At 38.7% G+C, this 72,089-nt stretch overlaps 3 protein-coding genes and 1 long non-coding RNA gene across 7 annotated transcripts in view; 2 read left to right on the forward strand and 2 right to left on the reverse strand.

Annotated features, from left to right (window-relative positions):
• The first annotated feature begins 23,555 nt into the window (after nt 1–23,555).
• On the forward strand, nt 23,556–39,399 carry xpnpep2 (X-prolyl aminopeptidase (aminopeptidase P) 2, membrane-bound). Its single transcript, XM_078260303.1, has 21 exons — nt 23,556–23,767; nt 24,483–24,544; nt 24,909–25,019; nt 25,143–25,206; nt 25,892–25,996; nt 26,951–27,037; nt 27,203–27,346; nt 29,097–29,198; nt 30,152–30,233; nt 30,380–30,581; nt 31,623–31,712; nt 32,052–32,161; nt 32,299–32,376; nt 33,194–33,265; nt 33,359–33,419; nt 33,710–33,779; nt 33,968–34,072; nt 35,499–35,558; nt 35,690–35,766; nt 35,888–35,977; nt 36,937–39,399. Exons 1-21 carry the CDS (start codon nt 23,716–23,718, stop codon nt 37,135–37,137), a joined length of 2,025 nt encoding a protein of 674 aa, XP_078116429.1. The 5' UTR covers nt 23,556–23,715; the 3' UTR covers nt 37,138–39,399.
• A 632-nt stretch (nt 39,400–40,031) lies between these two features.
• On the reverse strand, nt 40,032–51,649 carry LOC144524208 (uncharacterized). Its single transcript, XR_013502585.1, has 3 exons — nt 51,394–51,649; nt 49,853–50,058; nt 40,032–41,537 (listed from the first exon to the last, which is right to left on the reverse strand). It is a non-coding gene; the product is annotated as an uncharacterized LOC144524208 (long non-coding RNA).
• Nucleotides 43,004–59,030, forward strand: sash3 (SAM and SH3 domain containing 3). The gene is made up of 8 exons (XM_078260304.1): nt 43,004–43,207; nt 46,968–47,063; nt 48,506–48,640; nt 49,881–50,016; nt 52,371–52,528; nt 53,088–53,300; nt 53,403–53,547; nt 57,322–59,030. Exons 1-8 carry the CDS (start codon nt 43,151–43,153, stop codon nt 57,540–57,542), a joined length of 1,161 nt encoding a protein of 386 aa, XP_078116430.1. The 5' UTR covers nt 43,004–43,150; the 3' UTR covers nt 57,543–59,030.
• Nucleotides 59,031–61,869: 2,839 nt separating this feature from the next.
• Nucleotides 61,870–72,089, reverse strand: part of zdhhc9 (zDHHC palmitoyltransferase 9) — a 33,091-nt gene continuing 22,871 nt past the window's right edge. For all 4 annotated transcript variants that reach the window (XM_078260316.1, XM_078260315.1, XM_078260314.1 and 1 more), the window contains 4 exons: nt 70,729–70,831; nt 66,686–66,789; nt 66,354–66,456; nt 61,870–65,367 (listed from right to left, as the gene is read on the reverse strand). In XM_078260316.1, the coding sequence (XP_078116442.1) occupies nt 65,185–65,367; nt 66,354–66,456; nt 66,686–66,789; nt 70,729–70,831 (493 nt within the window). In that variant the 3' untranslated portion in view covers nt 61,870–65,184. The remainder of the gene's footprint in view (nt 65,368–66,353; nt 66,457–66,685; nt 66,790–70,728; nt 70,832–72,089) is intronic.

Consider the following 72,089-nt stretch of genomic DNA (forward strand, 5'->3'; position numbering starts at 1 on the left):
TGTTCCCTTTACTGCTGACCGTTCTTTGTTATCTTGAAGTTTAGCCAATTTCTAAACAAATACATCCTTTCTCAAATCCTTTTCACTGATTTAAAATGTTCACTACAAAGTCAAATTGAGAAACCGTTAAGACCGGATGTCTTCAAATTATTGTATTTTTTGTTTGGAACAAACATTGAATCCCTAAAGCCCTGTAGATGGGTGTTATTCCTGCAGTTTTCAGTTTTTATTTGTATAAGAGCCCAGCTGAAAAAGTCCCAGCGATCCCCCAGAGTGTAAACTATCTTTGACCAGTGATCAGGACTCTATTCAGACGACCGTATCTCCTCCATCTGTGGCGTTTCGACAGGCATCCTCCTGCATTCCAGTCCTTTTGTTTGCAGAGGTAGGGGAAGGACATTAATGAGTCTTCCATTGACTTAACATCCTTGGAAAGTCCGCCTTGGCCTCACACCTGCTGCCTATAAGCCGCTGGAATCTCTGCTCCATCACTGTTAAGGATGTGCTGCCTGGAAAATATGCGGGCTCCTCAAGGCCCTCAAGGTAGCGCAGCATGCGTCGAGGAAACAGTGAAGAATGTCAACCTGGACGTTGCCTCCACATCCATAAGGATGGCCAAGAATGCAGCCATTGTTTAATGAAAAAGAGTTCTTCATCATTGATATTGAGCACCTGTAGACTTAATATACTTTTAAGCTCTATTGTGTTGTTGTCCTTGGTTTGACTGGGCTGTGGAGGCAAAGGTCGAGAGGTTGTTGTGTGATTGATTGTAGTTGTTTTACACTATGAAGAATTATGTGCTGGTGACGTTTGCCAACACAATTGTCAACCGGGACAAGCAGTAGTATGAGAGATATGGTCAGACAATGCTTTTAACAGTCAACTTTAGAGGTACTGGTAGATGGATTTTATTACCTTTGAGCAGAGCTAGGCTAGCTGTTTCTCACTGTTTTCAGTCTTTATGCTAAGCTGAGATAACCAGCTGCTGACTGTAGCTTCATATTTACAGTACAGAGAATCATCTTTTACGAAAGTGCATTTCCCAAAATACATAAAAGCTGATAAGGAAGGAAGCTGTAAAGGAACTCAGATAATATAGTGGAACAGAAGTCAGAGTGATGGATGAGCATACAGATTTATTTTCAGCTCAGGGTGCAAATTCACATACTGTGAATTAAGTTTTCATTTGGAGCGTTTCTTTCTAATCACGATCAAGCCATTATCCAAACATTAACCTCAACTTTCCCTAAATGTAACTCATAGTCAAAGGTAGTTTCCCAGTAAACCCTAACTTAAGTTGGTGGAGAGAATCTAAGCTCAAAGGTCCACTGATGGTCTATGATCCAGAGCTCTCAGTTGCATCTATCATTAAGATCATGATGATACCTGAGCCTGTTTCAGTTTATATTCACCATAAAGTATATTGTTCCCAAAAGCCGATAATGAACTTCCATGCGCAGATAATTTAAGTTGTTTAAAGTGCTTAAACGGGTACTCTAGAAATGTAGTATTGCACTTTCATAAAGTTTGGTGACCCACAAAACTAAACAAATTTAAAAATCAAAGCAACAGAGATGTTCTGATATTCTTATGTTGATATTTTACATTTTACGTTTGGGTTCACGTCACAAATCAATTAATTTCAATTACACCATTTTTTAGGTGGATGCTGCATTTGATGGAGACATGGGGAAAAAAACAGACGTGAACAGACAAAACCAACTGGTTGTATCTCTGTGCTTTGGCCCTGTCAATATGTGTTTGAGCATCTGTGACGATGAAAGCCAGCTCATACACAACTGTATTTGACTTTGATACTTGATGCCACCTTTCCTAAGCCTGGAATCACAAGCAGTATTTTATCCCTTAGCCATAAAAGCTACTACTGTACATCTGATCATCACTGTTACTGATCCACTTTGTCCCGGTGCAACTAGCTTAGAAAAACAAAGTCAAAAGAGTTATTCAAATGCCAAAATGTACAGAACTCACTACCTGATTAACTGTAGGCCTCTTCTCCATTGTATAAATGTTGCAGCAGGGTTAAAATGGTTGTAACAGCTCCACAGACACCTGTGTGTTCTGTGTATCTGGAACTGGTTTCTGTTACGAGTCCTTACAGACACATAAGCCTCTTTTTAACAGTTCTGCAAAGCTCGGGACAGACAGAAATATGTCTTTTTACTACATATAAAAGACAGACATAGTTGACTTTTTATGGTGAGGGGTTATCTAAAATAAAATGTGTATCGCGTTATATGAGAACATATCTTCCCTTCACTTTGAACTGCACTGTCTGTAACACGGCAAACATGCACTCCCAGGAAAAAAGCATGTTACGCTCTGCAGGCCATCTCCAAAATTGCTGAAAGGTTAGACATACAATCAGGAAATTCTCCATGATGGGTTGCAACAGCTCATCAGGAGTTCAGATCCCTCGCTGTTACGGTGTGTCATGCCTTTCCCTTTCCTCTATGAATCCCAGACCCAGTACCACACTGCTGTGCTGCAGCGATGGCCTGGAGGATCTCACAGGGGCTTCTGGTAGATTTATGAGCCCCATGCTTTTGTTTAGCCAAGGCCTCTTGCTTATTTTTGTTTCACTGTTAGAAACTACATGTTGAGATAATGAATCAACTGACAGGACTGAGGTTATGGGTCCACAGAGAGCTGCTTCTAACTGGTCACCTGGTTTGACCATTTTGTTCAGTTATGGTTGTTATTGTTGTTGTTGTTGTTGTTGTTTTTTCTATTAATTTAGAAAGAATTACCATGTAGATAAGGCTCAAATACTCAATAATCAATAAAAGACTGTTACCGTAAACAAACTTTACTACTGGTAATTTAGTATTGTAGTAAATGGAGATCTGGATCCATGTTCATACACTCACTTTAGCTCATATTTCATTGCCATTGCCATGAAACTTGGTTCAGACATTCACATCCACCTCAGGATGAATTGTAATAACTTTGGTGATTCCTTCTCTTTCAATTTAGTGTCATTATCAGGTCAACATTCTAGTTTGCCTAATACTTTGGTTGAAGACAAATACCTGTAAAACTAATGACACTTGCACCTTTCTCAGTTGTACTTTGTGTTCAGTGCTAATGAGCAAATGTTAGCATGCTAACATGCTAAACTAAGATGGTAAACATACCTGTAAACATCAGTAAGTTAGCATTGTCATTTGAGCATGTCAGCATGCTAACGTGAGTATTTAGCTCAAAGCACCACTGTGTACAGTGTCACAGAGTTGCTAGCGTGTATGTAGACTGTTCACTTTTATGGTTAAATGCAAGCTGCCACATTTGAGAGCCGATTCGAGACCTGAAGCTTAATTTTTGCCTTTAGCTGTTCTCGCTGGGCATTGCATATCTACTTACAATAACAATAATAATAAACTTTATTTATATAGCACTTTTCTTAACAAGGTTACAACGTGCTTTTAAGAAAAAAACAGCTGAAAAAAAAAAATTACAACAAATATGAAATAAATGATGGATCATAAAACCCATGCAACTTGCAACATAAAACACATGACACACATAGATGGTGACAACTGAACTTGAACCCGGGCCTGAAGCTTTACGCAACATTAAACAGAACTGTACCATATCACTTATTAAATATGTAACACAGTCCTCTGTACTTGGACACAAAATTACATATTGCCATTCCAAGTGTTAATGCACATACACACTATGGGGGTTTTGCTCAGTTGCACTGGTTATGTCCACCATGCAAAGTCTGTGTAACTTTGTTGCAGCCTGTACAACAATGGCTCAATGCACCATTATATCTGCCTATTTTTCACCTCAACCTCTGAAATCCTGCAGCATCAGTGGAATGTATCATGACCACAATGCTTTCCCTGTTCTTTCTTTTTTAATGGTGTATTCAATGATATGCTTGGTTTGTCAGACTGTCAGGGGTTGGCAGTTTCTAAAGGCTAAAATAACATAACATTGACAGTGACAGAGCCTTGAAATGGGGGCTGGTTTAATTACTTTAAATTGTAGATAAGGGTACATTGAAAGGTATAGCTCATTAATAACAAAGCTAAAATGTGCTATAAATAGCATTTGTCATCAGAGCTGGGAGAAGAAGGTGTTTGAGCTAACAGGCAGGCTGGATGATATGACAACTAAGGTCATCGTGTGCGTGCCGACTGCAGCAGCTCATTTTTTCCATTGGTCATTGCCGACACCCATAAAAGTCCTGCACATGACAGGGTTGCAGCAGGGTCTCATCGTTTGTATTCTCCTTCCAAGAGAGGTTTTAAAGTCAGAGCCTCAAGCTGGAGTCCACATAAACGGCATTGTTCTCTCAGAGTGAAATGACATGTTTAACCAACTAAAAGTGTTCTTTTTGATTGTAATTTTTAATAGTGTGCAGTATATGTCATTCAGTATCATACTTTTGGATGGTGGAATGATTTGTAGCATTCGCATTCATATTAAAGGGCAACTATTATATAACATGTTCAGGGTTATACTTGCATTTTGTGTTTGTACTAGAACATGTTTACATGCTTTAATATTAAGAGAACACTTTATTTTTCTCATGCTGCCCATGGTTGCTGCACCTGTATTCACCCTTTGTATGAGACGCTCTGTAGGAGCACCTGTCTCTTTAATCCCTCCTCCCGAAAATGCCCAGTCTGCTCTGATTGGCCAGCACACTTCCTGGAAACTCAGGAGCCTCCGCTCTGTGTTTCACTAGTTGAAGCTGGAGCTACTGCAGCGGATTATATAGCAGTACCGTGAAAAATCACCAATAAAGGCTTCTAAACCAAATATTACACAACAGGACATGTCCCAGTAGTAAAGTGACCAGAATTTGGGGAGAAATGACCAGCATTGGCCGAGATTACAGCTATGTCGCATTAGCATGTAGCTACTTAATAGTTAGCAGTATGCTAAAGTTAGATTGTAGTGGAACGAAGCAGCACTTTCTACCGTCAAAAATCACAGATAAAGGCTTCTGAACCAAACGCTACCCAATCGAACATGTTTCAGCAGTAATGCGACCCGGAATTGGGGAGAATTTAAAAACATTGGCAGCCAAGATGACATTGTTTACTGCCGTTAGCCATGTAGCTACTTTAGTTAGCAGTTGACACTAATACACAGGTTTCCTGTTTACAAACATTACTGGGTGCGTGCGCATACCGGAGGCAGAAAGCCAGATTGGTAAACTGGTCTGCTACTGCAACAACCTTAAGTATTGAAGCTTTCCTTATTGTTTGTATGTAAATAAAACGTGATTTTAGTTGGATCTGTTACCCCTGAGTGTACTCCTACGGTTGGTTTATTCCTTAAAATAATGGCCAGGATTTCCAAGTTTTTTGTTTTTAGCAGCAGAGGTTGATTGTGGGCGAGAGGGCGACAACACTGTCGTGGTTAGCTCGCTGAAACTCTGCCGCTGTCTCGGCAACGCTAGCTAATGTCGGCTAGCATACGTACAGGCTAACTATAGCCAGTTAGCTTTGTGTGTAACGTAACATAAACCCACCCATCTCGTAGGAGTGAAGGTTAATATTTAATTCAATAAAATGATGGTACAAAAGGAGCACTAACGCCACAGGTCTTATGTTGACAACGTGGACGCAGAAATAACAAACTCTGAAGGCAATCGTAATATTTACCTAGCAGGCTAGGCTAACACTGTTGCGCTAACGTTAGTTAAACATCGGCGTAGCTTTAGCTAGCAGTCTAAACTTGTCTCGAGTCCGGACTTGAGTACTACAGCCCTGACAGGTAGATATCACTTAGCTGAACAACTGAACAAGCTGCAACTTTTCTGATTGATACAATGGGAGCCTGACTCTTGCATATGACTCCAATCTGCCCTTCCTATCGCTTGAAGCCATAACCGCAAAAGCATGCTTCCCCCTACACGAAACACGTCTTCTTTCTGCCTCCCGGTTGCATGCGCAAGCAGTGATGACGTTGCCGAGAAATCCATGTATACAATATAGCAGCAATTTCTACAGTTAAAATTACAAAAATAAAGGCTTTTAACCCAAATACTACTAACAGAAAGTTTTTCAGGAGCTATGTGACATGGAATTGGGGAGAATTTAACGACACTGGCAGCCAAGGTGACGTTGTTTACTGCAGTTAGCATGTAGTTACATGGGACAATGTTAACACTTACACTTTTGGCTTACAAAAAAACACTCCAGTCCTGCCTACTTGGAGCAGATGACCAATCATAGAAGTTCGGCTTAGAGTTGCATAACACTAGAGTAGAAAAAACTGTTGAAACCGGAGAGTTCAGAATAGTTGCAAATCTGAATGTTTTAGCTCACAGGGATTTGTCTAAAATACGTTTGCCTCATTATTTGGCCACGTTTAACATGAACATCCAACATTATAACATTGTAGATATGACAGAAAATGCAGAAAAGCATATGTGACCTTTAAACATTCAACACATATTAGTATTTTGTTCTTTTCGATCTCCATTTTATTCAGAAATAATGAAACAAAAGTGTTTTCTTTTCTTATAAAACAATGATTCATGACTGATTTTAAGATCTCTTGCTTACTCTGAGGTGTTATTGCTTTTTCTGCAAGTTTGTCTCCAAGATTGCTCATTATCTTTTTATTGTAACATAGCAATTCCCATGAATAATAATAATGAGATTATACGTTCTTTCTAACAATCAAAAAAATAAGGATTTACTGTGTTTTTCCTCCTAAAGTCTTCCCCTGCATTCTAAATATGCTGTATCTGCATCAAAATAGCAGCTCATAGGCTTAAAGCTCCCTGTGACAGCAGCCTCAGCTCTGTTTCACTGTTTGCCGGAGCACAGCTTAACCCCCAGCCAGTGCATATAATGGGCCAACTTGACTGGCCAAGTTTGACATGCAGTCCTTCCTTTGTAATGGGGGTCGGAGCCTGCTATGGTGGAGCAGTTTACAAGTGTCAGAGGGGAAGAGGAATTTGTGGGGACAAGCCAAAGAGACCCTTCAACTGAGAGGTGACTGCCTTTTTTTCTTCAGCTGCTGTCTGTTCGCAGTAGTGCAGAGGCCTTATTCTGAAGGGTCAGGAGGTCAAGTTAGGCACCACGCTAATCCCTTCACAAGCCTATTATGAGCTCCTCAATGTGCGGACACGAGCAGTGCAATACTTTAAGTTGTCAGTCGAACCAAAGCTCCTGATATACTCTCATTGTTTCTGCAGCCGTATGTGAAACTTGAAAATCCCTGGATTTCCGTTTACAGTAAAGCTTAGTTATTTGTTTTATGTTCAACATTACTTTTATATCAATTTAAACCTGCAATTTAGCGGCATGGCTCTCGTGTCAGTACCCTAAAAGATTAATTCTTATCATTTTTGTGATCCCCAGTTTTCTTCTAGCGCCACCAGCAGGTCAAAGTTTTCAGTAATTCGGTAAAATATCTCAACATGTATTTGATGGATTGGCACCACATGTTTTACCAACATGGCATCATGACTTTGCGTAAACATTGGGTTTAGGGAAAGAACATTGGGAAAGGCTTTAGTAACACTAAAAAAACGACAAAACCATGATGGTGACCAACGTGCAACCAATGCTTAGGAAAACAATAAACGATTGGGTTTAGGAAAAGAACAATGGGGAAAGCTTTATTAAAAAAATTTAAAAAAAAACAGTTGATAAACGCAAAATGCAGGATGCAATCCTGGCTTTCCTGGGTGAAAGTCCTGTGTTTTACCCATCCGCCACCACAACCAACCTCCCTCAGCGGACCTCCGTCCTTTCATACTACTCGCTACGGCGATAATTCACATGTAATGTAGGTCAATGGAGCCCAAACGCCGTTGATAAACACGCTAAAAAACGATTATGCGTCTTGATAACACGCCAAAATGGCATACGAATTGGTGTGTCATACATACGCCACTTAGTGAGATCAGTCTGTGTTTTACAGACATTTCTGGTTCCCTGTGAATGTATTTTACTGACTTTGGTGATCCCCCAACCTTTCCTCAAGTTCTACCATGAGGTTGACTTTTTTGTTTTTTTATAAAATATCTCAACAACTAGTGGGTTCATCACTATGAGCACAGTCATTTAATCCATTGTTATTATACAAATATTGATTATAGCCGCTTTATGCAGAATTGTGGCTCATTAACCTGGCAGTTAGCAAATGTTTCCAATGATTTCTCATTAGATTTTTCCTCATTTGCTTTTAAATTGCTGTCCCTAATTTACTTAAAACGTTTCCATGATTAGGGATTTGTGGAAAAGAAGAATATCCACTGCTAATCAAGCAGCAGGAATTGAGCCACGTAATGTCTGTTAGGGCTCCGGGAGCTCATGTGTTTGTGTCTGATCACTTGGTCATCCGTGGAGATTAGCAAGCACAATGGCATTCCTCCACTTACAGTAATATCCTACGTAATTAAAATTGAGCAAATTCCAAAGTGCAATTAATGATACCAATTATAGATATCGTTGAACAAACAAGCTGACACAATAACAGATTCACTGACTCACACACACACACACACACACACACACACACACACACACACACACACACATACATACATGTACACACACACATGCACAGGATATCCGAAAGTAAGGAAACACTGTGTGTCAATAGGAAACAACACAGCGTGAGCCGGAGTGTGTCCCATGTCCCTGAAGGCACCCTGCACTTGAACCAGGTGCCTTCCTCTGTGTATTTTCCTGTTTACCGACTCGCCTGCCTGCTTGTTTGGGTGTTTTCTTTTGGTCCCTTAAGTCTGTATCTTCCTGTGGGCTCTCGCCTGACTTCACCGCTCTTTTCTGACCACCGGATGTCATTTAAAAGGCTCAGAATATCAGCCAAGGGAAGTCTGATGGAGTCCAGTGTGCGATGCATTGTTTTAAAACCATGTTGGTTTGGTCTTTAGCTATTTCTGGAGTCACAGAGCTGCCTCCTGCACATCAACTGTATTCAACTGTGAGATATAGTTATTTTCCACCTACACCTTCATTGCCAGATAAAACAATGCCATTTCCAAGGACTTCCTCTGAGTATATATTTATTTCCTCTCTCGGGAGTGACAACTTTATCAGTGACTCACACACTGGAATGTTTTTCGAACTGCTGTGTGAAATAGTTTGATCTAAACATCACACACAACATACCATGTTTTCATTTGTTGGTTATTAGAATTATTGATAATTTTTCATTATTGTTTTATTTGGACAAATAAATGATTTTATCAGTGAGAGAATGGCCAGCTCCATGTTTTAAGCCACACTAGTGGCGTGTTTTTAAGGATGGAAATGTTGATCTTTTGGTTGGTCGACCGCTTTGATCTAGACTGAAACACCTCAACAACTATTTTACAGACCATAATGACATGGTAATCCCCTGACATTTCCTCTAGTGTCACCATGAGTTTGACATTTTTTTGTGTGAAATGTCTCATCAACTATTGAATGGACGTGCCCGCGTTAGCTCAGTTGGCAGAGCAGGCACACATATATAGAGGTTTACTCCTCAACACAGTGGCCGAGGGTTCGACTCTGACCTGTGGCCCTTTGCTGCATGTCATCCCTCTCTCTCCCCTTTCATGTCTTCATCTGTCCTGTGGAAATAAATGCCTAAAAATGCCCCAAAAAATAATGTGTCTGATTTGTGTCAAAAATAACATATTTGTAGCTGTGATAACTTTCCAGAGTTGTAAAATCCTGTCTTAGAGTATTATAAATCGCTGTGCAGTGGTTTCAGTAAACTAAACTGGACTTGGATCGTATTTCATATCTCACCGGTACATGAAGCAACAGGCCTGCACCAATGATTTAACACAGTCTTGTTCTGATATGTCCACCTTTTGTCTTCAGTGCAACATTTTAGCTATCAGACTTGAAAGTACTCTGAATCCTCCAAATATTCAGATTCCTGATCCTTTTCTTGACCTCAGTTTGTGATATCGCTCAGATTTGGTTCCCCCACACTGTCAGTATCTGGGTCACTGATTGGGCCTTTGTGTGACCTTTGTTTTAACGTTAACAGACACACCGTAGACCTCAGACTGCACAAATCACATGCACGTTTACACATAACTTTGTCTGAGTTTGCTTACACACACCAGAGCTTTGCTGCTTTCATCTCGCCTCAAGACAAACACTCTGATAAAGAAGGATTAGTCGGCTGACTCTTAACATATCATACACCACTCCAGTGTTTATCAGGCCTTTATCAACTGAAACCTGCTACTCTAACACTCATCTACTGTACTCTGCACTGATATGTTTCTCCCCTTGCCTGCAACAAGTCGGGTTATTCCCTCAGCGGATTGGAATTTGACACTCTGAGAGACAAATGGAGGCGAATCAAGTCTGCCTGGTGAGGGTCACTTCGTCATCGTCCTGCACTCTGCCAAACATGCCGCCACCTCACCAGCTGCACTTGGATCAGCCAGCGTTTTTTAGTCTCCCAGAATGACAGCAGCCAGTGCCCTTGACAGAACCACTAAATGAGACTGAGAAAAACTACTAAGTCAGACTTCAGGAGATAAACTCAAAAGTTTACCATAATTTCTTGAGTGGCGCTGGTAATTGTACACTGACCTCAGTTTCCATCAATCCAAAGTCTCATTTCCAAAAATCAGGGTTTGAATGTGGGCACCTAAAATATAATGTTTCCAACCTCATCTTAACATGACATTTACCACAGAACAAGGCTTGAGCTGAAATGGTGTCTGTCGTCAATAGTTCTTTTTTTTAGATTATGTTTTTGGGGCTCTTCCGCCTTTATTGATAGGACAGCTAGGTGAGAAAGGGGAGAGAGAGGGAGAAGACATGCAGGAAATCGTCACAGGTTGGATTCGAACGCTGGCCCTCTGCGTCGAGGCATAAACCTCTCAGTACATGTGCGCCTGCTCTACCCACTGAACCCGGCCAATAGTTCTTTGACATTTTCATCATTAAAGCTGTTAGTGGGCTGCAACTTTGGGGTTATTCCAGTCTTGTTTTAGTTTTTCAATGTTATCTCAGTTTCATTCAAATGAAACACTTTTAAGTTATTCATTCTTTTCACAAAATCCTCTTAGAGGATCATGGATTCCTTCACCAAATAACTTCTGACATGTTACACCACCATGCCTTTTTTCAACATTACAGTATTTACACAGTAGGTACTCATGAGGGTCTACGGTCCATGGAAAGTAGCAGATTGCATGTGATGGTCTTGTTAAGGAACATAACTCAACCATGCCACAAGTTCTGCAAATTGCCTTAACCATGCTATCTCATAACGTAAAAGTCGATTGCATTATTGAAGACAGACTTGAGGAGTTGCAGACTCCAGCCATTTGTTCCCCTGAGTCCCACACGCTGCTTTACTGTAAAATGCGATACCTCTTCATTAATTCTACTGATTGGAGCGCAGCCCAGTAGGATGTATGCAGTTTGAAAGCTGCTTGCATGGCTGACGTTTGTGTGTGTGGGCATGCACACTTCTACGCACACACTGTTTTATTGTGAGCAAGTGTGCATGTGCATTTACATCTAAACATGTATGTGTCTGTGCATCGTGAGTGATGCATTGGCGCCTTGGGACTTAATCTCCTCCACCTCTGAGTGTGTATATGTGTGTGTGATTTGAGCGCCAAAGGTGAAGTCTTGCATCTATCTCATCTGACAGCTCCCGACCTTCCAGTAATCCCAGTATTTCTCACTATCTCACCCCCCATTACCTCACACATACATTCACATTCACATATACAGGGACAGCAGGCCGGTGACCTGCTGCAGCATCAAAGCTAGCCAGCTCATTCATCTGCAGCTGAATTGACAGGCAATCACACTCAGGGCTCCATCATCAGCTACTGGCCAAAATCTGTTGTTATTGTAGCTGCATTCTTGCTTTAAAGTTCAGAGTCCTCTAGTCCATGTTATATCATCTCTGCAGCCTGATTTGGTGTGGAATTCAGTCTTCAGTCAATGGAGAAATGAGGTACTCGACTATGATTGCATTTTGTCGGGTATAATTTCGACACTCCTTTTAATTAGCTGTGCTAACTGTGTAGCTCTGGGTCTGTTTGTTTCATGCTGAACATCTCAACAAAAATTGGAAGGATTGCTGTGATATTTTGTGGAGACATTCATGGTGCCCAGAGGATGCCCCTGACTTTTCATCTAGCGCCACTAGCAGGTCAACGTTTTCACTTATTCAGGGAAATATCTCAACATCTACCACTTGGATTGGCATTAGATTATGTACAGATTAGTGGTTCCCAGCTGATTTAACCTAATTACTTTGATGATCACCTGACTTTTGATTTAGCGCCACCATGAGGTTCACATTAGTGTTTGTTTGTGAAATATCTTGACAACTACTGGATGGATTGTCATGATATTCATGTTTGCCTCACAATTAAATGTAATCACTTGGTTATTCCTTAACCTCTTCTCTAGCACCAACATCAGGTAAAACAGTGTTGTCCAAAACTTTGTTTTTTTTTATCGCAACACTTGAAAACTAATGGCGTTCCAGTTACACTTGTTATAAACCATTTATTTAAAGACTATATACTGCTTGTAAATGCTAAATAGCGATATTGCATTCATATTCTACTCCTAAAAGAGGTATATGGGGGTGCAATAAAAAAGTCAGCACATTATACAGATTATTACAGAAGCCATAACTCTCTTGGTTGTTGCTACCGCAGGAAGGTGGTACTCCTGCAAACCTTTGTCTCCCAACAGCGTCTGATTTACCGTTATCTTCTGCTTCCTCCATCTCTCTGAACAATCTGGTTTCACTTGGGCTCCAAGCTCTATTTAAGAGCAGTTTGTCAATGCAATGAGAGGAGGAGATATTCCTCCCGGCCAAGCGCCCCAAATTATGGATTGTGTCGTAAAGAAAAAAAAAAGAAGATCTTTATTATATGGCTGGTGTTGAAATCTCCTAATTTCTTCAAGATGTTGGGACTCTTTATGGCCTAGATGAAAAGAAGTCAAATTCTTCCCAATGCCACATATATATTTGTGATCACAATAACATACCAGATGTTTAACTTGAAACTATACAATGACAATGGTAAATCAATAGATTTATAAGGGTAAAAATATCCTTGAGGATATGATATTTACAATCAAACTTTAGACTCAAGGATATGGTTTAATGAGGTGTAATAACTGAGCTTTTTAAGAATTAATTTGTTTTTGAAGGCAAGGCAACTTTATTTGCATAGCACATTTCAGCAACAGGGCAATTCAGAGTGCTTTACATAAAACATTAAAGAGCAGTTAAAGGTGCAATATGTAATACTGACAGCTAGTGTTTAAAATACTGCAGTACAAATTCAAAATACTGGAGAGTGTCGTCTCCCCCGCCCCCTCCTCCCCAGATCCGAAGTTCACGGAGGTTGCCAGGCTAAGACTGCAGCATCCACAACTATGTTGCTAGACGCTTGTCTCACATAGCCAGACATTACTTCACAGCACAGCGGAGTAGCTAACATTAGATGCTGGCTATATTGACAGTCATAAAAGCCTGCGCTTACGCGGAGCTCTGTACCCAACTGACAGGCACACTTTTTCGGCTTAGAATTACAGAAGGAACTGCTAAAAACACAACAACCTCGCTGTCCTCTCCACATGCCAGACAGACACACTTCCTCAGCTTAGAATTACGGTAGGAACCGCTAAAAATAACACTACCTTGCCATTCTCGCCACCCGGCGGAACACACTTTATTGGCTTAGAATTACGGCAACAATCGCTTCCCGATTTACAGCCCCCCTCTCTTGGCTTCAAATATCTCACCGTTGTCGGCTACGGCCGCTGAACAGGCTACATGTTGTAAACAGCCGTGGCCCACCTGACTGGTCCTCCGGTAACGTTAGCAGTTAGCAGGGTTAGCATGGCGGCGTTAACCAGGACCAGTCGGGATCACTTTACTGGCTGTGTCTCAATTGTTTTTGTGAGTAACCAACTCGGGTACTCTAGCTATATAATTATATGTGAGTAGCTACACGAATGTTGAAATGACATAAAATGCCCGCCCCTTGTAGCCGTGATAAATTAGCCTGAAGCTAATGCTTACCTGTTATTGAAATAAGCCAACTCTGCGTCCTTTTGGCTCTAAGCTGTCTCCATCTTTCAAATACATCTCCAATATTTACCCGGGGTTTGTTACGTCTCTGGTCACGCAACTGTTGGAAACATGCTGTTTTTTTTAGGTCGGGTAGAATCTATCTCCGTTGATCCTGTCAGTTTGTTTGCTGCGTTCATGGCTGTACTAACGTTACAGCTGTAGCACGCTGGGTTTACGTGTTTACAGGTATATCTGGCAACCCAGCCTGGCTGTCAAACTGGGCAGTTGATATCAACACACAGGCCAAAACACAAACAGACATTCCGTCACGGAACGGAAATTTAAAAAGGAGAAAATACTGGCATTAACATTGTTGTCAGAAAAGATAGAATTTCAATTTAGCATGTTTCCTTAATATCTGATGACAAAATGTGGTAATTTTTGGATTTATTACAGTAAATATATTACATATTGGACCTTTAAAGGTACAATATGTTCCCCGCTCGGGGAACATAGGACCCTTTTTTAGAAAAAAGGTCCTATATTCCCCGTTTTTCCCAAAAAGGGTCCCATGTTCCCCTGTAGCAATACATACCGGGGAGCATAGGACCCTTAATCTGGAATGTCAGCCCGTAGGCCTACATAGGCCTATTTGCCATGGAATTTGGCGGTAATGGTGGAAAAAGTAACAGACCGGGGAACATAGGACCCTTTTTTCGAAAAAGGGTCCTATGTTCCCCAGTCTCATACAAAGAGGGGAACATAGGACCCAGGGAACATAGGACTCAGGGAACATAGACACGCTCCCCTGGTCAGCTATCAATACAGATCGAATAATCTTAATTATGTTGGGGAAAATGCAGCTATTTTATTAGAATGACATGAATAAATGTTACTAAACGTAACGTGAATAAACTTGAATGGGTAAACTCGTCCGTGAACAGATGCATTCTAACCAGTGAAGGTGTTTAACAATAAAAACTACAACTCCCATAATTCCATGCAACTTCCCAACGTCATCAAAAGTGAGAGACCCCTAGCGGCAGAAAGTTACATATTGCACATTTAAAAAAGATAGTATAGTACAGTATAAGAAATGAACAATTATTTAAAGAAAGGCAGCATCAAAAAGAAAGGTCTTCAGCCTTGATTTAAAAGAACTGAGAGTTGCTGCGGACCTCCAGTTTTCTGGGACTTTGTTCCAGATATGTGGAGCATAAAAACTGAACGCTGCTTCCCCCTGTTTAGTTCTGACTCTGGGGACAACAAGCAGACCTGTCCCAGACGACTTGAGAGGTCTGGGTGGTTCATAGTGTAGCAGCAGATCAGAAATGTATTTTGGCCCTTTTTTTAGGTGTGCTAGTTATAATCTGCCAATTTCTACAAGAACCTGTAGTGTAAATTGACATGAGTTGAAGGTGAGTATTGTATATTAGTTTATCCTGGCCTTGATGATGAGAGAAAAAAGTTAGTTCACATTTTAAACATTTTTTTATTAACAATGCATCACATGACTACTTGTATGTCAAAGGGGTCACACATTATCATCCGACTCAACTCTACTAAGCTTGATAGCATCTTTCAGCTAATGTTTTGTTGTTTCTTCTGGCCTGCAACTTTAATGTTTTGGTTTTCTCTTTTGCTCTCATTAGTTTAGTTTTTGGCCGCAACAGGCAGCTGTTTTCAGCGAAAAACTTCTCAAACCCACTGGATACTACTTGCTACTTGCCAGCACCTTGCAGCAAACAGACACAGTTAGCAACTAGCTGGTAAACATAGTGGCACATTTAGCAGTTTAACAGACAGATATTTATTTTTTCTTCTTTCTTGTATCCATGTGTGATGTTACTACACCTTCTTGAGAGATCATTGTGTAATAAACAAAAAGCCTATACCTTTAAAAAGTATGTAGTTGTACTTGTTTGCCATAAAAAACAACACACACAAGCTTTTTGAGAAAATATATTGTTAGAAAATCTGCATCGAGCAGTGCAGAAATATTCAAGTGATATTTAGCTGTAATCTGGGGAAGTGGCAAGATTTGTAATCAGCTTCCCCTGCCTCTGCAGTGGCACAGCAAACAAAGGCAGCTCAAGGATTGGAAGTGAGTGACCCCAACATGGCCAGTTGTTTACTTTATACAGAGACTGAAGGCTGCATACAGGACTGCACTGTGTATACGTGACTGAGGTCACAAAACCCTCGACACGACTGCACAACAGGACAGGACTGCTTCTAATTAACTCTTCTTTTCTTCTGCATATTTATGGCCTTTCTCTTTCTCAATTTGTCTTAAGGTTTCCTCATTATCTTTCACTCTATACAACCTTTTGTCCCTCTGTAGACCACATTAGAAGGACTGGTAGGGCTCTGGAGGCTAGCGTCCAATGTCTGCAGCAGTTTAACTGATTCATACCCAGTTAATAATCCTAAAAATGCACAACTTTAAAAAATATCCACTCTTCAGAGATACAGGAGAATGTGCATCACAACCACAGTACATTCCAACAATCCCAGAGCAGTGGGGGGAACACCCATGATGTATTCCCTTGACTGTTTACTGTACTGTAATCCTTCATGTTGTTGAAACCATTGAAACACTGCTGCACAAGTCATTAAATGTAATTGCTTTGGTTTTGCAGCGCTGTGTTTTTTGTATGTGTTGACTTAAACGACACAAAGCAAACAAATCTCTGGATTCCTCATTCCCAAAACCCCAAATATGATACCTCTGCTGTAAGAGATATTTCATGTTGATTTGATTATAATTCAACCCGTCCAAGCAACTCGTGTTCAGCACAGATGTGACACTGGAGGTGGTTTTCAGAGAGCATCCATGTTCGGCCACGGTGCCCTGCCTTCCCCTCTGCCTGAGCTCCTCTGACTCACACACTGAACACTGTTGCCAGGGCTACCATTTATTAATATTGGTCCATAACTTTGAGTCTCATCACCAGGCTACAGCGTGGCCGATGGCTGACACTGAATCCCCCTGACACACACACACACACACACACACACACACACACACACACACACACACACACACACACACACACACACACACACACACACACACACACACACTGAAATACATGCATGCAAACACACACACACATACTTTGTGTCCAGTTGATGTCGATTGTGAATGAGCACCTACTGCATGATGGAGAAAGGTTTTGAAGAACAGGGTGTTCACTAAGACTGAAAAGAGGACTGGAGGTGAAATACGTTAGACACTAGTGACCCCTTGTGGCCATCATTGATGATTTGAAAGTGACAATAAAATGTTACAATATCTTTACAATAAGTTACACAAAATCCTGAGTTGTTACCAGTGGTAGAACGTAACTAAGTAGATTTACTTAAGTACTGTACTTAAGTACAATTTTGAGGTACTTGTACATGAGTACTGAGTACTTCTACTCCACTACATGTCAGAGGGAAATATTGTACTTTTACTCCACTACATGTTTCTGATAACTTAAGTTACTTTGCAATACAAAATAAAATCAACAAATAAATTATGATATATTATTATAGGTGAAGATAAGACTTTATTGACCCCGGGGGTGAATTCACAAGCTACCCAGCAGTATATAAAGTAATCCCCCCACTTTTACCAGCTGCAGTATTTGAAGTGAAGTTTAATCGACAGAAGCCCTCCAAAGATGCAGCTTAGTTGACATCTGTCAGTGCAAGTCCTTTATCATTTCCTGTGAGTACAAAACATAGACAAGTTGTTTTCTTGTTTTACTTTTATACTTGTGTTTTTGCAGTTTGAGAAATAATATAAAGGCTCTGCGTTTAGTTTAACAGTGATACTACTTTGTGACATATTACTGTCGAAATATGATATCCATCTTTAAGATTTTTTAAGGATATTTTACAATTAAATGCATGTCTTTCTTCAGAAGTGTATTTTGCTAAAAGTAACTGACTTGTCCAGTTGTTTATACAGATTAGCTTCACATTTCCTAACAAAATGAATTTCTCTGTCGATGCAAGAAATAACAATGGAGCTCTTACAGCCCCAACTGGTCACTTGGTGTAACTAAACTAAACTGTGTTCACACTTTTTTGTCAATATTAATCAAGTGTCCTCACACTTTTTAAATGAACAATCACATTAAAGATATGCACTGTAGACACACACTTTTATTAGAGTAAGACCTAATTCTTGTGTAACCTGATCAGACCTTCAGTGGGATTTTTAGTACACAATTTCACTGTAGTTGTGATAGAGTGAGAACTGAAATATCTCAGAAATACTGAAAAAAAGCTCTAATTTTATTAAATTAATCTTCACTCAGCCAACTCACATGGAATGACAATGAAACTGAAAACAGAACTATAACTTATATTTGGCATTTGTACTCTGACCTCATCACTCCTCTCAAGCATACACCATGTTTTTTGTCATTTATTATAACTTTGTATTGGAGTATAATTATGTTTTTTTTAATCAACACAATTTCTTTTTATTTAAAGTCATGTTCTTATTTCTTTGGATCATTATATTGAGTATGTGTCTTAAATGTTGTATATTTGAATGTTTTCTTTCCCTATAAAGGTGTTTAAAACTAGCCTGGTCCTACCAGACTCTCGTACAGGTGTACTAAAGGAAAATGAAAATTGAGCGGAAGTATGAAGGACGGCGGAGCCAGGCTAGTTTAAAACAACATTAAATACAGAAAAGGTTGAGAAGGAACAATATTAAACGTCTCTCTGGTTAAATTTAGATACAAAGCCCACAGGTGGATGCTGGTATGGAGGTGTGGTTAATGCGGATGTTTATGATGATTAGAAGCAGCAGGTGTTTGCAGAAGTGTTGCAAATAAGTATTGCAGCAGCAGTATATCGAATGGACATCTTCATTGATATGGGTGCCACAGATATACAGTATGTTGCAGCAAGTAGAGTCTGTTGTGTGTGCGAGTAAGAGTGTAACTTGAGTTGTCTGCCTAACTCACAGGTTTGCAAGTTAGTTAAGAATTTGATAGTTTCATGCACCCAGAAGACCTTAAAGACAAAAAACTAATTATTGCAATTGCAATTAATACCAATTCAAATACTGCACACAGTTAAATTAGCAGGCAGCAGAAGCTGAGACATCGCACACAAACAGATCAGATGCATACAGTGAGTGAAAAACAAATACAGAGACATCAACTTACAATATGCATGTTAACACAATCAACAAATACAGTTATTTGGTACAGTCAGTTGGGAGTCATCATGGTCCCAAATTGCTTAATGCAAGATAGCGAAACCTGGACAAAGTTGCATTATCACTTTTACAGTTTATTGCTTTTATTGCCCTACTGGGTTTTATTGACCCATATGCATGTTCCATTTCAAGGCACAATATTATATGGTGGCCAAACATTGACAGCTGTATATCATAGTTCCCTATTCCCTCTGTAATTTATTATTTTCTTATTCCCATGTACAATAACGTATTTATTAATTATTGGTAGATCATTATAAGGCATAGAAACTAGGACCAGTGAGTAATTCAGTAACTGAGGCTTATTGTGCTTGTTATGCCATGCATGGAGTAAGTGTGTGATAAGGATGGGAGACAAGCCAAGTTAAAGTGCAAATGAATACCATTAATTCTCAAATAAAGGCTGAGACCTTTATTTACCACAAATTTTACAGAAATTCATCCAATATTTGTTTCTTGTTACCTATCATCTTGTTACCATGGAGCGAAGCTCTTAGCATGGCTACAAACACCGCTGTCCTGTCTGAGAGGACAAAATCCACTGCAGACACATGCCCTCTGTTAATTTCCCCCTTGAAAACATGGCAGTGGAGCCTCCTTGTCTTTCCTTTTTGGGAAAAAGTACTATAGGAGATGTAGAGGGTGCAATATGGTGAACCTGGGGAAAATCTGTCATCCACCTCCTCTGTCTCATGTCTGCAGCACAGACATCTCCTCAAGAGATAGGTCTGGCAATGCAAGACTAGTGCAATTTAAGACAGCATTTATTGCTTTTAATAAGCTTGTTAGTTAGGCTTTATTTATGTACGACTACTTATTGAGATCACAGTCTCTTTTGCAACCTTAGAACAAATTAAGTATACACAAGATAATAGCAAGACAAATCATTTACACAACTCTATCCTGTCTGGGCTGGGACTTGGCTACAGTTTGCTGATCTGATATGCACTCTCATATCAAAGGCTTACTATAAATGTGTGAATAAGATTTGCACTGGGGTGTAATCACATGTTCATCACCTGCCCCTTTCATCACAACTGTCTTTGGACAGTCCACTCACTATTATATACAGTGGCAGATGAATGGGTATAAACCTGTATTTATTATGTTCAGTACTGCTTATAATACATTAGCCCTTCTCTGGTTTGTCATTAGCACTTGCCTGTTGTCAGATCATCAGCTTTGCATGGCCTGGATATGTATAGAATATTCACTAGTACTTTATAACAATGTGGTATGATCTTTATTGCCATTGTTGTCTTCTGTCTGTAAATTTTAACCACCATAACCTCACTGGTTTCAAAACATTGAAAATTAGCCAGCTTGCACATTCACAGAAATGTTGATTAATGTGCATTGTCCTTAGATAAATAGATAAATAAATGAATGATTTGGTGAAAATGAAATATGGCAAGAATTGGTGGCCAGAAGCAGATTATTTTCATAGTTGTGTCAAAATGTAAAATGCAGTAAGATGAACTTCTCTTTCTCAGGTATGAAGCTCAGTCTGTCAATCCACACGGCTGCATTAAAGGCTTGTATAAATTATTTCCAATGCTACAAACGGACTACATGTTCTTTTATAAATGTGTCATGGATGAACGAAGCTGCTCTACAGTCTTTCCACAGTCTGTGGTTCCTCCTTTCAAAGAACCTGTTCGATCCGATCCCATTGGGCAAGTCTCTCTTAAGTCACCTTCAAAGTCAATGGAGTAAACGGATGCACCTACAGCATTATTTTCCTATATATAGTTCCTATATCTTCTGAAGATGTTATAGACAATCTTTCCCTCTTTCCCTATTTTTATTATTAGGCTGTTGAAAGTTTTTTTTATTTAATATGAGCTACATTGAGCCATGTTTAATTTGGTTTCAAAAGCCTTACAGATTTTAAAATGTGTTCACTTTTTCACACTGATAATAACTCATCAGATGGTTTGCAGAGTGTATCCATGGCCTTTTACTGAATGTGATAATTAAATGTCCAACATACAGTAATATCTGGGTCACTTTAAATACTGTTGTGAGCGGTAACAAAGCTTTGAGGGTGACACAGAAGAACTACATTGATATTTGGCAGATTTATGCTTGTAGAAATTATAGACAGCAATTAGGAAGTCTTATTATATATGCAGCGTTAAAAAAATCTCCATAGGGTCTACATGATTTCAAAGTAACACATAAGCAGCATTTATGGTACTGTATTTTAAAACCTTTTTTGATTAATAAAAGCAAATTATAACCAGTAGGACATTAGAACCATCTAACTGTTAATAAAACACAGGAATAGGATATACTTCTTGTTTTTAAGAAAAAGGGTTAGCCGAGCTCTTCTCAGGGTGAAAAAAGGAGCAATTTTAAATTAAAGGGTCTTTGCCATTTCCTTTCATAACCATAGAATTTAAGGCCCAGTGACACCTTTATAACTCACTAAGATACATTTCAATCTACCCCGAATGAAAAAAGGTAATTTAAGAGGCTGTTAAGGATCACTGTAAATTACTCATGTTTTCAGCACTACAGCACTGTAGTCTGAAGGTCTGCCAGGTTTTGAAGTCATGATCAAAGCTAGTGGATCCCAGTGTACCATTGAGGTGTTACCTAATAAAGAAATATGCACATCAGGTAGTTGCAATGTTAGTAAATCACAAGCTATATGTGCATACATCTGATGCACCGGAATAATAAACCAGCAGTAACAGAAAGCTCTGAGGCTCCATGGAGGTTTCCAGAGTCCTGTCTGTTTATATAATACTGATAATTAAAATAATCTTTATTCATAGAGAACTTTCCAAAAAACAAGTTACAAAGTGCTTCACAGAAGACAGCAAATTAAACACCAACAATAATAAAAGCAAATGGAAAAACATTCATCAAATACATTAAAGACATAATTATTGGAGAAGGCAGATACAACTATCATGTCTGTATGCTAAATATGAAGCTACAGCCAGTAGCTGCTTAGCTTGGCATACAAACTGGAAGCATGCGGAAACGGATGGACTCTGTCTAAAGGTAACAACATTTCACAGAGCACAGTGAAGCTAGGTTTATGGTAGCCCCTGTGTTCCCAGCGCGAGGTGTGCGAGCCATAAAATGACATCACCACGGCTGTTGTTTCCAGCGCAAAGGCTCCGCAAGTTGTCGCATTGCGTGGTCGTGCACCTCTGCGCTTTCAGTTCAACATGGGTGGCTGGGAAGACTGGCCGAGCAGGTTTGCCTCTAGAAACATCTGTATGATTCTTCACATACAGACCACAGAGAGTCAAACTTCCTTAAATATGTGTTCAGAGAAAGACACCACACTGGGAAAAGAAACATTTTGCTGGAGAGTGTGGAAAAACATGAGGGATCGTTTTGTCAAAGCTAAAAAAACGGCTTCATGGAAAATGTTCTTAACAATGTTACAGGCAGAAAGTAGTTTCGATTGGGAGATAAATGACAGACACGTTAATAATTAGAGTAGGTAAATGTAATGTTTCGCTGTACTTCGATTAACAGTAGCGGTAGCCTAGGAGCAGATTATCCTTAGACAGAGCCAGGCTAGCTGTTACCGCCTGTTTCCAGTCTTTATGCTAAGCTAAGCTAACCGGCTGCTGGCTGTACCTTCATATTTAAAACATTAGGTATAGACCTTCTCATTTAACTCCCAACAAACTCAAAAGCGAATAAGTGTATTTCCCTAAATGTCAAACTATTTGTTTGAACTGCGGCAAAAATAAAATGACGTCAAACCAATTCCAGTTATCATACACTCCCCCCACTCCTACACCCCCCCCCCCCCTTCCTGTCCTCCTCCTTCTTCTTTTAGCTAAGAACATTTGGCTTGAATAGAAGGATTTAAAAATAGGTTTTCTATGGAAATCAATGCAGGATTACAAGGACTTGCTTAATATGTGAATCTGCAAACACAGATACTTGAACATGCATTAATTAGCCCAAAACATTTAAAAGCTATTTTTAAAATGACTAGACCAAAAACTAACCAGTTTGGTTGTTATTCCTGGCGTGCACAACAAAAGCATGATTTAGGAAAATAAATAAAACGGAGATGTCTGTTTTTGCAAATGAATACTTCACAAATACTCTCCAGTCACACACAATCACTTCTGCACTGCATGTAAACCAGCCTTGGTCATTTTTTCGAATCCATTATTAGCATCTGTCACATCTTATTGGTGCAAATAATTAAGATGAAAACAGCACAAGTGTGTTTTTATTTGATCAAAAGAGGAAATAGTGTCAGAGGAGGAGGAGCAGGAGGAGGAGAAGAGAGATAGGAAGACAGAGAGAGGACAGTCATACACTTACTAGCAGATACCCACACACAATTTCTTGCCAGACACCCACACACACTTTCTCACATACGCTGCATGAACATCGGAGCACCTGCTTTGTAGCCACTCTGTCTGTGGATCTGTTCTTGACGGGCTCGTAGTGCCAAGATGCCTTCCTGTGGCTGGTTGTTGTTGGCTCTGTTTGTGGCAGCACTAACAGGTAAAAAGTTCCTTCTTTATTGTCACTGATTTGTCTGAGTGTCTCTGATCTTTGTGTGAAGACTTTTGTTGAGCTGGTGTACTGTGATGATCAATATTTCCATTTGTATATGATTATAACAGAAGCTGGCACGGGGTATAAAATGTGAAAACAGATCATATGCAACCAGTTTTGATGGCATGTATTTAAAAAAGCTTGCAAATGGTGCATTTGAAGAATTTGAAATTGCCATCTGCTCTTTTTGTGCCTGTTGTTTTGCTCATCAGGACTGCTTTGCATAAAATGCTATTTTAGAAAAGGAAAACAGCTCTGTCTAATACGCTTCCCTTTTCTATATTCAACAAATCATCTGTGAACATGGACATGATTGAACTACACTCTCTTGCTTTTTTTGCATTATTCTTTTTGGACATGTGGTAAATGTGATTGATATCATCTTAATTTTTTGCACAGCTGCCTGGTTTGAGCTTGTCCATTGTCCTTTAATTTGACTTTGAGTTTTTATTTTGTGCTTATAAGTCCTGAGCTTTTAAGTTGCATTGATTCCACAGATCGCTCTGACAATCACCGTGTCTTAAAAGATTCAACACGATAAGTCACCAAAAGAAAGAGCAGCACTTTACACTGATCTAAAAATGTGCTTACACAGCTCAGCTCGGTCACTACTTTGTGTCACTCTCCAAGGTCTTTTTTCAATGTGCACTTCTCATTTCAGGAAACACTATTGGTGTTGTTGCATACGAGCAAACTGAGAGGAACTGCTCTCTGTCCCCACCAGTAAGTGAAAAGAAGCATCATGATTGTAATATGCAACATTTATTTGACAGAAATGATGTCCTAAAATTTACTTCAAAGTAGTCACACAGCATTTTCCCATCATGACACATGTTGCCAGAGTTTTATACAGTTACAGTTAATGATTACTGCACATGCACTACAGTTAATGATTACAGGGAGATACAGAAAGAGATGAATCAGCAGTTGTGCAGGTTTTTAATCAAATCAGAGCCTTTTCTCACTCCCTGTTTCTCTCTCTATCTCTCTTTGTGTGTGTGTGTGTGTGTGTGTGTGTGTGTGTGTGTGTGTGTGTGTGTGTGTGTGTGTGTGTGTGTGTGTGTGTGTGTGTGTGTGTGTGTTACAGTACCTCCCCAGCACAGCAGTAGATACCACTCTCCAGCTGAAGAAGTTACAGGAGCAAATGCTTCTCCTGAATATCTCTGCCTACATTATCCCTGGCACTGATGCTCACCTGGTACATCTGCTGTCTTTCAAAATGAATTACTCTGGGATTTAACTATGTGTGTGTGTGAAAATGTATTTGTGCTTGCGTGCGTGCATGTGTGAGATACAGTACTAACCTCTGTTTCTCTGCCAGAGTGAGTATATCGCACCACGTGATGCCAGGATGGCCTTCATGACCGGCTTTACAGGCTCCGCAGGTACAATCCCTTTCTGATTCTTGTCTTCTCTGCCTCCTCCTCCTCTTCTTCTTCATCCTCCTCCTCCCCATGACTCAATTCCCCACGTCTGAACGCCACAGTCATGCAGCTCCTCTTCTTTCATCCCACATCCTCACCATACAGCCATCTCCTCTTTCATTTAGTGTCATCGCTTTCACTTGCTCACTTCATCTTTGCACCTTGTCATTCATCTGCGTAACTTCACCATTTAATCATGAGATATCTGTCCCCACGATAATGGAGAACACAGGTAATGATCATACATATTTCTGTGCTCAGCTGTTGCACGCATGAAAGGATAAGAAGTCAGTTGACATTTCAGTAAAGTGCTGTTTACACCAGACTCCATAAAGAAAAGTCAAATTTTCTGGGCCTCTATTAAGAATACACACATTTTAGATTCAGCTGCTGCTACTTAAGTGTATTTATCTCATGTGAGGTTACAACAGTGGAATGATAATGTAAGCCCTGATTATATATCCACCACACATCACCAGGTTGCCATCTCCTCCGTGTTTCTTCTCCTCACACGCCTGCATTTTTTAAGATTGTAAGATGACCCATCATACATTGTTCTAAGTCAGCTGTGACATATATAGTCGTTTGTAATTCACTGTCAACGCTGCCCTCCCCATAACACAGCTGCTGTCCTGCGTCTCCTCAGGCACTGCCGTAGTGACTCAGACCAAGGCCGCCTTGTGGACAGACAGCCGCTACTGGGTTCAAGCTGAGAGACAGATGGACTGCAACTGGGAGCTGGAAAAAGATGGTGGGGTGGGGGGGGCGGATCGTATTGTGATTACAGAACCTGTTGTGACAACGCAGTAGTCATAGATTCCAATCAAATATTTGATGATCTGGTCTAAATATATCCTGACAAATGCTGCAACTATTATCAAAGGATTTACATGATAAAAATAGCTCACTTACAAACTAAAAGTCACTGCATGGTTTTACTTTTAACACTGAACATATGATGCTGTTTTATAATACTCATTTATAATACAGAGCAGCTTTTGTTGTAGGGCAAGTCACAATTTATGACTTGTATTGGCACCTATTGTCAGTCAAGAATGTGTACATGTGTTTGTTGTTAAATTGTTGAATGTGTTTCTTCATTTGACCAGTTTTTAAAGATGTATCTCTTCAGTGGGAACATATGTGCTTAAGGCTGAGAATCACAGAGAGATACCGAAGTAAAACTTTTGAGAGACGGACTAACGCATCGTTTAGATCTTTCCTTACATTCACCTGATTTTTTGGCCATAAAAAAAAAGTATAGAATAACAGCAGCCTTTATACTTTAGGTTGCAGTGCACACAGCTTTAGCCTTTACAATTAAACAACATTGTGTTTTGGATTTTTTTAAATATATTTTTTGTGCAACATGGGTACTCATTAATAGCATCTTCTAACAGAATATGGACCAGAAAATGACCTTTAACTGCTTGTAAATGTAATCATTCATATCTTTACATGTCTGTTATTTCCCTAAAACAGCATAAATAATAATGAATAATGAGATTGATAGAAACTATAATGTGTAATCAGTTTTTACATATTGACATATTGTTTAATCTTCTAATCCACATTTTGTTGCAAAGCAATTTCTGCTAATTCAGTTGAATACACATCTAATTGTGTGTATGGATGTATGGATTTATTCTGTCACATCCTCTAAAGTCAAAAATAACTTGAATCTGTCATGTGTGATGTTCCCCAGTGTCCATCAGCAGTATAGCAGAGTGGCTGATCTCTGAGGTCCCGTCAGGCGACGAGATCGGCTTTGATCCCTTCCTCTTCTCCCTCAGTGAGTCTCTATTCTCCATCCCTCCTGTCAGTCCAGGTTAACATCAATAAAATGCTCTCCCAAGTAGATGGAAAATTATCACTGGAGCCATTCAGACGCCACGCCAACTGTTTACTTGTGATTGATTTGGCTCAGTGTGTAATCATCTGCAATTTCCTCCATTAGAAACACACGAGGACTACAGAATCAATCTAGAGTCGAGCAATCGCAGCCTCAAGTCCGTCCCTGTTAACCTGGTCGACCAAGTGTGGAAGGACAGGGAACCCATCTCATCTCACAATCTCACCCGCCTGCCCGACAGAGTCATACGTGAGTTATTGTCTGTGCTGTACACACAAACAGCTGGTCTGCCTGTGTGGTGCTCTTTATCTATGTGCTGATACATACCTGCAAACTGGATGGAAAGCAATAAGCAGCTCCACAAACACAGCCATAAACAGCCTGTTCATGTTCATTTTATGGCTGGCTGACAGATCAAATACAAACTTTGAGTGAATGATAAAGCCTCCAGAAAAGGAAGTTGTCTGGACGCCCATGGGCCTTATTAGCCTTTATGATCAGACAGTAGACAAATGGAACAAATGGAGAGCATCATAAACCTGATGGTCTGAGTTTGTGTGTGTGTGTGTGTGTGTGTGTGTGTGTGTGTGTGTGTGTGTGTGTGTGTGTGTGTCTGTGTGTGTGTGTGTGTGTGTGTGTGTGTGTGTCTGTGTGTGTGTGTGTGTGTGTGTGTGTGTGTGTCTGTGTGTGTGTGTGTGTGTATATATATATATATATATATATATATATATATATATAAATGCTGTCTCATAGTTTGGATATAAAAGCTTTCTCTTATATTTGTCAGTCTGGGTGGCGTATAAAAGTGATGAGCAATTTGCAGACAAGAAGAAGACAAAGAGAGACAAAGGCAAAGAAAAATTACTGGAAAATCACAGATGTGTGTCTGCACTTAGTGGGAAGCATCATATTTACAGAAGGCACTACTACCCACATCCTTGGAGCGGCACTAATCAATATTTTTATATGAACAATTGGTTTAATGACTCTGTGTAATGTGTAAGTTGCTCTTAGTGACAAACTCCCTTAGAATAAACCTACTGTACTCTACCACCCCAGCACCAAACAGATACATTTAGTGACTAGCTGATGCACATAGTGGAACATTTAATAGCTTAATAGCCAAATATTTCCCTCAAAAGTTTGTGGAGACCAAAACAGCTAAAATGAGAGGCAATACTGCACACAAACAGGACTCTAAATGAGTGATAATGTTTTTTTTAATATTTTTTTATTTCACCTGTACTTTTTCAAAGCCATTAAGAACAGGTTCTTATTTGCAATGGCAGCCTGATGTTGCTCTGTGTCTGCTTGATGTGTAAATACTGTAGCAGTATAAAGCACTGTTTGTTTTTGTCAAGGTTTCAGAGAATGCGGACCCAAATGCAGAGACGGAAAACAGAGGGGTAGTTTGATAATTTAATTTCCAATACAAAAATATCCAAACAAAAGGTTTCCTGAAAACAGCAGGCAATGAAATCCAAAAAGAAGTAGCAGTCAAAAACAGGAGACACAGGAAACAGCCACACTCAGACAAAAACGGGTTGACTATCACACAGAAATCCAAAACAGAAATAATGATCTGACAACAGACAAGGGACACACAGAGACTAAATACAAGAGGTAACGAGCAAACAAGGGACAGGTGATACAACAGGTAAAACACATCAGGGCGGGGCAGAACCATCAGACAGGCGGGAAAACACAAGACAGGAAGTAATTTAGACAAGGCAAGACAGAAAACCAGACTACCAAAATAAAACAGGGAACAGAAACCTACAACAGAAACATACAACCATGACAGCTTTGAAGTTCAACTCATCAACTTTATAAGATAATATGTCAGTGCTGTCCCGTAATGGCCTTAAAAAACTATTTATTCAAGTTCAATAAGAATTTTGGTGAACATACATTATAAATCTCAACGTCTGGCGCACATGAGCATCAAGTGTTAATTGTCATGTGGATGTTAATAAAATTAAAATGTGTGTGTTTGCAGAAAGGCCCTGGCAGAAGAAAGTGATGCAAATACGGGATCAGATAAGAGACAATCCATACGAACCAACAGCTCTTCTGCTGTCAGCACTGGATGAAACAGCCTGTAAGTAACTCTGAAGCTTTCCATAAATTGTGTTTCTGATTTAGAAAAATAATTATTGAACCACAGCTGAATACACTTAAATATGCTTAAATTATTACCAGAACCTGAACCATGTTACATGAAAAAAAGACTAAAAATGGTTTGAAAATAAAATAATAAGATGGATAATATTAAAACAGGATACAGTTTTACAGTACAATGCACAAAATATTTAAAAATGGCTGAAAAGTACTCCCAAATGGTTTATTTTCTTTCCTATTTGTAGGACACCTAGTGGCTGCAGGGCTCTCAATATCTGCTTAGTTTTGCTTACGCCTCAGGCAAGCTCTGGAAATGCAGTTTGCATCAAAATAAAATGACAGGAGACAAACAGAGCACAATTACAACTACAGCTTTAAGGTTTCTGAGGAATTGCAGTCTGAAAGATTGTGATAAGAATACAGTAATCAGACTGACAGGCAGTTCAACCACAATATAAAATGACAAAACACTACAGATTAGACTACAGATTTTTTTTTTTTTTTTAAATGGACAATACTCTTATCACGTAAGAAGATGTTTAAAAAGGCAAAAAGACGGATATGAGCATGACTTTTTTTATTTATAATCCATTATTATCAACAGTAATCATGTTTTTCTCATTACTCATTTGATTTGCTGAATGCTCACTGGACATTCAGTTCAGCACTTTGTAAAAGAACAGTACAATTAAAAAGCATCTTTCTTTATTATATTATTATTATTATATACTGAGCATTAGACCTTTCCTGACTTTTTCAGAATTAGCGAGTCTGTTTTTAATGACAGGGACACAGAAGGAGTCACGTCCTTCTGATACAAACATTAGATATAAACAGCATGTCTTGGCTCAGGTGGATGTAGCAGATTATGTAAATAAGTGCGTGAGTTGCTGCTGACATTCAGGGGGGGTGGTGTATACTTTTAATTTCTAGGGCTGTTCAATCTGCGCGGCAACGACATCCCGTACAATCCCTTCTTCTACTCCTACACACTACTCACAATGGATGAGATCTGGTAAGTCCATTTTTCAGTGATAACGTGTGAACATGTGGGATTCCTTTCTTATGTCTTTGTTCTGCCCCATCACATACAGTATACTAGGATATACGGACATTTAATGTCTTTCTTATATAAATCTTTCCTTCTGCCACATCTCCTAGGCTTTTTCTCCACACAGACAGAATGACAGATGAATTGAGGGTGTACCTGAATGCCTCATGTAACGGGTCCCTCTGTGTGCAGCTAAAGAGCTATGACACTGTTCGAGATCATCTGAAGAAGTATGTGGCCCAGCCTAGGGTTAAAGTGTGGATCGGCACAGAGTACACAAACTACGCACTTTATGAGATCATCACACCAGAGGTACACAAATATAGCTTTTCATTATATTTACTGTACTGCATAATTCCCTTTATTGTTAGTGTTATATTATGATTTAATGAAATGTACTTTGTACATAAAGTATAATAATCTGTTTGTATTGCTGTACAGTTGCAGCTGTAGGGAGTCACCACTTACTGGCTGCTGGATATTTTTGATCCGTGTTGTCGACAAAACCCAAGTTTTCAAAGCTGCACAAATCAAATGACCGTTTAATGTGAAAGGCATCACTTGTGGTGAAGAACACACAAAGATTTATCACCAGACTCTGCAGTTTACCTCTACTCTAAAGAGTGTTTTAGTGTCTTAAAGATAGTGAAATGAAAATGTTATATGCTATATATGTGTCAAAACTCATTTTGAGTATGTTTTACATCAAAACTCCTCTTTTCTCTTTCTGCTGAATGTGTAAAGTGGTTGCTAACACATTCGCTGTTACAACTGTATAAGGTGATACTATGTCAATATTGTTTTTACAGCTTGTTTCGCTGCCCCCAAGTGACCAAAAAAATCAATGAATGCAGGTTTAAGTGAATTTAAATCACAAAAGGGCATTTATTTGCAGATCACCAGGCTGCATAGTCAATTTGTAGAATCCACAGTATAACAATATCTCACAAAATTACGACGACCAGTCACTGTTTAGCCTACGTGACAGTAAAGTTTAGTTAAGTTTTAGACATTAGTCAGGATTAGAAAAAAAAGTTTGTTGTTTGGGTTAAAACACTGGTCCCCTTAACTAGTACTTCTGGGACGTGATTACTACGGACACTAGAGGGCGCTGCCTTATAGCACCAGTCAGTGCATGGCCTGCAGTCATGGAATACATACATTACAGTACACAACTTTTCGTAGCTATATGCACGAGTACTTCATGAGAACAGCTGGTCTTTGTAGTGTTTGGAAGTAAATCCACACAAACAGGTATACATGTGGCTATTTTAAGTAGAAAGGTCTGCTCATATAGTTTTTTGCATAACCCTAACCTTTGTTATTGTTTTTTTTTTTTTTTGCATCATGTAGGAGAAACTAATGACCAGCTCATACTCTCCTGTGTTGACGACTAAAGCAGTGAAAGATGACACTGAGCAACGAATCTTGAGGGATGCTCACGTATGTCATCTACTCACGTTATACACAACCACACCACCCTATAAATGCACACATGAGCACAAATATAATACAGCCTCTAAAACATTTACATGAGACTATTATCATTCCAGGAACTCATTAATCAGACTTCACTGTCAGACTGGTGGGACATTTATGAATCATTTTCATCTGGAGCTTGAACACTTCAGTGAACACACATCCTGATACATTTATTACCCTGTCCAAAGATGTCTGAACAGCCTTGCAACATGGCATGTAAATTGTCAGCCCGTTTGTTTTGCATTGTTGTGATTGATGCCGAGACTCTCCTGGTCAGTGTGTCGTTTTGGCTCTGTGTAGGTGAGGGATGCAGTCGCGGTCATCCAGTTGCTGATGTGGCTGGAAAAGTCTGTGCCAGAGGGGAAAGAGACAGAGCTGACTGCTGCAGACTACGTCAATAAGTGTCGCAGGTGAGTGCACACAAGATGGAGAAACAGTATTTGTTGAACAGGATGTTCATGTTGTTGATGCAGTAAAGACACTGACGTTCAAACTTAGTCATGTTCAAAAGACACTTAAGTCACAGCTATTATAAACATCATTACAGCAAACAGAAAGACAGCCGAGGCCCAAGCTTTGAGACTATCTCTGCAAGCGGACCTAATGCTGCACTTGCTCATTACAGGTAAGATGTATTCATATTCTTCCCTCTTTTAACTGACTTCTTCTTTTTCATGTACCCTATATCAAACATGCATATCTATCTCTTCTTAGCCTTTAGCTTACAACATTATTAAAGGACCATAGGGGTGGTTTTGGACATGGTTATTTATGTTACTCCTGCACCTTTTTTAAAGCATACAGTACATTTTAAACTGATTTAGGGAAGCCAAAAAGCATTGAGAGGGGGCATTCTGGTGCCCTGGGAGTTTGCTAATATAATCGCCAGCAGTGGAGGAAGTACTCAGATGCTATACTTAAGTGATGGCAAAATACCATAAAGTCTAAAAATGCTCCATTACAAGTAAATTCCGTGAATTCAAAATGTGTATTAAGTAAAAGTACTGAAGGATTATCAGCAAAAAGTACTTAAAAAGCAGTAAAGTATTTTACTAGTACATAAGTTATTCTGTAGCCAATTTTAGTCATTTGTATACTATTTGATAGATTATTAGTATAGTAACCTATAGTTTTATGTATGTAAAAACTAACTAGTAAATATAAGTGAAGTAGAGTAAAAAGTGCAATATGTCCTTTTGAAATGTAGTGGAGTATAAACATATATATATAAACAGTATAAATATAGCATAGAAAGGATATATATGAAAAATAACACTCAAGTACAAGTATGTCTAAATTGTACTTAAGTACAGTCCTTGAGTAACTGTACTTAGTTACTTTCCACCACTGATAATCGCAACAATGTCCCTGGTTGGATTCTGGCCTTTGTTGATTTACATCTGCAGTGCTGCTATCATTTCCTGTTTGTTTGTTTTTTGCAGCCCTTCAGAAGAATCAAGCAGGAGGTTGACGGTTGATGAGATGTACCTGGTGGACTCTGGCGGCCAGTATCTGTGAGTAAAAACACACTCTGCTCACTGACTCTCCAGTTTCACATCACATAATTTGCATTTGAAATGAGTCATCATGTCTCTCACTACTATCAGAGACGGGACCACTGACATCACTCGGACAGTTCACTGGGGAACCCCCACAGCAATGCAAAAGGTAATACTTTAGATATTATACTGAAAGTGTGAATGTTTGAAGGGATATTTACATTTTATCCGTCAAAGCACAAAAGATGAATAATCATCCACACTGCTGCAGTCGATCAGTGGAATTTTTCTGTATCTCTTTCTGTATATTTTTCTTTATTGACATTATTTTATATGCCAGCAACTTGTTTGTATTTGGCTGTAAGAATCTTTACAGTAATGTTCTTTTACAAAACATAATTGAAAACAGTCCTTTAAAATACCCTTTACCTGTCATTAACCACACATCTCGTTTCGCAGGAGGCCTTCACTCGAGTGCTCATGGGAAACATTGAGATATCTCGAACCATCTTTCCCTCAGGGACAAGAGGTGGGAATGGAAAACATTCACACGCTTAAAATGAGATTTACAGTTATTCCACCCTTAAACCTTTCATAGTTTCACCACTAGAGAGCCTTGTTTCTCCACTAGCCAACATTTTGTGATATTTCTTGAATGGATTAATTAGAGCAGGATGTTTGATTCAAGCTCTCTGTGTGTCTTTTGTTTATCAACAGGTGTAAACATGGAGATGCTGGGTCGCCGAGCATTGTGGGAGGTGGGCCTGAACTATGGCCACGGAACAGGTCATGGTGTTGGAAACTACTTTGGAGTTCACGAGTGTATGCCCTCTTTTTATTTTCCACACATTTTTCAAAGTTTGCAACCCAAGTATTAAAATGTATTCAGTATAGTGACATCTTTTTCTACCACTAAAAACAGCCTAAATCCATCCTACTAAAACAGAGTTCAAAGGCAGATTTCAATGATGTAATTTGTAATGCCTAAAAGAGGTTGTTTTACATCAAATTGCACTTCATTACATGGAGGTGCTAATACAGTAAGTGGAAGTGATACAATTAATAAACTGGCAAGCAGTTTGCATGTTCGAGCACACATTTAATTTTGCAATGCAACCACTTCTAATGTGCCCAAAATACACTTAAACAGAAGGAGCTAAAAACTGCACAGTGTAGGAGAACAAGCCACAGGGAGATGGCTGATTCTCTGATGTAGAGCTGCAACAAAAAATAGTTTTCAGATGAATCTGCAATTATTTTCTTAATTAACTGATAGTGAAATAGTGAAAAATGTCCATAATATTTTCCCAAAGTGACATCTTTAAATGTCTTGATTTGTCTGATCGACCCTCCAAATTACAAAGACATACAGTTTGTGATGATATAAAACAGAGGGAAGCGGCAGATCCTCACACTGGAGAAGTTGTGACCAGAGAAAGTTTTCTCTTTAAAAATGATTTGAGTAATTCCATTCAATTCAATTTTATTTATAGTGTCAAATCATAACAGAAGTTCTCTCAGGACACTACTGATAGAGTAGGTCTAGACCTCACTATAATTTACAGAGACCCAACAATTCCCCTCAAGAGCAAGCATTTGATGCGACAGCGTCGAGGAAAAACTTTCCTTTTAACAGGCAGAAACCTCGGACAGAACCTGGCTGTTGGTGGACGGCCATCTGAGGTGATAGAGAGAGAGGGAGGGTGGGGGGGGGGGAGAAATATGACACATAATATTGAATAATTTATTATCAAAATAGTTGATGATTAATCAACTAATTGATTAATCAAATAATTGTTGCAGCTCTACCTGTATGTGTGAGCATTTTCCGAGAGTCTATTTATGAAAGAAAAAAAAGAAAACAATGTCTGCACACTAGATTTTAGCTCCTAAAAACAACTCGATACATCTTCAAGAAAAAATAAAGTCTAGTAATCACACAAAATACATCCAAAAAATATCTTAGTATTTTTTTAATTATTTGTTGTGAAATATTTATTCCTGAAAAAGAGGAGTACATCACAACAAGACAACACTATACCAAATGTGAATAGACAAAACTTAATAGACCTCAATTCATGTCATGCTAACGTGCAGGAAAATATTATTTAATTTCGGGGTACGGTAAAACACCCCAGTTTGTAACTTTAATGACACAACTAAATATGGAAATGTAAAAATGAAATAAAATTTTGGTGGTGGTGTAATCTGTATTTTTTAATCATGTAATATTGTGATATTTTTCCAGGGCCAGTGGGCTTTCAGGGCAACAATATTCCCTTCAGAACTGGCATGTTCACGTCTATTGGTGAGATGTTATTTTTTCTCAAAAAAATCCACATCCACTACTACCATTATAATCATTTTAAACGTGATAAACTTTGCATTTCATGGCTCAAATGTTTGAATGTAGAAAATCTGATAATGCTTTTCTTTAAGAACCTGGATATTACAAGGAGAATGACTTTGGGATCCGGATTGAAGATGTTGCTGTTATCGTACCTGTACATACAAAGGTAGATACAAAACAGAGCTTAATTGATAATCTAGAATCATGTCAGTGAGTTCCTCTTTTTAATGAATGATATAAGCGATGTTAATGTAACTTCTTTATGAATGTGCTTTTCTTTCCCTCAGTATGGTCATAACTACCTGACTTTTGACACTGTGTCGCTGGTTCCATATGACAGAAAGCTGATTGACACCTCGCTCCTTAGCTCAGAGCAGGTAAGAAATTGTATTTGACTACATAATCAACTGTATATTGAGATTTTACTCTAATTTATTTATTTCTTTTAAAAAAAGGAGGGACTAAAAAGTGTTTACCCAACACATTTAATAAATACCCAGTAACAAGCTATAATGTAAGTTTACTTCCCCAAACATATGATCAGTTTCCAGTTTTAAATACCTTTCAGTATAACACAGAGCAACCAACCGAGTCTTTCGTTTTCCTGCTTTACGAGTGCTGGTTTCCTCTTAAAATCCCCCCTTTACACTTCAGCTCTAAGCTTCTCTGCAGCTCAGAAATCAAAACATGCGTGAAATCAACTTTGATGTTTTGTTTCTTTTCATCTTAAGAGAAAATTTATAGTTATTTTTGAAATCTTTGTACAGAAAAGAACATGTTTACAAAATAGTAACTTTTCAAATACAAATAAAAACTCGTCGTTTTTTGGCTGCACAACTTGAGCTCATATTTTTAACTTAAGTTTCAGTGTAGTTATCACCCAAAGAGTCTGTGCTCAACACAGGTTTTAAGCTAAAAAATTAAGAAAGTTAATACAGAAAAAATAACAGACTTAAGATGAGTGGTGGAAAGTAACTAAGTACAGTTACTCAAGTACTGTACTTTTGTACTGTTGCTTACGTTTTGATGCAGGTCATTTACTTTTAATGGAGTATTTTACATTGTTGTACTGGTACTTTTACTGCAGTAAATATTAATGCATGCTTGTTCCACTGCTGTCGGCATAGCAATGATAATTTATTTATTTATTTATTTTTTTTATCCCTGTGGAGCACCATATTTTTCCTTAGACCAGGAAGATACAGTATTATTATATATATTTATATTTAATTTGTGTGTTATCCACTGTTTAACTGATACCTGCTTTTCAAATGCCAGCAGTATACAGTTATGCTTGTTTATGACTTTCATTGAGAGTGGTCTTTTCTCACTCCAGCTTCACTGGCTGAATAAATACTATGAGACAATACGGAGGCTGGTGGGTCCTGAGCTGGACAAACAGGGTCTACATGAGGAGAAGGACTGGATGCTCAAACACACAGAGTCTTTCATGATGTCTGGATCTTCTGTGTCTGTCTGCTCCTCATCGCTGACCCTCATCGCTCTGGCCGTCGCTCTCCTCCACAACATCATTTGAGCATCTTCATCTCTTTTGCACTTTCACAGCAGACTTGCGCACTAAAGTTGCCCCTATGCAGTCTCTATTGAGCAGCTATACCAGGTTGAGAGATGCACTGCAATTTAGCTTCTCTTTTTTTTTTTTTATATATGTTTGATAATTTAATTGGGTGGGTAAATAGCTCATATTGTGGTGTTTAAAAGGTTAAGATGATCTTTTGTGTGCTTTTTTTATGTTTAATTTTTTGGGTTTTTAATCTGGACATTTGTATGACCAGCTGATATTATTTCTATTTTATTAAACTAACACTCTTTAACACAAAGGTGTGGACACGAGTCATTAATCTGATGACTTTCTGACTTGACAAAATCAGATGCATATTTTTATGGATTAACTTGTGCAAGAGTATACAAACTACAACACCATAATACCCAAAGATTAAAAATGATGTCATAAAAAGTGTGCAGAGGGTCAACTTCATTTTCCTGACAAGGATGGCGGTGCTTTGTATCAATCTGACAGCAGCCAACCATCCTGTGTGGGCTGGAGCCATAGACTGTAATGGCGCTTTTCCATTACATGGTACCTGCTCGACTCGCCTCGACTCTACTCGCCTTTTTTGGTTTTCCATTACGAAAAAAAGTACCTGGTACCTGCTAACAGGTACTTTTTTTAGTACCACCTCAGTCGTGGTTCCAAGCGAGCTGAGCCGATACCAAAAGGTGACGTGAAAGCGACAGACGGGGGTGTCCTGAACAAACCCGCTATTTTTAAATAGTTTAGCCAGCTGTGTTTTTTTTTTGCTGCCTCCAGCTTCATTTGAAACTAAATGTGTCTTCTGGCTGTGGCAACAACAACACATCTTCCACGTTCTGTGTGTGTCGCGTTAGGTCACGGCAGTTTCCTGCGGCGCTGCTTGTTTTACAGTTCTGCGGAGGCTCCAGGCAGAGCTTTCGCCATAGCCTACGTACACACACACATGGCCGGCTCGACGCACCACCAGCGCACAAATATAAACATCAGGCCACTTACATAGTATACGGCGAAAGCTCTGCGTGGAGCCTCCACAGAACTGTAAAACAAGCTCAAGTGGCCTGATGTTTATACTTGTGCGCTGGTGTTTGCGTCGAGCCGGCATATAAGACGACCAGCCACGCTGAGGCGGTACTAAAATCTGCATTGGAAAACGGACGCACAGTGTGTCGAGTCGAGGCGAGGCGAGTAGAGTCGGGCAGGTACCATGTAATGGAAAAACGCCATAAAACAAGCTGGAGCGAAAAGTACGTTTGGTAGGCCTATTGACACCACCAGACAGACCATGTGATACCCTGCATCGTCGCATGTACCTTAAAGCAACACTAGAGATCTTTTCCCGCTTCGGTCCCCCTACAGGTTGGAAGCGGAATTGTCCATTACATTTTAGACCATGGTCTGGGTGAATACTCGATTGTGATTGGCTGCAGGGTGTCCATAAAAAAAGTGGTGTAGGACACGTACTAAAGGAGTTCTTGTGAAACTGACTGTTTACTGTTCTAAATGAATGCGCTACATCAAATCAAAAAGAAAATGTGAATCTGTTATTTCCAACTCATCCTCTGAACACCACAGGATGGCACTAACACACAAGCTGCAAGAAGTAAGTTATACTGCCCCTCTGAACTGACTTTGTTTCACAGCAAATAACGTTATCTCACATCCCGTTCACTGTTCAGGTCGCTACTGCGACCGACAATAACGTTACACATCGCGGATCAAATTGTTTCGTAAAAGTCGTTATATTGTTTTGGGGACAATGACATGGCTGATAGCTAGCTTGTCTTGATGTTGTCATTATTTTTACTGATTGCCAACTGTACACCATGTTATTGACTTTGGATCTTGCTAGCATAGCGTTAGCTTTTTTGGCTCGTAGCTGAGCTGAAGGGTTCTACGAGCTGAGCGGACTATAAATATCTCCCGTTGCTAAGGGTGGCAAGTCGTATCTAATGAACAACGTTTGCATTGCATAAGAACCTTGTAGGATGGGAATGATTGTTCCAGGTATTAGTCAAACCGTCAGGCGTAACCAGGGAAACAGAGTTATAACGTGAATCATTTATGGATTAATGTATGTATCAATCTAATGTTGCAGGTGGTAAACGTGGGGCTGATTTTAATTTTGTGTAGCTTAATCGATAATAATACATACGTCATAATTTATTTCTTGATTATATTTTGTATTAATAATCGGAATCGGAAAGTAACTAGTAACTAAATGTATCAAATAAATGTAAAAAGAAATAGTACAATATTGCCATCTTAAATGTAGTGAAGTCGAAGTATAAAGTAACATAAAATAAATACTCAAATAAATACAAGTACGTCAAAATTGTCATTACCTAAAGTACAATTTTGTACAACAAAAAATGTTGGCCCCTGATAAAACCTGAAGTCTTCCCTTTAATAGCTGACATCAAGCATTTGAAATGATTCTTCATAAATCTACTAACAACGTAAATAAAAGTCTTACATGACCACGTAAAATCTAATACTGATCCAGATGAAGAGAGGAAGGCTATTTGAACAGCATATTGGGCTGAAGAAGAAAAAAAAGAGCACTGGTAAATAATATAATTTGGTTATAATAATATAGTTTGTTGATTGTCAACAACAGTTCTTTCATCCAACCATAAATAAGGCAGGCTACTGTCTGTGTGTTGATAACCTATCAATTACATCTCTAATTTCATAGTACAACACATTATGTTTGTGTTTACACATCATTTTTTGTCAAATGAGAATTTATATAAGCTGCTGTAACTTTGCTGCTGTAACCCTCACTTTCTAATGGGCATTATGACATCTACCCTCATTGATGGGTCACAGAATACAGTGTAACACCACCTGTTTCAAGTCTTTAGTTAGCCGGCTGCTAGTGGTAGCTTCATATCAAGTCGCTAAAAGCCACTGGCTGTATTTACTTGAGGATTTTTTTTTTTTTTTTAATAATTTTTATTTTACAAACATTTAACAGCAAATCATATTTAAACTTGTATTTTAAAATAGCTGTGAACAGATCTTGTGGTTTTACTTCTTCCATATGTGAAGAGCTCATTCTTCACATATAAGAGCTCAGTATTCTGTTAGCACGTCTTGAAGGTGTGAATGTGATGCCCTCACACCACACCCTGTAGTTGTTTGCTCTTGTCAAACATCACTAAAAGCACATGAAGAAATGTTTAACACAGAAAGCCAGAAAGCTTTCAGAAAAGGCTTATTCATCCATATGTGTTCTGGGATGCGGTTTGTGGTAAAGAGGCCCTGAAAAAGAGGAACAACAAGTATGAGATCATTTTTCTCTGTGAACAAAAGTCTCTTCTTCTGTGTTTTTTCATTATGTAGTTACTGTTAAATTTTGTAGTCATCTCCAGTGATAAGTGGTGGAAAGTAGCTTAAGGTAATTTAGTTAAAGGTGCCCTGTGAAGTTTTCTTGGAAACAAACAAAAGTTACGTTTTCATTCAGTGTTTCTCACCTTGATGTCTAAAAAAAAAACATGATGAATGCATTTCCTTCCTCATAAAACATTTGCTAAGCGGATTAAAAAAAAGAAAAGAAAATGTACATCCTGTGTTGTTATTCTCCGTCAGCCTGAAGGGGATCATGCATGTGCGTATCTTTCTGTCTGTCAGCAGCTAATCTGGACCCATCCGCCTAATATTTTTTGTCCACATTTATGACTGCATGCTCAAGGACCTCTCGTGGTTGCGGACTAGTGGTCAAGATTCTTTTTTTTTTTATATTGTATTGACAAAATCAGATAGCAAAAGGCATTTCCTGTGTTTCGGTTTAACAAGTAACCATGTTAACTGCTAACTTTCACCCGAATGCGTCCGTGGTTGCTCATAGTAACTTAGGTAAATGGTTGGCGTAGATAATCAACAATACATAATAAATATAACAATTAATAAACCATGTTAAAAAAAAATTAAAAAGAAAAGAAAAGAGATTTCTTTTTTTTTAACAGGACCAAAGACCCATACAAAGGTATACACGAATGAATGCATATCCTCATCATGTTCTTTTCTGGAGCTGACTTGAGACCAGCCTTCAAAATATTCAGGAACAGCATCAACATGCAGGCCCAGACATCTTTGCCATGCCACTAGCCACAGTTTGGAGGACCATCCTCCACAAAGCTATTCATCTACCCAAACCGGAGGAGATGGGAGGCCGGCTTTTTCGCCTTGCTGGCCATGAGGCATTGCAAGTGCCATGACGGGTGCACCTCAGGATTCTTCCTTCTGCAGGGCCGCCGCAGTATCCCTGTATCCACCAGCTGGGTACTTTCTGGAGATCTAGCCTCTGAGTGCCCCCAAGGTGATTGGTACCTGCTGCATCCTCCACAACATTTGTGTGGCAGAAGGTTCCAGGTGATATCCTGGAAGAGGACGACAAGTGTTTGAGGAATGATGACATGACAGTTAACCTCTCCAGATGTATTCATGTTCACTAGAAGTTAGTTAGTTAGAACTTAGAATATTGAGTGGAATGTGACGTCATCAAGGCAGTGGCGCCATCTTGTTTTTTCGATGTGATTAATCTGTACGGATATTCCTGCAACAAGTGTGACAATAAATGACTCAGCATGAAACCTAGTATCATCAACCCTCAGTAATGTAGAAAGAATTCACACCCTGGCATATGCATATAGGGGCATTATTTTTCTTCCTTTTGATACTTCTGATAATACTTATTTATGTCTGAATACTTCTTCCACCACTACTTCTAGGGTTTCAGGTAACAGGTGGAATCAAAATCTACTGCTTATTGTTTTCATCCCTTTAAGTTCTGCAGACGGATCAGTTTGCCAACCTTGTGTCGTGTGATAGGAAACTAAAATAGGGCATGCTCTTATCATGTGGTTTGCTACCTCACCAAAATAACAAGCTAAACATGACTTACATTTTACTTCCCTCTCTTTCTCTACTACTGATGTTTGCCTTGTCCTGCAGGCTAAATGTATATCCAAACGCACTCACATTTCTGTGACTCACTCAAGTTGTTTCTGTCTTGTCTGTTTTGGATGTTTTTACAGTGTCTGCATGTGCCTGGCCTTTTGCAACTCATTTGTCTCATACAAAACATTTTGTATAAATATCCTGTTGGATGAGCTGGACTGTCTGATCACCAGCTAGTGTTGTTGTTATGACCTCCTGTAGCTACGGCTGGTGCCTCTGACGCAGCTGCAAAGCTGTTACTGAGTTTCTAAATATGTCATCTTTAGATTTCTTTCACTTCCACACTTCAGGTGCAATTACAAATATGTGCTCATTCAAGAGCGATGGCCAAACAACAAGCTGAAAAATGAAATAAAAACATTGCCACAGAGCTGGTTGGCAACTCAAGAGCTGCTCTGTTGCATGATAGAGATCTTTCCTTACTTTTTTATTTACTTCAACATTTTGCTGAAGTTGTTGAAACTGATGTCTGTGGGAGTAGAAATGTGTTAATACACTGCAGCAAGAGATGACATGCTTTTAAAATACCTGCTCCTTATTGATGATCATTTAGAAAGCTTTTTATCTGACTGAATATATGAGTATAAATATGAGTAACCCGATGTCGATTATTTGATCACAAAATTAAAAAATGACCTCTATTACGTAAGATTCACAGAAAAAATACTTTCTTTTTAACCTTTATCAGCATATCTGTGACATTTTCATGAACTGTTTCATGTGTGTCAGTTCAGTTTGCCATAGAGAGTTTGTAGCACGCCTGGCTGAGAAAACATGCAACAAACCCACAAGCCTGTGTGCCAGAGGACCAAAAACAGGGTTTGCCTCTACAGTTTCTGTGTGGCCACGTGACTTCCTCTCAGCTTCTGCACTTTGTTCAGCTGCAGCAGAGTGCAGCGCTACCTTTTTTTTAATCTCACAACTTTGGCAGTGACAGCAGCACGGTGACAGAAACCCTCACTGATTAAGACCGGTGTATCGCTCCCACAGCTTTTTGTCCACAGAGATCTCTGAAGGACCACTGAAGAAGAAGATGTTGAGGCGAAGGCCTTCCAATGCCTCGGAGAAGGAGCAGGTGCAGAAAAAGAAGGTGAGTTTTTGGTTATTATTATTTTGTTTTGGAAGGTTTAAAGTTAAGGTGCTCAAATTGAGCTTTTATAAATTGTAAAGAGGTCTTTATCACATCCTTTTAAACACAATGTTACCATTATAACATCTTGTACAGCTGACTTTGTGTACGCCATCGTCTCAATACAGGATGTCTGCTAAAGTTAGTGCAAACCTTTGTGGTGAAGTTGAACGAACCTACAAACACACACAACTTAAAGCTCAGTACTATCTTGTATTTTTTTTAGTTTAACTGCTTTCTGGCCTCAACGTACTCTTTTAGAAAAGTAAAGTTCCTCTATTCTGGTGAATCATTGCTGCAGATGTAGTTTGAGTCATAACAGGCTTTGTGGCTTCTGGTGCCTTTGTCTCCAGCAGCCACTGTGAGAGCGAGCCTCCTACGCTCGACACCATTGCCCTTTTTTCCATCATCGTCTTCCCTCCCGTGGTCCAATTCACGCCTTGTCATTACACATCTCATGTCTTTGTTCTCTGCAGTTGTCTCCTAACACGCAATTGTCACCGGTGATAATCGAGGCTGGAGAGCATCTTTGCGATTACAGCGGTAATAGAAGATTGATTTATCTGAAAGCTTTGTGGCTTTTTGGAGAGGAGAACTGTGGCAAGAAAAACACATTTACCAGCAAAACTCATAATAGCCTCATTTGTTCCCTTGACTGCACTGGTGGTTAAGGTCTTCAGGTTAGACGCAGACAGACACCATCAGCCGCCAGCACTGACTAAATGCCTGCCATGATTGGCTGTCAGCACATGCTCAAGCTTTGCCCGTTTCCTGTGGTTTTGACAACGATCAAAGATCATGCACAGCGATGTGGAGTTATATGGAAAATTAGAGAGTTTCCACTAGAGTTAGAGGAAACTTAGACGCGAACATAATGTGAAAGAATAAAACCTTTGGCCTTTTTGGTTCAAAATATAAAGTGCCACCGGAGGAGTTTTGGGATCTTTAGTAAAATTAGACTTGACCCTCCCTTCGCCAGTACAAATTTTTTCTATGACCCACCAAAATGATTGTGAAAAGAGGAATGACCCTCCCTATCAATTTATGGATGCCATCTGTACTGGTTAGTACTTGGCAAAAACATGCAGATGCAGATTATTTTTTACATGACTTACATGAGTTAACCTCTGCCTTCTCATCTTATACATCCCACTCCTCTGTTATGGTGTGGTGGCCATTTCAGTAGATTTACTCACTAACGTTGTGTAAACACAATAAGCATGGAAACTAAATGCAGACTTCCTGCATTACTTCAAATACTAAGTTAGTCCTCTAATTAACTAGTATTCACCTGAAATAAAACAATAAAACATTGAGACCATTCAACACACAAACTGGTTGCTATGGACTCGTCACTAGGCTTACTCAGTCATTGTATATTTTAGCTATAGGCCTATAGGTAAAGCTGCCGAAGCTTAACATTATCCAAAACATATATGTTTATTTTTAAAGCAGATTTTAAATTACATTGTAACAATTTAACAATTCGCCTTTTATGAAATCCAATCGTGGCACGGCTGTCTTGGAACGCAATAGACAGATGGTGGCGGAATGCCCCGACACTTAAATTGAACTAAACTGTAACAGTGAACAATCAGTGTCCAACCTCCAGTCTGTTGAGATGCCTCTCCAAACGCAGAAACGAAGAGCAGTCACACCATAAAATGTTAAGACACGTTAAGAACAAAAATCCGTATTTTGCCGTAATCCAATGACACGGAAAAAAAGTAATCCACAGCGATCAGTAGATCCACAAAAAGGTAAATGATACGGTGTATACAGCAAGGCCTACGCGCGTCACATTCACCAGCCAGCTCCAAACAGGTGAACGAGGCGAACTTCGCTACATAGAAAAATATGCACCAAACAAGCCACTTTGAAATGTTGCTGTTTCATGAATACAAAAGTTGTGTGACCCCCCCTCCTAGACTAAAAAATGTTGGGTGACCCTCCCCTCAACATAAAAATACATGACCCTCCCCTATTTTCCTCCAGTGGTCCATTCCATAAATACCGAACGGTCCCTAAAACGTTAAGACACGTTAAGAAAAAAAATCTGTATTTTGCTGTAATCCAATGACACGAAAAAAAAGTAATCCACAGCGATCAGTAGATTCACAAAAAGGTAAATGATACGGTGTATCCAGCAAGGCCTATACGAGCGTCACATTCACCAGCCAGCTTCAAACAGGTGAATGAGGCCTCTCCACTTCGCCGTTTAAACAAAGTGGAATAAACGTATAAAAGTCCAAATCTACACAAAACCCGCAATCAGTTAGTAAGCTGACATCACATTTATATACATGGCATTTAGGAAACCTTTATTGCAAGGTTGGCACGGCAAGATGTCCAGACATAGTGCAACAGTAACTTTCGTTTTTTGCGTCCTGCTGCTCCCATCATCAGCCAGGTAATATTTTTTTTACTAAAGCAGTATATGAAATCAGATGTATTACCTACCACCATTTAGTTGTTTTGTGTTATTTTAAATATTTATAAAATGTCTGGTCATGCCAAACATAATTATTTCACTCATTTTTTAAACAATGCAATTACCCGTTTCAGCCACCAGGGGAGCAGTGCTCCCCTGCCGCCCAGCAAACTCCAAGTATGCGGTCAGACCCATCTGGTAGCGGGGGCCGAGACTGAGAGGAAAAATATGCACCAAACAACCCACTTTGAAGTTTTGCTGTTTCATGAATACAAAAGTTGGGTGACCTTTACTAATTTTGGGTGACCCTCCCCTCAACAAAGAATAAAAAGACATGACCCTCCCCTATTTTCCTCTGGTGGTCCATTCCATAAATACGGTCCCTAAGCATATGCAAGTGACATGCAGACTTGAGCTGAAAGGATCATTCCATTAATTGATTAGTTGATGACAGATAATCAGCATCTATTCATAACTGATTAATCAGTCAAAGTCATTTTGCAAGCATTAATGCTCAAAATCCCCCAGTTCCACCTCCTCAATTATGAAGATGAAGTTTTGTAAAGTTATAAATTGAAATTTTTGGAGAAAAAGAGAAAATTTAAGATTTCATCTTAGGTATCAGGAAAGTGTGAGGGGCAGTATTTGCTATTCTAATGACCAAACGATTAATCGAAGAAAAAGAAAAAAATCGGACTAATAGGACTTTGAACTCAGAAAAGAGAAGTTCATTCCCATCTAGACACATCTTCATACAGACATTAAGTTCAATAATACATTTGAGTTTACACATTACTTTATAATGTTTATGTTCCTGTTATGTGTCTTTGGTAAGTTTAAAAGGAGGTCTTTTGAATACAAACTAATTATTACAGGGACTCATGATTCACCATACATTATTTTTGTGTTTCCTGCTAAACTGCTCAACTACATTTATCAAATGTTTCAGAAGTGGCTACAGTACAGTCTGCAGCATGACCCAGATTCATGACTTTATCTTTGATAACTGTTAGGAGCGACATGGACAGTTTTTCTTTCTGAGAAAACCCCTCTGCAGATTCATTCTGTTCACACGTGAAGAGATAACATGTTGTGTGTGCACAACTGTGAGATGAGCGTTATCAGTGTTGCGTTACAGTAAAAACCACCAAACAACGGACTGACAGTTTTTTCTGTAAATGCCTTTTTGTTTACAGAGTTTGCTTTGTGGAGAAAGTTTGCATGTTGGCCCTCTGCTCTGAGCTTTTCTCATTATGATCTAAAATAAATGCAATTCTTTGTGTATTCCAGCTGACTCTACAGAGGTCCAGCAGCTTCAAGGATTTTATGAAGCACAAACCCACCTCTCCTGTTGTGTCAGAGAAGGAGTTTAACTTGGAGGAGAATGTAAGTTCTCCAAAACATAAAACACACAAACACATTATGAGACAAATAACACTTTACTGTTTTGAAAAGTAGAAGTAGATATCTTCTGAACTCTTTGTGTTAAGTTCCTAAATGGCTGATCATTTCTCACATTGTTCCTCATTCGTTCTGCTGAGACCATTTTATCCAGAACCTAAATGATATATCCAGAAGAGACCAAAGGACAAATTGATATCAGTTACAAAAGTGCACAGTTTGTGCTTCCTGATACAACACACTGCTGCACATGTGGGCAAATGTTTTAACACTTTAAAATTCACAGAAGTTGACTTCACTTCCCAGTTGCATTCTGTGTACCCTGAGTGGAAGTTAGAGGACGTAGAGCAGAAGAAGAGAGGAAGTAAGAACGAGAAGCATTGCACAGAGCCCAGATGACAGCAGCATGCAGACAGGATGTCCGCTAGTCTCTCAAGCACAGAGCCTCTGTGTCAGACAGACAGTTGCAGAAGCAGCAAGCATTTAACCAGAATGTCGTCCCCCAGATAATTTAGGCATTTTTATTCAACATTACAATCATTATCATTTTTATTTCTATATTTAACGGTTACATCCCTCTTTATCTCTGTGTGTTTGTCAGTGTGGGTATTCAGTTAGCTTAACAGTTAACTCTCTTCACTTTAGTGCTTAAAACAATTTAGTTTTGAGAGAGAAAGTCATGATCAGAGCCTACAAAGTGCACGAAAACCTTGAAAATGTTAAGTTTGACGAGAATTTGAGCGCAGAGTTAAAATCTCACAAATCTCTGTTACTAGTATGGACATTCACTATCATAAAATAAACCACTAGCTGCCAGTTTGTAGAAGCCACAGAATGTTTAAAAAGTCTAATACGACTGTCATTCTGAAGTAATGCTCTGTTTTCTCTAAATCTAACAGCATGTCTGCTTTAATTTCCTTTGCAAATTGTGTCCTCACAAAACGTAAAGTGTGGCACAGTACATTAGTTGCAACTAACTGCCTCCATAAAAATACTGAAAACATCATTAGCTTTCATTACTGAGCCCACGGTGTTTAGCTGCAGACAGAGTTATGTTTGATAACTCTCTCAGAAACTTGTTTTCAAGCACCTGGCCACACGCATGTGTGCGTGCGTGTGTGCGTATGTGTGTGACTTTGTGGGTATAAGCAGTATGTGTGTATGCAAACCCCATTACCACAAAATCTGTAGGTTTTCTAGTTTGTGAGAAGTAAATACATGACAGCGATGCCACTGTGAACCACCGTGAGAGTGAATTTATGTAAATGGCCTAGTTTATGAATTTTTTTAATTCCCTCAAACTTTACCTTATTTAAATAAACTTGAACCTCATATCCATGAGAGGATGTAGGAGATGAGACTCCTACACCTGTCGACAAATAGTTGAAATAAGTTGATGATTTGTTTTTTTTTAACTCTCATCTCAGGTGGCAGAGGGTGTAACAGCAGAGGAAGCAGTGAAAAGTGGCATCAAACTGGGAAAGAAATGGCGCAACGTCATCTCACGTACCATGACCCGCAAAACATCCAAGATGGTGCAGAAGGCTCTGGCTGAAGAGGGGGTAAAACCCTATTTACAGTTACACTTAAGTTACAGTTACATGACCAAAGTATTTAAACAACAACAAATATATTTTCAAACTTTAACAGCATCTATACTAATAATAATGGAACTATAAAGGATTGATTCAAAAACACACCTTGACATCTTTACATGGAGCTGTTGTTGTTACAAAGAGATTGAACGTGTCTCCATCTAGTGGACACATGTATGAACTGTGGTTTTCAAAAGAAAAGCAGAATGTTTGATTTTCAGTGGTGGAAATTAACTAAGTACATTTACTCAAGTGCTGCACTTAAGTAGATACAAGTGTCTACAATTTATACTTGAGTATTTCCATTTCGTGCCACTTTACACTTCTACTCCACCACAATTCAGAGGGGATTATTGTATTAATTTGTCTCCCCTACGCTTATCTGACAGCTATATTTTTCACACAAAACACATGACCTACAACAGTCAAATGTTAGGCATACATTAATGCATCAGCAATATCTAATAATATATAGTAGTATAGCTCACAGGGCATTCTTTCATATTGAGTACTTTAACTTTAGATACTTAAAGTACATTTGCTGATAAAACTTCTGTACTTTTGCTTTGTTTTTACAAAGTAGCATTGCTACATTCACTTCAGTAAAGAACCTGAACACTTGCTCAAGGTCTGACCGTAGTTTGGTACACGTCACGTTCAGTTCAGCACTCTAAACTCACAAAACTGCAAATGATGTGTCAGTATACAGTTGTTGTGTGTTTATGATTGAAGCTTTATATTGTTAAAAATGTGGCCTCCTGTCTTTCTTTAAAGATCAGATAAATTATGGAAACTGACAAAATGTTGTAAAACGTTATCTGACAAGTCAAAAGTATAGCTAAATACATCAATAAATAACATTGTTAGTCAAATAATTCAAATTGAATGTAAAACAAAACGTAAGCTTTATAATATTTTGTTTTTTGATCAATTCATTTGTAAAAGAAATTAAAAGATTTTATTTTTAAAATGTTATTCTTCTACATACTGTATCTTTCACTAGCTTATGGTCTTTTTGAACTCATTCATTTTCCTATTTTTTTACTCTTTGGTTATATTTTTGACTTGTCTGATAACCTTTTACTACATTTTGTCAGTTTCAGGGCTAAAAATGAGCTTTATCACTATGTGACTTATTAATTAATAATTGAGTGGACTAAAGGTGAATTGACCTCTGACCTTCACTGTTGTCCTGTGATGTCTCCAGGCTGAGAGTGGTGAGGAGCTGTCTCCGGTCTCTTCTGATTGGCATCCAGATCTGTGTGCAGGACAGAGGACGTCTGTGTGCTCCACAGGGTCAGAGGACACGGCGCCCAGCCTCGTCAGCCGCCAGCTCTCAGGCAGTAAGTGTACATCTGTATCCCTGGGAACCAGAGGTTTTCAAACTGCGAGGGAGAGTTACAGTTTTTCACGATCGCTATAACAATTTTTTCAATACTTTTAACAACTTTCCTAAACTCTTAACGCACCTACAACACACAATTGGCAAAACAGTTAATTTCATGCTCAAAATCACACATTGTAAACTAAACTCTAACACTGATTTTCAAAATACAATAATTCACTAACACATTACACTGTGTTTACCAAAACAATGCACACGTGTCTCAAAATCAAGTAATTCTTCCGAAACACTAACACATGTTCTCTCCCAACAGGAACATTTAGTCAATCACTGCACAATGTCATACAAAACACTAACATCACATGGAATTACAGAAACTTCATTATTTTATATGTGTCAGGTCTGCCCTTATACAATAGACAATAGTATTGTATTGATCATAGATTGTGTTTTGCACTGCAGTTTCTCTTGAAGCCTCTCTACATTTTTGTTTTGTTGGGTTTAGTAAATGCATGCATATATATATATTTTTTTACTGTAAAGATTATTTTTTGGGCTTTACTTGACAGGACAGCTAGTTGAGAAAGGGGAAAGACAGGCAGGAAATCATCACAGGTCAGATTGGAACCCTGGACCTCTGTGTCGAGGCATAAACCTCCAAGTATATGGGCGCCTGCTCTACCCACTGAAACAACCCGGCCACCGTTTTGTTTCTTTTGCTGCAGAAATTCAATAAAAAAAATGAATGACCCATCTCAGAGTAGCTTTATAGAATGTACGGTTTATGAAAAAAAGGAGACAGAGACAGAATTGTCCTGGTACTCTTTTAAAAGGCTTATTAGCTTTTGCAAGAGAACTACAATATTTTGCTGAATTGGTGAAATGTTTTCTTATTTGTGTGTAGAGTTTTGCAAAAATAGCCAATAGTTACAAAAAATAAGCCACATAAGCCCCATTGTACCGAATTTGGTTGCAGTTCCACCAGAGTTCCATTGGGGGTGATCATAGGCGAATGCTAAATGAATGGGACTCTATGGAGCTTGATGGCTAAATCTGTCTCTTTCGCCTGATTGTCGTTGAGAAAGCTCAGATTTGATTGTAGCTTTTGTAAGTTCAACATGGATTATAGGTCGAAAGTTGAATGAACGAGTACTTGTGTCTTTTGGATTTCTTACAGGTTGAGTCGTTGTTGCCCATAACACGCTAGCATTCTGCTAATGAATGCTGATTGGTCAGTGAAAGACTGATTACGATCAGAGATCCCGCTTGACGGCATCCAAAGCAGAACCAGAATGTCAGAGTGAATATTTCGGCGTGGTCTTTAAAACATTAGCAAACCTCTTTCTAGCACGTGTATTAACAGGGAGAGCCTAACCTGTCAGCTGTGTTGTCGATGCTTCGAGAGAACAAAGGAAGCGACTCAGAGCTTGCCGTAAAGCAGTATCTCTGGCCGTATATGTGTATGACGTCATTGACATTTTAAAAGGCTTTTTAGAACAAAAAAGCCACCTTAAAAAAATCTAACACCCAGCAGTGTGTATTTTTTTAGCCTCCCCTTTCGAATGCAACATTCAAATTACTAGACAAAAAATTATATCCTGAGAAAAGTGGATTTTGAGGGGTATAGCTCCATAGAGTCCCATTCATTCTGCACTCGCTTGTGAGCGCCCCCTATATGGAATCAGAGTGGAACTGCAACCAGTTCAGAAGCCGGAAGTATCGAGAGAGTGGAACTTCTTCCCATATTAGAACTTCTTTGGTTCTACGCAGGCGCGCAGACTTGTTGGTGTTGTGTGGCAGTGCCACCTAGCCGCCTGGCGTACATACTACATCGAATTTCACGCAGATTTCCCCCCCAAAACTCTTGTCTAAACGCGGAATAAAAATTGAGAACGCAGCGCCACTTTTGCATTTCCATCTAAACATAGCCTAAGTTTTATGTTATCCAGTAATAGTTGCCTGTTGATTCATTGGTAATTGCAAACAGGAACTTCTAATGGCTAATTCAGCATACTTCTACTGGCACCAATTTGCCAAAATGTAAACATATATAGCCTTAAAAAAACAGGGCTTAAGTTGTGGCCCAGAGTTACTTATTGTTTCCTTCCCCAAAAACATTATGGGAACTGTAGTTCCAAAACCTACTAGAGCTATTGAGGCAAAGAAAAAATAGGAGTGACAAAAATCCATTAATATTGACAGTGCAATTCAATTTCTGACATAAGTAAGGCTCAGAATGTCCCATCAACATCCTTCTCAAACACTGACACTCTCTATAATTGCAGTGTGTTGAAAACCTGGACATAAAGGCAAAATTCAGGATGAATGTGACTTCTTATCTGTTCACCTCAGGTAGCGACAGACAGAGCCTGGACAGTGGATACTGCCAGAGAGACAGCATGAGGCTGGAGGAGAACGGCGTCTCTTACAACGGACCTTTCTGTGGTCGAGCTCTGGTCCACACTGACTTCACTCCCAGCCCCTATGACGTGGAGTCGCTCAAACTCCAAGTAAGTCTCCGGGGGGAAGTCTTCCTGGCTGTCTCTATTTTGGCCCTCGGCCTCTTCTGCCTTCTCGACAAGTCGTCCTCCAGGGAGCTTGTTAACCGAGTGAAACAAGACGGGTCGTTTTGATTATTATTCTTCGGAGCAGAGTTTGAACTACACAACCCGTTACTCACTGTCTGTTAGACAAAATAAGATTAGAATTACACTAGTAATTGTGTCACTGCAAATTATACAAGATTACACAGAGAGAAAGGTATGTTAAAAGGTATAGAAATGTCTGGTGTTTATTCAGTTTTACTTTTTCTTTGCTACGTTTTTGCGCAAGTGATAATTATTTTGAGTAATTGGAGAGATGTTGGTTCATCAAGAAGTCAACTCAGAAGAGTGTGGACATAGAAAGAGTTATATTTATAGAGATTTAATAAACTACAATTATAATATATAAGTATAGTAGTAGTATATAGTAAACTTCATTCTTTCATACATGTTCTTTATCTTCTCTTTGATAACATCATCATGACTAAGCCTGGCGTTCATGCGTCTTCTCTCATCTTTCTTACAGAAAGGAGACATTATCTACATCATTGAGAAGCCTCCAGTGGGGACCTGGACAGGAAAGCTCAATAACAAAATGGGCTCATTTAAGTTCATCTACGTCAACCTGCTGCCCGATGAGAGCCCCCCAGCTAGAAGGAGACGCTGTAACAGCAAGAACCGCCATTCCAAATCAAAACCCAAAACCCTGGAGGAGGTTCTGGACAGCATCGGTCTTACTGTAAGATTCCTTCTGATAACAATGTGTGTTACACTGCCGCAGGACTACATCATAATCATGGATATCCATTTAAATGTTCGTGTTAATGTTCTTGTGTTTCAGGAGCTGAGTTCTTTGCTGTCCATGCACGGTTTTCAGAGCCTGGAGGACTTTGCAGGACTGAAGGAGTCTCACCTCAATGAGCTAAACATCACAGACCCAGACAAGCGCTCCAAAATCCTGAATGCCTCTGAACTGCTGAGAGACTGTAGGTACACACACTGTAAAGCTGCAATCATCTTTCATAATGATGCTGCAATAAATTGTTTTTGCCAGTATTCTTCTTCTTCTTCTTCTTCTTCTTCTTCTTCTTCTTCTTCTTCTTCTTCATCTTCTTCTTCTTCTTCGTCTTCTTCTTCTTCCTAAAAAGTCCATGTTCCCATGCACAAACTCACCAAAAGTCTTGTCCCAAACTTAATCAGTCCAATTTGTATGCTTATAGTCCTTATGGTGGTGCTACAGCAGCCATCTAAAACCCTAAACTTAAAACATTCATAACAAATTATCTATATTTGCTATAACGTCAAAACTTACATCAAACGGTAGCCCCAGTAGAGCAGAAACTTTGCCCTGCTTTTACCAGTAGCAATGTTGAAGTCCATCACTCTACTTTTTGCAAAAACTGCAAAACTTCTTAAACCTATCAACTCCATATTTTTGTTTCAACTGACACCAAATTTGGGGAACTTCATCTCCAGACTGTCCTTCACAAATTTACCATTCAGTTTTTTGATTTATCAAAAATTGAGCCCATAGTGTAATAAAACATTTTACTGCATACAGTAGTGTAAACAAATTCTGCAATTTCTTGCAAACTAAATCTTTGATGTTCATGGAAAACATTCACTACATTTGAAGATCACTGTAGATTTAGCTTGCAAAATGTCTGAATTTTATCTCAAAACATGAATTACATTTGGAATTGTGTTCTCATCTATGCCATTGCAGCCAATGCAAAAAAGAGCATCTTTAAACATCAATTTGTCATTTTTTGATCTTTGTGAATATAATAATATATTACAGGCGTCTCTATGTTGTCTTAACCAAGTAAACAAATTCTCAGAATTTTCTATTGAGAAATTATTATTTTTTACAGTAGTTTAAAATTCTGCATTTTCATGCAATCCTGCCCCTTGTCTACTAGATGTTGTAAGGCCACTTGTGTCATCACCCAGATATACATGTTTTTACAATCGCTATGACAATTTTCCTAAACTCTTAACGCACCAACTCACCTACAACACACAATTGGCAAAACAGTTCATTTCATGCTCAAAATCACACATTGTAAACTAAACTCTAACACAAGTTTTCAAAATACAATAATTTACTAACACAATACACTGTGTCTACCAAAACAATGCACACATCAAATAATTCTTCCAAAACACTAACACATGTTCTCTCCCAACAGGAACATTTAGTCAATCATAGAACAGTGTCAAAATAACACTAACATCACATGGAATTACAGAAACTTCATTATTTTATATGTGTCAGGTCTGCCCTTATACAATAGACAATAGTATTGTATTGATCATAGATTGTGTTTTACACTGCAGTTTCTCTACGTTTTTGTTTTGTTGGGTTTAGTAAATGCATGCATATATTTTTTCTTAAAGATTATTTTTGGGGCTTTTCCACCTTTATTTGACAGGACAGCTAGTTGAGAAAGGGGGAAGACATGCAGGAAATCATCACAGGTCAGATTTGAACCCTGGACCTCTGCATTGAGGCATAAACCTCCAAGTATATGTGCGCCTGCTCTACCCACTGAAACAACCCGGCCACCGTTTTGTTTCTTTTGCTGCAGAGATTCAATACAAAAAATGAATGACCCATCTCAGAGTAGCTTTATAGAATGTACGGTTTATGAAAAAAAGGAGACAGAGACAGAATTGTCCTGGTACTCCTCTTCCTCTCCCTCGTGAAGGCATTTTTCTTATTTTTGGTGTTCATCTACAGTAGAACCTCAACCCCCTGAGTGTGTTTCCTAGATATCAATCAGCTGTGATTGATCTATTTGCATAACTTCAATCAACTGTTTCTCAATAAATGCATGTATAAAATCCAGGGGATATATTTGTGTTTCAATTTACAATATGATCAGCTGTTCACTTTGACTTTAGCCTATAAGTTAGGTTTAGAACATGATGTTATCTGTTCTGACATACAGAGTGAAAGCATTTGTAAATTTTGCAATAAAAATCCATTGTTTTGGTCTTGGTTGAGCTTGTGTGTAAAAGAAGTTCAAGCATTTTAAATTTGTGTTAACTATGCATTTTGTGTCAAAGCAACAAGAAATGTTTTACAGTTTTTTCCAATCGCTATGACAATTTTTTCAATACTTTTAACAACTTTGCTAAACTCTTAACACAGCTATACATTTAACACATTTCTTGTTGCTTTGACACAAAATGCGTACAGTTAACACAAATTTAAAAAGCTTGAACTTCTTTTACACACAAGTAAAAGTGACTGACCACCAATGACCACGCCTTGGTTTCCCCCTCTCCACAGGTCAAGAGTCTGGGTGCCATCCTCGACAGCACACTATCATTCCAAGCACACATAAACAATGTCACTCGGTCTGCATATAATAATAATGTATACTTTATTAATCCCGCAAGGGGAAATTACAATGTTTCCATTTACGCAACATTAACCGCCTCCGTCGATCTCTCACATCTGATAGCACAGCCAATCTTGTTCATAACCTGGTTATATCACACATTGATTACTGTAATTCCCTTCTCTATGGTCTTCCCTGCAAATTCATACACAAACTTCAACTGGTTCATAACTCTGCTGCTTGCATCATCACCAGAACACCTTCTATTAATCATATCACTCCCGTTCTTTAGCAGCTTCATTGGCTCCCGGTTAAATACCGCATTGATTATAAGATCCTGATTCTCACCTTCAAGGCCATTCACAACCTCGATCCTCTCTACCTCACTGATCTCGTTTACATCAACACACCCACCCGTACTCTCAGGTCTTCCACTTCCATACACCTCACTCAACCCTCCACCCGTTTGACCACCTTCGGGCTTAGAGCATTCAGTCACTCAGCCCCCTGCATCTGGAACTCCCTTCCAACGAATATCCACAACACTTACTGTCTTTCCAGTTTCAAAACTCACCTAACAACACACCTTTTTAAACTGGCTTATTCTCTTTGATCACTATATATATGTTCACATCAATTGCTGGTCTGATTTTTTGCTTTGTAAATATGCATTGTACCTTTTATGAACGATTGTTATATTGTTTTCAACTTAGTACATTGTTTTTTCTTGTAAGGTGACCTTGAGTGCTTTGAAAGGCGCCTATAAATAAAATGTATTATTATTATTATTATTATTGTTATTATTATTGCTGCAGAGCAGCTATAATTTTGAGTTGAAGCTGATTCATAATGAGAAACTGCATCATATTTTCTAAAGATGGACTATTCTGAAACATTCAATAACTCTGTATCACTGCATTGCAGAATTTTAAAAGTCAACTTTTTTGTGGACTTGGTTTTACAGTGAAGTCAAAAAACAGTGAAGCAGTCAAAAACAATCCAACCTGTTAAGCTGGTTTTGTAGCCACTACCACATGAACTAGGCCGGAACTAGGAACACAAAACTAAGATATAAGAGTAGAGTTAACCCCTATTCAACAGAAAACTAGTTCTAATGAATAAACTCTATTTATTGTGAAAATCCCACATAGATGGACATCTACTTTAATTTATGCAACACAAACATTACTATTCCCAGTGTCCCTTATACAAGAAATTACTTGGGAATTAAACACATAACACAAAAACGAAATACAAAACAGAGTAAGACCATATTTAGGGAATTGGTGCTTTTGTATTTGTTCACAGCTCACACAACGCCTGTCTCGCTAAACACGATTTAAGGACCTCTCAGAGTCCAGGATGGATTATATTTCAGTATTAAAATGTGATTCTCTTTGCCCCATGTAGCTGAAGACGAGTCAGAGCCAGAAGAGGAGGACAAGGAGCCGAGGGACTCTGGCTGTTTTGAGAGCTCAGAGAACCTGGAGAACGGACGTGAGGAACCAAAGACGGACAAGAAACTCCAGGATGAAGCAGAGAAACATGAGCAGCAAGAAGAGAAGCAAACAGAGCAGCTGGACGCTCTGGAGGAGCAGCTGCAAGACCTGACGATGGACGAAGGATCTTGAGAAGTGATGGAAAAACACTTCTTTTATTCCTGGTTCTCAGGGACTCTTATAAGAGAGTGGATTGGTGATAGGAACAATGTAATGTTCAAATACTGTATGAACATGATGGTCTCCGTTTCCTACAGTTTGCGTGTGCTGTTGAGCAAGCAGCCCAGTTTCTCTTCGTCTGCTGAGTACGCTGTTTAAATGCCCGCCATATTCCTTGATTGTTGATTGTTGAGGATATCATGTAAGGTTGCGCCCTATATATAGAGAGTATGGCCAACTAGGGAATTGAATGTTCTGAGCTATCCCGTTATGCGATTGGTTCCGAGGTGGTCACATGTTTCGTGGACTCCATGTTTGATACCAACATTCATCTGATTCCCATTGACATAGTACAGGGAATAGTGGAAAAATGTAATAAATTATTTTTAAAAATGATGTAAATCACTGAAAAAATGCCGAACTGTTGCGCGTTTGGCTGCAATGAAAGACAGGGAAGCGGCAAGGCTTTTCACAAGTTTAGACAGCTAGCTAACGCTACGCCGACGGTTGATAACATTAGCACAACAGCGTTAGCCTAGCCTGCTAGGTAAATATTACGACTGCCTTCGGAGTTTCCTATATCTGTGTCCACGTTGTCAACATAAGACCTGTGGCGTTAGTGCTCCTTTTGTACCATAATTTTATTGAATTAAATATTAAGTTAGTTATTAAGCTTCACTCCTACGAGATGGGTGGGTTTTTGTTCTGTTACACACAAAGCTAAATGGCTATAGTTAGCCTATATGTACGTATGCTAGTGGACATTAGAAAGGTAAACACTGCTCAGAGACTTATTATGCGACTGGTCACTCACTACAATGGGCAATTTTTAGAGGCCCATTTACGATGTAGAAGGTAAATATACACTGGAATATTTCCGTAAGGGCCTTTTACATATTGACAAACGTTGATAATAACATGTATATGCCTGTTTATGGTGAAAATAACCAATTTATTTCAAGATAGCATATTCGCCCCATAGGGTTACACAGTAGAGTCATCTGACGTTGGTATCCAATATGGCGCCCATGATTTGAGTTGGCCATACTCTCTATATATAGGGCGCTAATGTAAGGTACCATTGAAGCATTTAAAGGTGTTCACTTTTCTCTTCATTATGATCCTGTTTACATCACCATCACACACACACACACACACACACACACACACACACACACGCACACACACACGCACGCACGCACACACACACACACACACACACACACACACACACACACACAGACACACATAATAATAATAATACATGTTTTCATGTTGTGCAGTCTCATACAAATATGAATGTAAAATATTTTCAATATACTCTTCATGTAACTTGAATTGTAACTTTCAGTAGTTTGCTTTGTGTACTTGTGTACTTTTCACTGATTTATGTTACACGTTAAGAGGAGGTTGTTAACAGTTGCTGTAAATAGAATTTGAATAAAAATACTGATTCACTGAGATGTTGTTGATATAGAATTATTACTCTCATTTTTGTTGTGCAGTTTTAACTGCTAGTCTTAACTCAAGACCCACTTAGTAGCTTGTGTTCAGAGTTTTCAACTACATCTCACAGTCTTCAACAGCAAATGGAACAGTTTCACATGATCCAAGTATGGAAGACATCTCCATGACAACTCAGCAAATGTAACCCCCCTGTAGTCTGTGAGATGTGGTTGAAAGGTCTGGAAAAAGATAGTAAGTAAAAGTACACTTTTGGCAGCTTTCAACAACAAGGCAATTTGAAGAGACAAATCTCACCTTTGTGTCGCTAGGTTTATATTCATTGATAGTTTTTTCTTCTTAATTTTGTATTAATAATGTGAATCTTTAAAGTAACTAGTAACTAAATGTATCAAATAAATTTAGTGGAGTAACGTAAAACAGTAAAATAGAAGTACCTCATAATTGTACTTAAGTACAGGACTTGAGTAAATGTATTTAATTACTTTCCACGACTGCTCATAATGTCAATGCTGACATGCTGATAATGATGTGTTTACCCTGTTTACCATCTTAGTTATAGTTCTAGGTTTAGCTCGTCACAGCTGAGGCTGGTGGGAATGTCATTTGTTTGGCACGTGATTGTATTGTACTGGTACTGGTTTGTACTAGTACAAATTAAGATTTTGACCTGATGGTGGCACTAGATGGAAAGTGAAGGGATCAGCAAAGTAATTACATTTTATCTTCAGAGGACCATGAGTGTCTGCACCAAAAGTAACGGCAATTAAATGTATCCAATAGTTGGAGACATTTCAGTCTAAAATGATCAGAAAGTAAAGATACAAATAAAAGGTAGAAAGATCATCTCAACCTGTGCATACTAACTCTAGAGAGTCTTCATGCTATCATACTTTTACTGTTTTCATGAATACATTTGTCTCATATATCCACCAGTAAATTAATAAACAATGTTTAAGTTGCTGTGAGACTTCTTTTTTTTCCGTTTTTGGTTTAAAATGAAAAAAACATGGTATTTGTGTGAATTCTGATTCAACAGCATTTACAGTATTGTTATCCAATTCTTCCATACGAATTTCGGTCGCCTACTACTTCGTCATACTTCAGCTACAAAAACCATTCAAATATCAAAATGTTGAGCTCTTTATGGAAATGTGTGCTTGTATTAAACCTTTTTAAAATATTAACCTTTTTTCTTTTTACATTGAAAGTCAGTGGAGAAATCTTCAAATCCTCTTCAGGCTTCTTCCACCTCGAAATGTAACTCCTCCCACATACTTTTAAATACAGATGTCATTCGAACTTGATATCTTTTTACAGTTTTTGTGCTCACTGTTTAGAGTTAGTGCTTCTTTCAGGCTTTTTTTCTGCGTTTATAATGGATGTGTATTGCGTGACCTTTGTGTGGAGTTTGCATGTTCTCCCAGACTTTCATTGACATACTATACTATGGCTTTTTTATTACTTTTTTCAACATACTGTACTATAAGTGTTTTCGACATACTATATAACTTTTTTATCACTTTTTTTTAACATACTATACTATGACTTATTACGACATGCTATACTGACTTTTTTTTCGACCTATTATACTATGACTTTTTTGACATGCTATAATATGACTATTTTCAACATACTATACTATGACTTTTTTGTTAATTTTTTCAACATACTATACTATGACTTTTTTTGATAAACTAAACTATGACTTTTTATCACTTTTATCAACATTCTATACTATGACTTTTTCATGACTTTTTTCGACAAACTATACTATGAATTTTTTCAAAATACCATACTTTGAAAGTGGGAGAGAGGGAGATTGACATGCAGCAAAGGTGCAACAAGGACTGAGCCTCAATACATGTGGCGCACGCTCAACCAGGTGAGCTAACCAGGCTCCCCATACGATAACTTTTTTCAAAATACTATACTATGACTTTTTACGACATGCTATACTGACTTTCTTTTGACTATTATACTGAGACTTTTTTTGACATGCTATGACTATTTTCGACATACTATACTATGACTTTTTTTTGACATGCTATACTATGACTATTTTTCACTTTTTTTTTCACACACATTTGTTTTACAAACTAATAGCTGTGAAAGTTGTGAGAGGCTGTCTAAAACATATTAGAGGGGATTTGATGTAAATTCTGAAATGAGAAATCTATTAAAATTACAGTCTTGAAAGGTGCATAACTGATTATTTGCTGTATTTTTCTATTTTTTTAAAGTTTCTTTCTACTAACTCACAAGTGTGAAATGTTTAATGGCTGCAACTCTATAACGGAAGTGAAAATGAACAATAACACTTTATAATTGATTTATGGTCATTATTTATACAGTATATGTGTATTTGTGTATTTATAATAACAATAATCAATGTATTATTAATGATGAATGTATTATTGTTTTATGTATATATTTATATATGTGTGTGTGTGTGTGTGTGTGTCCTGAGTGCGTTTACACCTGTTCTTAGAGGTGTCAACTTGTGATTCAATCACTCCATATGTATATGTTTAATGTCTTTCTCTGTCAATATGTCGGTCTGCTGTAAAGAAATAGTGGCGCAGATAGAGGTTCAAATGTTTTGTCTATTATTTCTAACTCTTTATTTTGCATCCTTCATCCCCTGACTTCTTCACCTTCTTCTTATGCAATTATGCCAGTAATCCAGTTTAGCTTTTCAGCATTCACAAGCATGTTCTGCAGGAAATGCATTTTCTAGTTCCATTTATTCTTTTATTGGTTAAAAAGTAAAAAAACTATTAAAATGTTCACGGACCTAACTCCCATCGGAAAAAAACTTATTTTAAAAGACAAATAATAAGACAATATTGTTTATTTACCAGACACATTGATCATGTAAAAAGAAGTGAAGTAAATTGAGTGAAATACATATAATCACAGTGCTGATACTTAACAAAGTGAACATAAATAACAAGTTCCATCAATGGTATAGTACTGTATCTGTATACATAATGCAATGTAATAGATTGATCAGAGCATTCAGATCTGACCACGTCTTGGCATTTTAACACAAGAATCATCCTACAAGAGCTCAGCTCGGATCTACAGTCTGCAAAGCCTTTAGAGCTAAAAATTATGCCGTCCCTTTTAAAATATCCCATCCCTTTTATCGAATAACAATCACATACATTCTTGCTTCTCGGTGACAGCAACGCAAAGCGATCAAATACACCAAACTGTCTTCAAAATACTTTCCACAAAGAAAGTTCAACCGGTAAGTGGAGCTTAAAAAATGGTTTGGGATTAGTACTTCTTATTGGAAAGTTTTCTAAACAAATACTCAGCAGTTTTTTTTTTTTTTATACGTCACGAAAAAAAATACTGCCACACACTTTGCAGCTTCTCCTAATGAAGATGTGTCACTTATCTCTCCTTTTACCATCTGAGTGTAGAGATTAATCTAGAGCTGAAACTATTAACTAATTCATTGATTAGTCGATGGACAGAAAATGTTTTGCCAACAATTATTTAAAGCACATATGCCCAAAATTTGCTAGTTCCAGCTTTTCAAATGTAAATATTTTCGGGTTTTGGATTTGGAGTTTGGACTGAATGTCAACTTTTCCCTATTTTCTGACATTATTTAGACCAAACAAGCAATCAGGTAAGCAATCAGGTAATCACGAAAATCTTCCATAGATGAACAATAATGGGAAAATGGCCTAGATTAATCTTTTATCATCCAAAGTGTCAAAGTGTCTAATAACTTAAGATTTAAACTGCTCCACCAATAGTATGGTACAATAAAAATAATCAAACAGCTGCAAACAATCTCAGCATCTTAACATTCATTTCACATATCACTCTTTGTTTGGCAAATAAAATCTTAAGGAGAAATTGTGACCTTTGGGAGTCTTTATAATAAATAATATCGGGCAGATTCCAGAGTCTGATACAATGCTGTTGACACACTACACAAGTATATTTCACAAACACTAACTCTGTCTTGCATACAACACAATAACTATTACAAACCCTCGCTATCAGCTAACATCATTTAAATACTAAGAATAACCTTCACTTTCTTTCTCTCCCTCTCTTTCCTTTGTGTGGATCCTTTCTCGTCCAGCGATCTGTGACCAAAACAAAATAAACTCTCAAGCCATATTAAAGGCTGAAAAACACAGATGTGTGAAGAGAAAGATCTCTCTGCCTCGGCTTTATTTTCAGCGATAATGAGCCTGCCACAGACGGCTGCAGGGGGGGCTGCCTCGGCCTTGGGTGTAATGTAGGGATAACTGTCACAGCGAAGATGCAAGGAGAAGGAGAAGAGTTGTAATATGTTTGTATAGGAAGAGGAGGCATGAAGACTGCAGGAAGAGAGGACTCAGGAGGATCAGCTCTGGTGTGATTAGCAGGAGGTGTACGCCGAACTTATGCTTCAAAAAACAAAACTTTGCTGCAATCTTTCCTCACCAAACAGCTGAGAGGTTTTCAGTACATCTTTATCTTCTAAATCTATGTACAGTTAAACAATGGCTTTGCTTAGTTTTTGCTTCATAAGATCTAATTCAGTGGTTCCCAACCTTTTAGATCTGTGCCTCCCTAAAACACAAAAATTGAATGTGCCTACCAGCAGTGTCAATTTTTCAGTTCAATTGTAATTGTTTCTTCTCAGATTGTATTTTGTTTTTTTAATTTCTAAGGGGAAATATTCACAGTATTTCATAAGAGAAAAAGCACACATTTTAGTGTTATGTAGCTGAAATTTGTCTTTTTCCTATTCTGTTAAAATGAATACTTTATCAGGGAATACACTTTTAGATTTTTTGCTAAGAGTTAGATAAGAAGATCGATGTCGCTCTCATGTCTGTACGCTAAATATGAAGCTACAGCCAGCAGCTGGTTAGCATAGCTTAGCATTAGACTGGAAACAGGGAAATAAAACAGCATAATAATTAGTGAGCTTTAGAGGTGCTGGCAGGCTCATGTTTTACCTTTGAACAGAGCCAGGCTAGCTGTTTCCCTCTGTTCCCAGTCTTTATGCTAAGCTAACCATCTCCTGGCTGTAGCTTCATATTTCCATTTTTCCCAGGTTGGGAACCACTAGACTAATTAAGTGTATAAACGTTGGCATTTCTCATTTAACACAGTATCAGTGGTTAGAACGGATCTCAAGGCCTTCTCAGTTGGTCGACCTAAGTTGCATTATGATAAGGCACTGTTACTACTTGTGCCTACTATCATCAGAAGTCAGGCCCTTTCTCTCACACACACAATGGGACTCTGGCTGAGCGTCTCCTGGGTACAAGACTTTATCTGTGCGTCCAGCAATTTCATCTATTTCAGAGCACCGATGTCACACTACATCCTTGATATATAAAAATGGAAGGACATGCGTTGGTCTGGATCACTTTAAAAAAAAAAAATGCACGTAAGTAACAACAGTACTGATGCAGCAATATCAGAATACAAGGTAGATTTTGACTTTTCTGGAAGGAGCCTTTAGGATATCTCAAGCTAAGGATTTGCACATCCTCCCCCTGCCTGGACATCGGGTGTTAACCCTTCTGTCCACACTCCTCTAAAAGCTGCTTGTCCAGCCTTCCCATGGTTTGCATAGGGCATGTAATATGCACACAACAGAAAACTATGTATGACGTTTTATACATGTCCAGAAGTAATATTGTCTTTGCCAGACACTTGCAAGGAGTATATTTGAACTGGCCTCTCACAATAAATGTCATTATGCAATTTTAAATAAAGAACTAAAGTAGTACTGACAATCAGAGCGACCCACAGGTGACCTGTGGTGAATTCATACGCATAGAATTTTTTTTCTCTGCAGTTCTTCCAGCAGCTTCTCCCCCTGTGTGTCTTTTCCATGCAGTGTTCAGGACACAGAGGAAGCTGCTGACTTTCCATTAAATCCCTCCCCCTGCAGCAGGAGTAGGTGTCAATCAAACGGCTCTGCAGCTACTGGTGAGGAGAGGAGGGAAGAGGAGGAGCTGCCGCAGAAACTGTCCTCTTCTGGTGGAATGTAGGGCGGGCGTCGGAGAATAACTGAGTCACCCGCACAGTAATCACACATTGATTATTAATGTTTCAGTTCCTGACCAGGCAGGATGCAGGGGGAAATGGCTACAACGAGAGCCACCCCCTCATGCAGCTAATGGGCCTTGTCCTTGACGATGGATGCCTCTGCATCCGTTTCGGGTGAAGCCAGGGGCGGGACCTTTGGAGCAGGACGGACTTCGTCTTCGGGGGGGGCGCTCGTCTCTGCTGAAGCGGCAATGCTCGGCTTGGCATCATCAGGGGTGTGCTCGTTAGGGATGAGTGGAGCTGTGGTTTTCTGTAGGCAGAAAAAATATAACCCATATTACATTAGAGCAATAACCTATATTACACATTTCAAACAGGCATATAAACACTATTTGTTGAAAGGACATATCTGCAACCATTGATTTAAATCTTATATACTATCTTGCTCACACCTTAAAGTCATCTTGAGACGCATGGATGTGGTCTCTGTAATGTCTGTGTAGCTGTTTGTTTTGTCGTTTGTCTTTTTTTTGTATGGTAATTTGATTCTGTCTCTTATGTACTGCAGAACAGGAACCTGCTGTAAACCAGTTTCAACTGATTCAGTTTTAATTTAACACGTTCAAATGTTACTTTTTTTATTTTCCTGTATAATAATAATAATAATAATAATAATAATAATAATAATAATAATAATAATACAAATGAAAGTAATGAAAGTAGTACAAGTGTGCAAAAAGACTTGTCAATTCTCAAGCACTCTTGGGTACTCTGGATTTTTCATAACCATTCTGGAAATATAAAATAGTTCAAACTATAATTTCTACTTTGTAATGCTTAATAACATTACGTTCTGCAGTACCTGAGTAGCAATGAAACATATTAATGTCAACATTATCTACAGCAACACTGAGGAGAGAGACTCCACGATTTTATTTTAACATGAAAAAGTAGTGCACACATGGCTAATGATCTATTAGCCGAAAATAGAATGAACACTTATAAATGGATCAACAGCAGCAACTATGTAAAGAGCCACAAAATGCGTCTCAAGATGGATTATCAATGTCACTTCGATAAGAAAAGTACTTTCCCCTTCCTCACACCTCCTTTCTTCTCTCCAACACTTTCTGTAATTGGTTTAGACTGTTTTTTCACGTCTGCGCTGTATTCACTGTTCTGAGCTTTGCAGCCTCAATCCACTTCAAAGCCAGAGAAGTGTGTCTATGTGCGTGTGTGTGTGTGTGTGTGTGTGTGTGTGTGTGTGTGTGTGTGTGTGTGTGTGTGTCCGCTCACCGTGGTTTGTGACACTGGGTTGCTGCTGCTGAAGGAGGAGGGTGCAGCAGACGTTGCAGAAACAGACGAATCCTCCTGCATCAGTCCTCTTCTGTCCAAGACGCTGGAGAGCGAGACAAGGCGATCAATCACTAACTGCATCCTGCTTGTTATTCGCCAGGACGAGGTGTAGGAGAGGGACAAATCTAAAAGTCTAATCTATCACATGCACTGATACAGAACTCACTGATAACAGTAGGAAGACAGCATCAGCTTAATCCAGACAAAATGACAATAAATGAAACAAGAAATAAGCATTCTGTGTAGTGCAAGTCTTAATCTGAGAGAGTTACCTCGGGTACACAGGCCCACAGAGCACCTCGCAGCAGTTTTTAATGATGTTCTTGTGGCTGTACGGGTTCTGGACTCTGTTCTTTCCCGACCAGGATCCTTTAATCTGGGAAAAAACAAGATGTTTTTGACTCATCAAAACACTCATCACTGGAGCAGCAATCCTTCCCAAACCACATCCCTGATTTTCCCTGTGCTTATACCTTATTCAAAAGCACAATTCCTTTTTTTTTTTTAAGATGTTGTTCCCACAGGCTTGGCTTTGACCTACTAAAAAGGATCTTGTCAGGATTTTAATGATTCCTGGTTTAATGGGAACTCGATGTGCCGACGGGTGCCAACGAGTGCAGCGAGATTACAACCGCTTTAATAATTCATTGAAGATTCAGAGAATTCATACAAAAGGATTCCCCCAGCAATAAATAGCGTCCTTCCACACTGCACTGCATGTATGCTTTCAGTCATACGCATTATTTAACAGGAGGCACATTGTTTTCTTAAGGATGGAACAATCACCTTATTCCACACTGGCTGCATCATATACATATTATGTATTGGCTTGTTTCATATTCGTACGTTATTTGCAGTGGGTGAAATATTCAAACCCAGGACTTCACACTTTGTATGGCTGCACAGATAGATCAAATGGAAATATTCTAGATGTCTTGTGCATCATTTTATACACGTCCACAAAATTCATATTCATACATATTTGGTATGTTTGGGATCTCCACTCTCTCAGGTTACATACAGGTTGGTAGGAAGGAATACCTACAGACACTTCTCTGTGCTGAAAACCTCTTCTGCATGTTTTTTGGATGGAATAAAAAATAATGTCATCTATATTTTTTATTTACAGTTAATAAATATATATTAAAGTTAATAGCACTAGAATTGAACATTAATCAAAGATAAGACAGTAAAACAAAATAGCTCTTTTTAGTAAAGATTGAAATACAAATGTATTAATAATTTCTATCAAGGAAACAAATGTGATTTTAAGCAGTTACTGCATTTAAAAATATATATATTTTAATCGTTTTTGTTATTCTACCATTGAAAAGCACAATAAGCAATGATGTCATCATAATTTCTGAAGTAATGGATTAAAATAAACTACAAATACTGGTTGGATTATATTCTTATTTACCCAAGATGCATGCAGAAAAAGTAGATTGCTACAAACCCCAATTCCAATCAAGTTGGGACGTTGTGTAAAACATAAAATAAAAACAGAATACAATGATTTGCAAATCCTTTTCAACCTATATTCAATTGAATACACTACAAAAGACAAGGTGATGTAACAGTCGTAAACATTCTCCTGTCCCAGCTTTTTTGGAACCTGTTGCAGGCATCAAATTCAAAATGAGTGAATATTTGCAAAAAAAAACAATAACGTTTATCACTTTGAACATTAAATATCTTGTCTTTGTAGTGTATTCAATTGAATATAGGTTGGAAAGAATTTGCAAAATCATTGTATTCTGTTTTTAGTTATGTTTTACAAAACGTCCCAACTTCATTGGAATTGGGGTTTGTAGATTGACATATATAATTGACCCCTAAATATAACAAAGTTAAGGTACACAGTATGAGTTTGTACTGACTGACTGTCCGGCGAGTCAAAGAAAACAGCTTTTCTTTAGTTGCAGTAGATCTAGGTCAACAGTCTGCCCATAAGGTACTTTACTACTGCATGTCTAAGTGTACTCTGTGCGTGCGTGCATGTGCAGGAGACACAATTGACAGAGCCTGTGTTATCCTGAAGGAGAGACCAGAGCAGCTACAACACTCAAGGTGCCTTCTCTTGTTCGCCCTTATTCCACCATCTCTATCTCCTCTTCTCGTCCTCTCAACCCCTCCACCTCCCCTTATCTCTGCCACAGCAGTATTTCTGGTAGTGTGCCCATCCCCTGCAGGTATCAATGCATCTATTATTAGGCCAATCACAGATATCGAAGCAGCCGGGCTGACAGCGATTGTTTCAATTCCTGGAGCAACATTACACTGTACTGTAGGTGCACATTGCAGAGCTTCATTACTAGTAAATGAAAAAATGAGGCCAGTTTCCCATAGGAAAGAAAAAGTAAAATTATAAATTAATCATTACAACAAAGTATGAGTGCACTCTCTTGCTTTCAGCCATCTAGAACCTCCCACCACCGTAGCTGCTGCTGCTCCCTGCTTCTTGTCAGAGCCTCTGCATTGCAGATCTGGGCTAACAAAGCCTCCAATAAAGTATACACAGTAACAACATAAATGACTCCCTCTGTGGCTTCATCCACATGCATCACCACTCATCTTCTGCTTCACATCAGCCTGAATATATGCATGCGTGCTTTCGTGCTGCGTGCGTGCGTGTTGTCTCAATAATGACTCAATGGAAATATGATCTAGCAATCAATACTTTTTTCCTCAATTAGCCTCACAAGCTTCTAAATGTAGCTGACAAGTTGAGTCAGAAACCAGCTGGTCTGTTTTTGTTTTTAATTCCGCTCAGTTCTATCATTGTTTTTATTAGGAATAGCAGCTCTTCATGCATATTTTTAGATCATTAAGAGTACGTCAGCTCGGTGAGCAGGGAGGAGTCCAAGTATTGACAGGTTGTTTTTTCTTATCTGTTTTCTTTCAACACTTTCTGTATTTGCTTTACAATAGTTTACAATGTAATATCATTGTTTAACAAGCTACAGTTTACCAGCCCTTTGTCCTTCAGTGATGAAAGAGGCCGAGCCGTTGTCAAGGAAACAGCTTTGTAGTGTTAGAAATTGTACTGTTTACCTCTTTGTGATGTGGGTTTGTCTTTCCAGCCACGTGAAGCCTGGCTGCCTGATCACAACATTTACACACATATTCTATTATTATATACTGTTATAAATAACTTTGACGGTTACATTAATCTCAATCTAATTTTAAAACAAATCCTTATCTAAAGTCTTAAATATGTGAGGTCTAGAGATATATCTGCACTGTTTTTATCTCATCTGTAAATGATCAGTGGGGGAGGACTTTGCTCTAACATGACATTTATGTTACATTCACCAGTGATATGAGGTTATATTGTTTGGATAGGTGAAAATAATGGTGGCAACTCAGATGAGCACCAATCAGCAGTACCAAAAGTGCCTAAATATTTGTCTCAGTTCTCCCGTCTACACTTAGCTACTTCGTGCTTGTTGGGTGATCGAAGAGCTATCTGTTACAACCAAGAAGCATTTCATTGCTTCTAGCCAGATGATGAAAAGGTGTAAATGCATGGATCTCTTTTTATATATAAGCAAAACGGTTAGTGTTAGTGTAAATAAACTGATAAAAGTGAACGTTTTTCTTCTTCTGGTGTTTTTTGGCTGGAAAACTACACGTGGTCCTGGAAAACCAAGATGTTGCAATCAGATCTGTGGTCTGGCCAACAGAGACACATGTATGTGTCTATGTGTAAATGTAATGTAAACGAAAAGTGTGAAAAATGCATCTGGGTTTTTGTGTAAATGAGAGTTCACTTGTAAAGAACGCAACATGAACTCTATAGGGTTATCTCAGGACACTTTACAGATAGAGTAGGTCTAGACCACACACACACGATAATTTACAGAGACCCAACAATTCCTCCCAAGAGCAACTGCACCCAGCGGCGAGGAAAAAACTCGGACAGAAGCTGGCTCTTGGTTGGTGGCCATCTGCCACGACCGGTTGGTCCGTATTCAGGTGTTTTTTTCCAAGAGTTTTAGTTGGTAAGACTAAGACCAGTCTCTGAGAGCATGATTTTGAAAATTTCAGCCACTGCAATAAAGTACTTTAATAATAATAATAATAATAATAATAATAATAATAATAATATTATCCAAGAAAACTAAACCAACAAAACAATGAGTTAATCCTGTTGGTCCATGTGTTCACAACTCATGGTTCATTTGCATAAAGACAGTATAAAACCTAAACAAACTAGATGCAAAGTCCAGCATTGTGCCTCACAGGATGATTCAAACCTAAAACAAGTAGATGTAGATGTGAAAGCATTAGTCATGCAGTAAGATGCACTTACATCCTCGTTGGTGGTCTGGTTGAGAGAGATCAGGTAGGTGTGGAAGCCAGTCAGTCCCACCACTGACCACAGGGTGAAGAAACACACCAACACCTCCAGCACAGTGGACCCGAGTTAAGAAAACAGCAACAGATGTTTTCTGCCGGATACGTGGTCACTAATTACACACTGGACAGCAGGTGACGGCAGAATGGCAGACAATTATGCAACATGATTAAATTCAGTGACGGCCAGTTTAAGGTTGGAAATTTAGTTCAGTTCCATCAATAATCTCAAATTACTTTCAACTAGGGCTGTCAAACCTTTAATTTTTTTTAAATCGTCATTAATCGCTGAATTTCTATAGTTAATCGCGATTAATCGCATATTTTATCACATGATTAGAATTCTATTATTTTGCATTTCAGAACGGTTTTTAAGTACATATTAACAATCGAAAGCAATTCTTACCAGTGTATCTTGATTGGGAATCAAATGAATGCAAAGAAAGTTACTTTATGAACTTGATTTTAAGATTTGTAATTATTTATTTACTGTAAACAAAAGAAAAATGTGTGAATCTGTCATTCTTGCACAATTCCTCCAAGTACCTAACTAAAAAACTAAAAATCCCTATCCTTACTAGAGTCAATATAGTGTTTAGTAACTCCTAAATAATTTTGATTACTCACTGACGTCCAGTGATCACCGGTTAATGAGACAGCGTTTGCAGCACCTTGCAGCAGTTCCAGTGTGGCTGCTTTTCCGTGTCATACAGGCTGTGTGTGGGGCTGCTGTCCCCCTCGACGGCAACGAGACAGGTCAGAACATGCCAACCGTAGTACGTCTTTAAGACCCGAGTCATCTACGATGCTGACAGGTCTGCAGTTAGTTGCCACCCGTTTCGCAAGGGCTGTAGTAATTTTTGGAGATTTGGTTTCATCCACAGGTTGGCAAGTAGCACTCTCCAAAATAGTGCTTTGCCTGAGTGGATAGCATGCTAGCGGCTAGCATCAATGTTAACTGTACTACTATGCTTAGCTCGTAGGTGGTAGCTCAAGCTTGACGTGCTTCGGTGATATTTTAATTTGGCTTTACACAATGTGCATATGGCTTTCGACTTGTCTAGGAGCCGTCCAGGAGTTTTGGAAAATAAAAAGCGCCATTCAGAGTTATTGCTGCTGTCTTTCTTCATCATGCCTGCAGCCTGCAGCAGGAGAAAGTTTGGCAGCTTGATGATAAATAAAAGTGCTGCAAAGGGTCAAAATAGTAGCCTGTTAGGCACGACGCAAAGCCGAGTGAAGTGTAAAATAAATGAATAATAGCCGGCATGCGATTAAAAAAAATGTACGCGTTATGCTCGGCCCTTAATCGCATCGCCA

This window comes from Sander vitreus, chromosome 10, assembly GCF_031162955.1.
Source record: "Sander vitreus isolate 19-12246 chromosome 10, sanVit1, whole genome shotgun sequence".
Lineage (NCBI taxonomy): Eukaryota > Metazoa > Chordata > Actinopteri > Perciformes > Percidae > Sander > Sander vitreus.

What these genes read in the sequence shown, in the direction of transcription:
- sash3 (XM_078260304.1), top strand. Translation starts at nt 43,151, where the DNA reads ATGTTGAGGCGAAGGCCTTCCAATGCCTCGGAGAAGGAGCAGGTGCAG. An exon ending in TGGACAGCATCGGTCTTACT is followed by an intron (nt 53,301 to 53,402) that starts GTAAGATTCCTT and finishes CTTGTGTTTCAG; the next exon opens with GAGCTGAGTTCTTTGCTGTC. An exon ending in CTCTGAACTGCTGAGAGACT is followed by an intron (nt 53,548 to 57,321) that starts GTAGGTACACAC and finishes TGCCCCATGTAG; the next exon opens with CTGAAGACGAGTCAGAGCCA.
- xpnpep2 (XM_078260303.1), top strand. Translation starts at nt 23,716, where the DNA reads ATGCCTTCCTGTGGCTGGTTGTTGTTGGCTCTGTTTGTGGCAGCACTA. An exon ending in TACGTCAATAAGTGTCGCAG is followed by an intron (nt 32,162 to 32,298) that starts GTGAGTGCACAC and finishes ACATCATTACAG; the next exon opens with CAAACAGAAAGACAGCCGAG. An exon ending in TCGTACCTGTACATACAAAG is followed by an intron (nt 35,767 to 35,887) that starts GTAGATACAAAA and finishes TCTTTCCCTCAG; the next exon opens with TATGGTCATAACTACCTGAC.